General features: G+C 33.0%; 2 protein-coding genes across 6 annotated transcripts; both read left to right on the forward strand.

Moving 5' to 3' along the window:
* Positions 1–8,284: 8,284 nt before the first annotated feature.
* Positions 8,285–12,785, forward strand: LOC132713301 (neurotactin-like). Its single transcript, XM_060695827.1, has 4 exons — positions 8,285–9,258; positions 9,762–10,080; positions 11,422–11,493; positions 11,754–12,785. Exons 1-4 carry the CDS (start codon positions 8,632–8,634, stop codon positions 12,353–12,355), a joined length of 1,620 nt encoding a protein of 539 aa, XP_060551810.1. The 5' UTR covers positions 8,285–8,631; the 3' UTR covers positions 12,356–12,785.
* Positions 12,786–16,879: 4,094 nt separating this feature from the next.
* LOC132713288 (pleckstrin homology domain-containing family A member 1-like) lies at positions 16,880–48,905 on the forward strand. 5 transcript variants are annotated; one of them, XR_009623431.1, is made up of 14 exons: positions 16,880–17,017; positions 25,141–25,335; positions 26,358–26,417; positions 27,295–27,340; positions 27,684–27,781; positions 28,735–28,818; positions 29,194–29,289; positions 30,139–30,207; positions 30,781–30,842; positions 31,548–31,614; positions 32,599–32,673; positions 34,125–34,144; positions 39,037–39,144; positions 48,624–48,905. XR_009623431.1 is itself a non-coding variant. In XM_060695806.1 (14 exons), exons 2-13 carry the CDS (start codon positions 25,192–25,194, stop codon positions 35,523–35,525), a joined length of 825 nt encoding a protein of 274 aa, XP_060551789.1. In that variant the 5' UTR covers positions 16,880–17,017; positions 25,141–25,191; the 3' UTR covers positions 35,526–35,540; positions 39,037–41,014. The 5 variants fall into 5 exon arrangements, 3 of the variants coding, with proteins under 3 accessions (XP_060551789.1, XP_060551786.1, XP_060551788.1); XM_060695806.1 differs by lacking the exon at positions 48,624–48,905 and adding an exon at positions 35,522–35,540 and having other exon boundaries at positions 39,037–41,014; XR_009623430.1 differs by lacking the exons at positions 34,125–34,144; positions 48,624–48,905 and adding an exon at positions 40,756–41,014 and having other exon boundaries at positions 39,037–40,396.
* Positions 48,906–69,894: the final 20,989 nt, after the last annotated feature.

Genomic DNA, 69,894 nt, shown 5'->3' on the forward strand with positions numbered 1-69,894 from the left:
TTGTCATTGTTCTATTTTTAGAACATAAACTACATGTATGTACTAGAACGTTCTTAACTGTTGTGGAAAACTCATGCATTCTATTTAGATAGAAATTTCTGGAATGATCTTTATTGTTGAAGTTGCTAGATTATGATTACTGTAGTAAATGGAAGACTATTCTAGAAACTTCTTAGTTAATATAAATAAGGAGACATTTTTCATTACTCTTATCTTTAAGTCATCAGTTACCTTTTTAAGTCATCAGTGATCTTTTAGAAATCAATATATTTGGAGTATTATTCAACTTGGATATAAAGTGATTTATTGGAGCTTGGATTTTAAAATAAATTATTCTTGTGGATTTTATTGTGGGAATTTATTCTAAAGTGTTCTTGGATTTAACTTGGATTTAACTGTGCTATTCAAAAAAGGATCATTCCAGGATCAGACTAGACATTTAAGATTTCATTTTTATTTGGACTTCAGGTATTTGTAAACGTAATTTGTTATTTTATTTTTCTTTAATAATTTTTCAACAATAAATTTGTTATTGTTACAAGTTTGTTGCTGGCTTTTCTTTCTCGTTACGCCTGGCTCGTAACAGTATGTGTGTGTGTGCGTGCGTGCGTGCGTGCGTGCGTGCGTGTGTGAGTGAGTGCGTGCGTGCGCTGCGTGCGTGTGTGTGTGTGTGCGCGCGTGCGCGCGCGCGCGCGTGTATGTATGTATGTATGTATGTAGATCTATGTATGTATGTATGTGATTTTCCAAAAGTCTGTTTTTTCTAATCGCATATGAAGGTAAAGTCATAGAATAAACATATAAACAAACAGTTATTTGATTTGCCTATTCCTCGCATATACAAACCAAATAGCTGAATGATTTGATGTTCGTTCTCTTTTGTACCATAGTCTGAATATGTAGATCTATATTCTATAAAATGTAACCACTCTTCGAGAATGCAAACATGGCTCCGCATTATTTATCCGTGCACTTTCATTTCTCGGGTTACACAGCCATTCACTGCATGGGACATGCCCACTATATGCCATTATTTATAATAACACTTGATGGATGCCTTCATTTATAAGGTATTAGGACCCTAATGGGCACTATCAGGAACTAAAAAATTGACATCATATGTCAGCTGTATACCTTAAAGTACACATCTATGCAAAATTTAAACAAAGTTTACCATACGGAAATCAAGTTATGGCCACTTTTCTGAACTCAAGCTAGGATGTTCTGAGGGCCTTTTTTTAGAAATGATGAACCTTTAAATAATCTGCAATAACATTCTAATGAAAAATGTTTTCCCATTAAATTTTGGTAAGAAACAAAAAGTACCATTCAGCTAACAAACCACATCAGCAAAATTATGGTTTTTACTTAAAATTTATGAAATATGTATAGAAATGTTACCCTACCCCATCCATTTTTACTACGTGTCTGACCATTTTTCTACTTAGGGAGTCTAATTTAAAAAATTCTTAAAATTTACCCAAATGAGTGCCTGTTTTCAAAGTTTCCCTAAATTTTTAAAAAAGTATATTGGTTGATCTTGTAAAATATTAAATACTTTTTAGTTTTACCGTCTAGTTTTGATTATATTACACTTTGAAAATATCAGACCTGTACCATATTCATTACTAGATTTAGCATAATTTATGCAATAAATACCTATATAAATTAAAAATCAAAATTAAACACTTTTTTCCTTCCAAATGGGACATGAGAGATACATAAATAATGTTAAAAGAAAAAAAGAAAGAAAAAAAAGTTGACCCTTCTTTGGCTTGAACCCATGGCCCTCATTTTCAAAGTAGTTAACAGTAGTTCTAGCCTATTTGATTACTCTTCAAAGCGGAGGTAGTGCTTTAGAATGCTAATACCGTTAAATTTGCCTTTATCTTATTTGAATTAAACATTTCAGAAACATATTTAAAGATCTTGCTACCTTTTTTATATCGAAATACAACAGTGCGGTAAATGGAGATAAAGGTCTCTCAGCTAAGATACAACAAATAATAGCCCGTCAAGAGAACTCAGGAACACAATAACTAACTAATTTACTTACTTACTTACTAACTAACTAATAATCATACTTTAAATTAGTTTACATTCTGTAAAATAAATCATTTATTATGGTGGAAAAATTAGAAGTTATTGAAGAGTAGATGGGTTTCGTAAGCATGACGTCTATTAAAAAGTATCATGCATAAAGTAATATTTTAAATGAACAAAAAAGTTTTACACTTTCCTAGTTCCTGTAGCAAAAAAGCGCTAAAATTTGTTTCCTTGAACGGCTTTCAGCGTTATTCATTCTTGGCTGTTGATGTTATCATTAAAAAGAGGCGAACGACTGATGACGTTACTAAAATTTTGATGACACTTCAACTTAAATACAGAAAAGCATTTTTGAAGATATGGTTTGGAATATTTAATGACGAAATGTTGACGTTTACGAATCGTATGATAGAAGGATTTATCATCATGAGAAAATATAAATTTTTGTGACTTAAAATTAAAAATGCCGCATCTCCTCGGATAGTGTGGTTATGTTCAGTCAAAATTCACCTGAAGTTAAGCTTGCACAGGGCCAGAATCCATAACATTGATTTACTCGAACACAGTTGGGATATGTTAAAAATAGATGAATACTTACCGTCGGTCAATTGTGTTTCGTGCGCCGACATGTATATACTGGTACAGCTGTCGACGTTTGAACTGCTGTCTGTCCATTTCATACTAATCAAACTTGGCACAAATGTTGACTGAACCATTGCATTGCCTTTATAACAACATGCTCATTCTTAAATTTCCTGTAATCATTGCAACGAGGGGACATCTCAAAATTGCCAAAAATCAAATCACTATTTTGCCGGCTCGCCACGGCGAGCCGGTATTACGTTAGGATTTTACTGAGAAACAACCTAAAACTCCGAAGCCATCCAAAAATTTAATCGAAGCTTGGCTTCCAGCTTTCTACAAAATTTATCTATCAGGGCTAGGATCCAAAATTATTTAGCCAATCAAATTTAATCTTACATAGCGTCAAAAAACCTTCAATTTTCACGCCATTTTTAAAAATCAGCAAGTATTGTTTTGAGCGCAAAGATATAATGATGATTAAAATGTTTGTCTTTATGAATTCTTTTCAATAAATCATATTTACACTGACTTTTGATTAAGCGATCTCACCTGTTTTCTCTGTAGTAAGTTTTCGTTTGGTTAATTAACATAAGTGTACATCTGGTTCTGTGCATTTTTTGGAAAAGTTGTTCCGGTGAGGTGGTTTCCTGCTTACATTTGTTAGTGCTTGATTGAACGGGAAACCAGCTGCAATCGTGCCAATCGCAACTTTTCGGCCCTTTCCGTCACTCTTCGGATTAATGACAATTGCCGAGGTAGTTCCGATTGCAATCGTGACAATTCGGGCGATTGCGTCATACTGCGGAATCAGACGAAGTAATATTACGGAAATCTAAGCTATTTTAGTTACTTCGGTAATCCCAGTTTGTTTATATAAATAGGATTTCTATTTTTACTTGATTCCGTTTCAATTCTTTTTCAAGACGCAAAAGTTTGTTTCTTTTATAATTGGTTTTTTGTCTTTATTAGTTTAATACAATAGAAAATGGTTACTGTAGTAGTATTCCGTCCTGCTTACCAAAAAGATCGTGACCGAATCACGCAGAAAATTAGTGCATGATCGAGTTATATTTAGATCTACTGAGAGAGTTTAAACGTCTTGGTGGGGTAATCTAAAAATAGCCCATGCATATCATTAACCTTACCACGTGCTGATCTGTGTTGTCGGTATATCTGTGATCATATATATTTTAGGTGTAACATAGTTGATACATGCTTATTAATTGGTACCCACACGTAACGAAGTCTTTTAGCGCATTTACTTGTCTCTAAAGCTGCTTATATAAATGAAATTAGCAACTGCCCAAACGAATGACTCTCTCTGAGAAAAAAGTGGAAATGAAATGTGCACACTTGTTTCAGTATGATAGATTGATCTCCACGTGAGAGCCAATGTTAGTATTTTTACGATTGATTATTTTCTTTATTAGTTTTATACAATAGAGAATAGATTTCGAATCGTTTTTGACAAAAAATATTCGTTTTTACAAAAAAAAGTTGCTACTGTTATCGTCAGCATGTTCCCGTTCAGTTATAATCAGTGGACTTCTGGTCCCTATTTGGTCCAAATTTGCACGCATAACACTGGTGCTCAAACAAATGGGCACAGGTGCTCGTCCAGTCTTGGGCTTACCCTACCTATCCCTTCAAAAGTGAAACTTTTTTTTTTCGAGAAAAAAAACTAAATAAACCCTTACTGATATACAAATACCTTAATTAAAAAAAAAATTGTGATAATGAATTGAAAAAAAAAATTTAAAGGGAAGGGATGATGGCACAACTGAGCAAGCCTTTCCTTTTAAAAGGAAACTTTATTTATTTTTCCTTTTTTCCGGTCATTTTATCCTTTCCGGTATTCAGTGTACGTATTTACTGGCCGGGATCCGGGACGCCCGGGATCCGGGATCGTATAAGATATTGAGGAAAAACCTAATGAACTATATTTGTGTTGATTGTTGTCGTAATGAAAGGCCATTAAACGTTAATTTTTTTATTGTATATAATGAACGTTAAATTAATTTAACTTAGAATATAGATATATTTAGAGCTATTTTTTTAACAAACTTAAAATGCGGAAAATCACAATACTTATAATTATATGCCTAATTAATTGGAAAAATCAAAGACTATATTCTTGAATTGGTCAAATCCCGGATCCCTATATGTTTTAATACGATCCCAGCTTTTCTGAAAACTATATACTTGAACTGGCAATCCGTGAGATCTATTTACATTTTAATACGATCCCCCGGCTTTTTCTGAAAACTATATTCTTGAACTGATTAATTCCCGGGATCCCTATGTTTTAATGGGATCCCGGCTTATCTGAAAAACATTTTCTTAGACTGGTCAATTTCCGGGATCCCTATATTTTTTTAATAGGATCCCGGCATTTCTGGCTGAATTGATTGACAACTTGTGTTTACTTTAGGACTTGTGCCTCTCATTCCTATACTAAATAACATATTACAACTTAATTTTGTATAAAGAGACATCTTTATGAAATCTACCTATCTAACATTTTGTGGTCAAGGTCAACAGGCCATATGGTAAATGTGCATAGACATAGGGACTTCATTCTATCTGTTTACATGCATCTTCATATATACTCATACTCATCTTGGTTAAACTGAGAGAACTTTATATGTCACTTTCAGTCAATGAGTTTAAGATTTTGAATTTACCGGCCGGAATTCCAGTTTTGAATTTATTCTACTAAATAATTAACAAAATTTTCTTTAAATTTACACTGGCCTGAACTTATTTACACTGGCCATCGGGCACCGGGCCAGTGTTGACTGCACTTTTATTTTGATGTTCGCTGAAATCTTTTCAGCTAACAGAACTGTCATTTTTACATTTAAACACACCCCTTGAAAAAAATTACGAAGCGAGTCGCTACTAGCTTTTTTAAAAGCTAACCTTGTCGTTACCTTATGATCGACCTGATGTCATTTTTAGCCTCTCCCAAAAAATTCTCTTGGAGATGGGGGTGGGGGGAGGGATGCAAATACAAATACAAATACAAATACAAATACTTTATTCGCTTTAAGGCCTCCGGCCCATGCAAAAACATATATACAGAGAAACAATTTACATAAAATTTATAGCATGTGCACAATGTTTAAACATATACTATATAAATTTAACTGAAAATAACTTTTAAGCATAAAAAAAAAAAAATTTCTGGGAGTTTCTTAATTATCATTTTGTATCTAAGTCATATTAATTGTTAATCTTTCTTTTTTCAAAAGCGTAATACAAAAATGTTGCTGTACCCTTTATAAGATCATTATTTTTTGTAGACATTAATATATTAAATTTGTTTCGGGTTGGAGCATTTAGGTACTTAATCGGTAAATATAATTTTCTAAGTTCTGAATAAAAATCACAACATAGTAAAAAATGAAATTCATCTTCTATTACATTCTTAGAACATTTTGTGCATAATCTGTTTTCCCTCAATATCTTTTTATGTCTACCAACCTCAATTTCAAGATCATGTGACCCTATTCTAAAATTTGAGTATATATATCTAAATTTTCTAATGTCTAGAACATCTAAATAACATTCATATGAGAAATTTTCCTTAAACATACCATAAAAAGACAATTTTACATTAGAGGTTACAGATGAATGCCACTTCTTGTAGGTATATATCTTTTAAACCTATTTTCAAATTGTGCTATAAAGTATTTATCTGATGTAACAGATTGACTTTCCCATACATATCCAAAACCATGACTTTGTAAAATTTTTCTTAAAGATGTAACCCAATTGTCATGTCCCTGTATATCATCATTAAACATCATTAAGTAACACTTTTTAACTAATCTTATCGTTTGGCATTTTAATAATTTTTAACCAATAGTTAATACACCTCTTAATGGATATTAAATACATGGGATACCTCCCGCAGTCGCCTAATACAGCTACATTGGATGCATTTTGTTTACAACACATAAAGCGTTTGCATGCATAATATTGTACCCGTTCTAGCTCTTCAAATTTACCCATGCCCCAAATTTCAGCCCCATAAAGTAACTGAGTACATATTTTAGTAACAGTTTAAAAATATTTTCTTATTTAATTGGCCATAATCATACAAGGATTTTAAGATTGATATAAAAACCCTCTTACCCTTTATGCATAACTCGTGTACCATTCTTTTCATAGAAAGTTGTCTTGTAAATGTTAAACCAACGTAACTAAAAGCATTAAACAACTTCAATCTGCTTGTTTTTATAAGTCCATTTTTTCAATTTTACATAATGTACCACCATTTTTTAAAAAACAACTATTTTTGTTTTACTTTCATTTACTTTAAGTTTATATGTATCGCAAAAAAATGACAAAGTGTCTAACTGTTTTTGTAAACCAGAAATTGTATCTGAAAGGAGAGCAATATCATCTGCAAACATTAAAGATAAAAGTTGTGTCTCAGACGGATGTAATTGAATTCCTCTTATGCCACTATCATCTAAAATATGTTGTAATTCATCTATATAGAAAGAGAAAAGAATCGGGCTGGCCAAACAACCTTGTTTTAATCCTACTGAACTTAATATGTAATCACTTCTTTCATTATTACATCTAATACATGCTTTAACGGTTCTATACATACTTTGAAAAGCTATATACAATTTTCCACTGACACCCCCATTTCTAAGTACATTCCAAAGAATTTGTCTATTTATGGTATCAAAACATTTATGAAAATCAATGAATGCAACAAATATCTTTTGTTTTTTATTTTTAACTAGTCTATCGGTTAAAGATTTTAAAATAAATGCATTATCCACAGTTGAGTATCCTGCTTTAAAACCACTCTGGTTTTCAGAAATTTTACTATATATTTGTGTAAAAAAAATTCAAACGAGCCACTAAAATCCCACAATATATTTTACCTAAAACATTTTGTAAACTTATACCCCTATAATTGTCCACATTGTTTATATCCCCTTTTTTGTGAAGTGTTGTTATAATAGATTCACACCAGGATTCTGGATACTCGCCTGTAGCAAATAGTCGATTAAACAATTTAACAAGTATATGTATAAAGCTATCTATACCGTAAATGAAAAACTCTGGGATTAGATTATCAGGACCTGGTTTTTTACCAGTTTTAATATGCTTTACAGCCATTCTTACTTCATCTTCAGTGATCTCAGAATTAAAAATGTATTGATCAACTTCATTATCTATTTCTTCATTTATCATTTCTAAATTTTCACCAGTATTTTCATCACATTCATAAGGGTTTAGCAGGCCTGTAAAATATTCAAGCCATTCCTGGGTAGAAATATTGTTTACTGTCCTACTTTTCTTGCCAGTCATAGATTTAAGTTTTGACCAAAATGACTTAGGATCGTTTACTTTTGCTGTCAGGTCATCAAGGTTTTGTTTATTGTATTCTCGCATCTTCAAATTACACTTGTTTTTAAACTCATTTCGTTTTAAAAGATATCTTTGCACCTGCCCCCCCCCCTTCAAACCCCAAACAGAAGCGGGCACATCCCCTTCTGGCAACCCCCTGATGTATCTTTTGGATAGGGGGCGGCGCCGAAAAAGTGGTCACTTTTTCTCAAACAAAAACAAGTGTTGGAGGCCTAAATTAGGCAATATTTCACCATTTGAGACAACAAAAAGGGCGGGGTGAAAAGGCGTGTATATCGGGTAATTGTTTAAACTTGAACATCTTTGGGCATATTTAATCAAAAATGGTTGTCAGACAAATTTCCAATCATAATTGTACCAAAACAGACTCTTTGTTTGGATGTTAAATATATACATCTGTTTAACATCATGGAAGTTTACGCTCTCTGTTTCTGTTTACATCTGAAACCACATAGTAGACCTATTTTCAATCCGTATTAACTCAGAGGTTATTATAGATAATAGCCGAGGGTGTTCCGATTGGTAAGCGTTCCTAATGATAACACGTTAACCTATATGTAAATATTAACATGAACTTTTAAATCGTGAATACTAGTTCTAATCATGTGGGTAGGGATTGTATATTGTATTACTGTGTTTTGTGCCATTACTTCTTTCTGTCACAGTGTTACGGTGCAAACACAATGTGGAGCTGTTGATGGAATTCAAAATGACGGAGTAAGCAGTTTCTTGGGTATTCCTTATGCACTGCCACCAATCGGTAAGTTGCGATGGAAACCGCCAATTGCACTCAGCCCGCGCGCGGGAAATTGTTGGAATGGTACTCTACAAGCACACAATTACGGAAATACGTGCTTCCAAATAAGCTTCTCTGATCCTACTCGACAAAAATTGCTAGGAAGTGAAGACTGCTTGTATTTGAACGTAATAACTCCTTCGTCAAGCCCGCGCATTCTCCGACCAGTAATGATCTGGATACACGGTGGGTTTCTGCAATACCTGAATGGAAACTGGCCGCTGTATATGCCTACAGAGGAACTGGCCAGGGAAACTGACACGGTATACGTAGGATTTAATTATCGTCTGCATGTTTTTGGATTTATGGCCCTTCAAGTTCTGGCAGACCAGTCACCGACAAACACCTCCGGAAATTATGGGTTCATGGACATGATAGCAGTTTTGAAATGGGTTCAAGCCAACATTAAAAACTTTGGCGGGGATCCGGATCGGGTAACCTTTCTTCAGTTTTAACGTAGTTACATTTTGCCATATACCGTTCTATCATTTGAAGACTGGATCTGTATCATAGTTCTAAAACATTAACTCAGATTAAAATAAATTCTAATGGTATTATCAGAGACATATTTAAATACCATATGTTTTCTCCTCTCCTTTACTGGTATACGATATAGATTTTTTTCTGCATTTATTTAGCCAGACAAATATAGTGCATACTGCATGCTATAAGTGGATCAGCACTGTTTTATATATGTGCAATTTATGATATTATGTTAATTAATTATGCCATGTATGTTCATTTTGTGATATAGTTATAATTAAAACTTATACTACGGAGGCGTGTGAGCGACATTGTGATAATAAACAGATACTCTTTGAAGCACTGGTGACAAATTTAAAGCAAATGAAAACCGGTGAACTTATTTTTCTTCTTACTAAACACAGAAATTAACAATATTCTTCTAATCAAATGCACTTTGAATATTGTTTTACAGGTAACGATATTTGGACAGAGCTCCGGAGGAACCTCAATATTTGCTTTGTTGGCTTCACCTCTGTGTAAGGGCCTCTTTCATAGAGCATGGATGTTGTCAGGATCTCCAATATTGAATAAAACTGCCAATGATGCCTTCAAAGACAACGAGTTATTCATGAGAAATACAAATTGCACGAATGTCGACTGCTTATATTCCCTTTCGTCTGCTGAAGTTACTTTCGCAGTACCTTGGACATCCTACCCCTACTGGGCAATGTTCGACCAAGGAGATTTACCTACAAAGGGTCATTTTGACGGTGCTTTAGCCATAGTTGATGGTAATCTTATACGGGTGCGTTCAGAATGTTGCCACTGATATATGGAGAATTTGTCAAATTGTATACCAATATGGTAACAATGTATACCAACTATAATAAGATTTTCTTTTAGTAATAATGCAATGTGTGCAAAGTACGAATATTTGAAAAATGGCGTCATAAAAATTATATTAGTCTCTGCGTTCAGTTTATACCCGCCATGAATCCCGGTTTAATAGAATATATTTTCCTCTTAAATGTCGATTTGGGATATGAAAAAAAACTAAATGCTTTTAAGCAGTGATTTTGTTATACTTTTGAAGTTTGCTTTGAAAGATATTGCTAAAGTATATTGACAGTGTTAACAATCTCTCATCGTTGACAACTCTTACGGTACTGGTATTAAGGGAAAAAAAACACAGATTATAGGTAACATCTTTATAACAACTAATCTTTGGGGTTTTTTTGTCATAAATGATATCATTGTTAAATCTAAGGATGATGCCACTGGACGATTTCTGAACGCACCAAATGTATACTCTTTATAATATTATTACAAAAATCCGAAAGTAAAGGACCATTATGGTATAATATATATAATATTATATTCATATTATTATGAAATATACGGTCATATGACACCGTATAAGTACGAATTTCAGTAGCTGTATCAATATGATTGTTAATACATTTCTGAACTAGGTCAACTTCAAGTATGTACTTAATTTATCTACATGTATTTAGATCTGGGCTGTTCAATACTCAAATATAACATACTGTAGTTGGTTTAAAGCTGAACGTTCAATTTACATTTTAATAGCTATCTATTGCCGATAATATTGCAATTACACGTGTTTTGTAACGTGTAATGTACATGTACTTTTACGTTTAATTTTACCAATTTTAAAATGGGAAACAGCGAACTGCAAATAAAAAGCAAAACTATTTTCCTACTCATAGGATTGTTTTGTCAGATATTGTATATAAAGAGTATTCGGCAGAACTGTGAAAATCTACGAGCAAAACAGTATTCACAAACTCTGACACTTTTACCAAAGGTCAGGAAATATTTTTGTGTGCCAAAGAACCCAAAGGAACTATAATTTAGTATGGAAAAACTTGTCGATAAGTATTAGAAATAATATGCAATGTATTTACTATGGTGACATAGAGGAGACATAATTTTGAAAAAAAAAAGTTTCCTGCAAAATGATGCTCGTGATACTTATTGACATGACGTCTTGACGTCACATATCACGTGGTAATGCCTTCACAAATAATATTGATATTTCAATGCTTACTGCCATTATAGTTGCAAGCTTCAACTGATACAAAGTTGTTTTTTTTACATTTCATGTAAAGGTGTAGTACTAACAGAAGCCCCATTTGATGCCTGGTCACATGGTAACATGGTAGACGTTCCACTGCTCATAGGTACTGTTACTAGAACTAGATTATAAGCTGAGATAAGTGAGATTGTTATTTCTGAAATCTCATCGAAATCATAAATTATCATTAAACTTTTACTGACTTTATTTCTGATAACTAATGTTCAAAATTGTCGAAAAGTGTGCGATTGCGAAATATATTACAAGCAATGTAATAGAAACAATGACGGTATTAAACAAAGAACACACAAATCTTTTCGCTTTTTTGTATATAACTATATATATTTTTTTCTTTCTAATTCTTAGGATCTTGTGCCAATGAAATTGACTCTGACCCAACGGACAAATCTATTTATAACTGGACATGGATACAATATGAAGACCATGTAAAGCAGTACATCGGAACATTCGGAAGTGACGTAACAAACATAGCTCTTAAGTTATACCCTTCAAAATTTATATCCCCTGAATTCCAGCTAACCAGTATGGCAAGTGATCTACGTATGAATTGCCCTACTGATGTTCTAGCGTTACGTGCGGCTTCCGCTTTTACGTCACCAGTCTACCGTTACGTCGTGACGTCATTTCCGTCTGTACCTGTTAATGCTGTAGGTATCCCTTTCCCTGCGTCATATTCCTTTCATCTCTGGGATGCGTTCGCCTTCTTCGGATTTATACCAGATTATATAAAACACCCTACAGATATGGACATTGAATGGCAACGAAATGTAAGACAGGAAGTAATGGCGTTTGTTAGAAGTGGAGCACCATCTACGTTGTCATGGAAACCTTTCCCTTCAACAGTAGGCAATTTGTCTTTTACGACAAACGCAATAGCCTCTTACCACGAGGCACAATGTGAATTCTGGTTAAAGAATGGCTTTTTTGACTATGCATGGATAAACTAATACACAATTAAAATGTAAATATTTCTGAAACGAATATTTCCAATGAGTGTTTATTTATTATTTATTTATTTATTTATTTGGTTAAATTCACTTGACTTTATTTCCATTTGTAATGGAAAATATCATTAATTATAAAAAAAACAACATATTTCAGTATAGCGTTTGCACACTGTGGTTTAAAGAATAGTTTAGCCCTTTTAAGGCTTGTCGTGAACAAGATGTAGCGTATTTCAAAATATCAATTAAAATCGCACAAATTTTGATAATTGTATTTTATTTTTATCAATGTCACACTTTAGGCTGTATCAATGTATATCGTGGATCAATGGTTTATTATCGTTCAGCTTAGTAATTGATTTTGATTGGTTGACTTGTTTTACATATCTAAATGGTTGGTGTTTGTTTAATTTCGTTTTTATCACGCTAATTAATAAGTATTTCCTTTGCCACCACAAATATTATATTTTGTTCCTTATATTTTGCTTTTATGCCCCCGAATGGCGGCATATTCAAATCGTTCGTTCCCACTTGCATAACATTCGTGTCCGATCTGTAACATTGTCATGCATTGAAAGATTTTAAAATAACTTGGCACAAATGTCAACCACATGATGATGATATGTCACGACTAAGATCATGTCCTCATCTCAAAGGTCAAGGTCACAGATACAGCTTGAAGGTTTACATTTTCACAATAAGAGTTTAAAGGTACACATTAAGACGACGTGTCGTGTCCCTAAGGTCAAGGTCACATTTATAGTTTGAAGGTACTTATTCTCACAAGGGAGTTTGAAGGTAAAAAATCGTTTCCGGACTGTTACTTGTAATAACTTGGTACAAATGTCTACCATATTAAGATGACGTGTCGCGTCTAAGGCCCATGTCACTACCTAAAGGTCATGGTCACACTTAGATGTTAAAGGTTCACATTCGTGTTCGGACTGTAACTTTGCTATGCATTGAAGATTTTAAAATAACTTGGCATAAATGTCTACCACATCAAGATGACATGTCGCGTCCAAGACCCATGTCCCTACCTCCAAGGTCAAGGTGGCAAGTTTGCTATGAATAGCACTTCATTTCTCAAGAACAATATTAAGCAAATAGTTACTTTAATTCTCTTTTCTTTTCATAATACCTTTCTGCAATACTTACGAAACCTTTTCGGAGGGCATTCGTAACTTTTGCGTGACAGCTCTTGTTGAATTGAGGTAGTTGCATTTATTTGTAGGTGCTTCTGCTTTTATTAAATATTAATATTGAGTACTGTTTTGTTTTAGAATGTATACATGTATACATATATTTAAAGATTAATATAGAATCTTACTGAATTAAATTTTAATACACTGGAGTTCGTGCCTTACTTATAATTTATAGAAACAATACATTTTGTTTTATATTAAGCAGTTTTAAACTATCATATTTTTTTTTCAATATTTTCAATGGAATACTCGTCATGTTTGTATACATGTAGCGCATGAACAACGGAAACTACGAAATACTGTAGGGACATTTTAACTTCATAAATTCATCAATATAACTTAACGATTTCAACTTAATGAATCCGCATTTAAAACTGTAAGAATTCACGACTTCAGCTTCATGATTTTCACGAATTCAAGTTTTAAACTATACGATTTCAATCTCAGATTTTACGATTTGAACTTCATGATTTCAACTTAATTTATTCACGATTTCAACTTTTCAAATTTAATTTTATGAATTCATACTTTCATCTTCACGAATTCTTGAATTTAATACGTGAAGTTTAAATCATGGAACTGAAATCGTTTATTTGTGGAATCGTGAAGCATAAATCGCCAATTCGTGAGGGTTAAATGGCAGATTCGTGCACTTAAAATGTGAAAACGTGAATTCATTGATCACTTTTCATGATTCATTATTCTTGATCTTAATTCGTGAAGTTTAATTGCAAGTTCATAAAAATGAAATCGTAAAGTAGAATTGTACGATTCTTCTTTCATAGCATGACCATCAGAGAGGCAATGCCAGGAGTTTATAGAGTCCCAGGTTTGAGTCTCGGTCAGGCTGCACATTACAGATAGACAGAGAATATTAAGTAATAAAAGACAGCAAAACAGCAATGCTATACAAGATAAAAGATTATGTTTATGTTTGTTTGTTTGTTCAGTTTTATGGCGCACAAACACAGTGCAGGCCATATGGCGCCGAAACAGGAAAGATGATTTTGGCTATCCTTCAAAACCATCTCATCTGCTGGAGGTAAGAGATGCATAGACTCCAGTTATTCTGACCCATTAAGTCGCATCTTACGATCACGCGGGGAAAATAAACGGTGGCTGCAATTCGTACGTATATGTCTCAACCAAGGCAAACCATTAGCCACAGGTGGGGTAGGGGAGTGGGGGGTTAAAAGATTAAAACTATAGGAGAAGGACTTGCATTTGCAGGCAGGCTAAGTAGTTGTTTATTAATCATATTTCACAAAATTTGGTTTGTAGGAAAAAAGGAATATTTGAAAACGTTTGATTTAACGTGTGGTTGGCAGAGACAGTTGATTTTGAATGACGAGATCTAACTTGGAGAATGGAAAGAAATCACTTGAAAATCTTGAAAAATAGGGTTAGTCTGGCGTTCAGACGTCAATTGTGTTTATGCACTTTCATGTGTCTTTAAAAATACATTAAACACATCTGACAGTGTAGCTAAGTCGTGGCCACGAGATAAATAAAAACACACACATGTCACCTTTGTGCCACCGTAGTTTACCTATCAAATAAGAAATTAATTCCTCACAAAATAAATGTGCTGAAAGCAACATTAAAACACTCAAAAATTAACTTTCTCACCTTATGTCATACAATAACCCAGTAACAACAGTTTTTGACACCTTGTGAAATCAATTGTCATGCCTAAGAGCATTCAAGCAGATAATAACAACAAAGTTTAGAATTAGGTAGGTGTTTACTTTAATCAGTGGTCTCAATAGTGGGGTCAAATAAAGAATAAAACAATAAATGGGACTGAATCTGGTGGTCTTATAAAAGTGGATAAGCAGGGTGGTCTTAATTCTGGATCATGTAACCATTGATATAAAGAACAGAAAATTCCGTTCTTAAAAATGGTCTCAATAGCAGGGTGGTCTTAATTCCGGGGCGGTCCTGAGTAGGGTTTCTTCTGTAGTCCACATTAACTGTAGCCTAATTAATTCGGCGTGAACGGTTTGACCCATTTTACAGACTTTTTTTTTCTTACTGTCAAACCGTTACAAAAAGACAGCGCCCGTCCAAAATTATCTCGGTGTCTCTTTGACAAGTCTAATTAGTTGGACTACATTAACTGAAAACGGGAAACGGACAAAAGCCCTCCCGGACAAAAGCCTTCCCGTCAAAAAATGACAAGGGGGACAAAAGCCCTCCCGTGAAAATGACAGGGCGGACAAAAGCCCTCCCGTGAAAATAACAGGGCGGACAAAAGCCCTCCGGTAACAAAAATAAATATGTATGTTGAATACCTGTTTTTTTTTCAATGCACTCAACATATTAGAATTGTTACATATATTTCTTGTTGTTTTCAATTGGCCTAAGTACCTTTTATTCTGAATATACCTTCCTGAAATGCTTAACGAGGTAACTTTTTACACAAACAAAGCCACTTTTAAAAGTAATTGACTCATTACAAGGCACATTATAAATGTCTTTAACTTTTAAGTTAGATAATTTTAACTTCTTTTAATCATTTATTACTCTATTACTCTTAACTTCACATAGGAGTAATCCTTCATATTTACGTGAATAAATGTGCACTTACAGTTTTTAGCACTAATTATTCAGATGCCTCTCATGAATGTGCTCAAGCTCATACAAACACGCTTATACCAATGAAAAACAAAAATATTCATGATTACAATTTTAATATGTTAAGTGCGTTGAAAAGAAAATATAAATTATTCAACGTACATGCGGGAGGGCTTTTGTCCGCCCTATTATTTTCACGGGAGGGCTTTTGTCCGCCAAGTCATTTTTACGGGAGGGCTTTTGTCCGCCCTGTCAATTTCACGGGAGGGCTTTTGTCCGCCCTGTCATTTTCACGGGAGGGCTTTTGTCCGCCTTGTCACTTTTTGACGGGAGAGCTTTTGTCTGGGAGCGCTTTTGTCCTACACTCACTGAAAACGGCTTAACCAAAAAATGATTAGGTACTATTTGACCTTCGGAAAACTGATGTCATATTAACTTTCGAGTGTCTAAAACCACTCCATTCGTCACATCTAGTAGGTGCGACGATAAATACCATCTTTTAAGTTGCTGAGTTAAAATCCCGATCTCTCTCTCTCTCTCTCTCTCTTACTTCTACTTGTTTCTGAGTCTGACCTGGAACTTAACATGCATGTATCTTTCTGTCTGATATTTCTAACAATGAAAGGAAATTAGATAGAATCAAAATAGCGTTTGAAGTACGGTATCTTTTTTTTACAATAAACTTATGATATAAATTAAGGACATCACTCGGTTGTTGTGGTCCAATGTCCATGTTTTAAGCCATGATGGAACGCAGAGCGTAATTTTGCGTCGCGGGTTAATTAATTAAAATTTACTTCCTGTTTACAAATGTTTTAATTTTTCGTAGTTTATTTGTGCACTGTTGATATTTTCTTCCTGATATTGCTGAATTTATCTGAAGGTAATGATTAAATGTGATTTTAAATAAGATTTATATTGCTTGTGTTAAATAATGGGCAGTTGGACAGTGCAATGATTTTATGCACCAGTACTCGGATATGTTCTATGTGAAACTAGTTTTTTTTTGTTTTTTAGGAAAATACAATAACATGTTTATTTGTCTTCTGAAACAAAGATGTTCATCTTGTCCGATATAATGTAAATTCTACGCTAGTAGTATTGTTATATTGCAATTTGATGTAATTGCAGAGGATTTTACAAAAGACTTTTGTGTCTAAAATTAATAAAGATTAAAAAGATAAAAGTTCATAACATTTCAAGCTTTACTTGAGAACTGATGTAGACTCTAATGTTTTTCCCATTTTTTTGATAAATAAGGATTAGCATCACTTAAATATAATCATAGCATATTGAGATGAACATATTTTCAATCGTTAAAATTAAAAAAAAATAATTAAATATTGAGTATACTTTTTTCAGGTAAAGTAGGGCTCACACTGACTTAAAAGAAATAATCTCTGGCCAATAGTTTTAACTTAAAAGAATAATAGCCAAAAGTTAATCGGACGATCTAAGATTCTGCGATTTACAGTCTGAGCAGTTGATAAAATATATTTTTAAGTTTTATAAGAACTCTCAAATACACTGATACATTTGTGTATGTTGATGACACTACTTTTTTCTTATGTAGAACGATGGCTTTAATAACAATTAAAACTTTTATTGAGCAGAATAATATGTTTAACATTAGAATCACTAGCAGTTTAAAAATAATAATGATTCATTGTACCTTTACATAATGCTCGAGTATACTGTATTTAAATATAAGGGACATCAATGTAGACCTACATTGTTTTACTTTTTTGATATCTTTTGTTTGTTCTAAAAATCAAATTTTGTCAGCTATGAGTATAACCACTGTCTAATTCCAAATTTCACACAGAACTGGAGTAGCCTCAGTAGGTCATATAAGCATATAGAAATTAAACTTGCAAATACATTCACAGAATTTTCAGAATAACTTACTGAAAAATGTCATCATTACGAATATAATGCATATTTTCTGTCTTTATAGTAAAGATTTTTTAAATAAGACATAGCTTATTTTGCTTTCTAATAATAATAAAAAATATCGGAGTCGCGAAAATATGTGACAATTGAATTTTTTCCTGTTTTCTGCAGAAAAATTCATAATTTTGGTTGTTGTTGATTTAATTGTCTGGTAGTAATATTTTTTAAATATATTAACATTTTTTTCCATTGGCGATTTAGTCAAGCAGCATAAAACAAAAATTTCCAAATTTTCAATTTACGTAAGACTATGGCTAAGTGGGGGAAATTAAATGGCTGTTCTGATGTTGGACAATATCTTTAAGGTACTTATACAAATTTACTTCTTACATGTATTTTTATCTCCTTGGGGCATTAGTAATCAATGTGCGACTGATAATAAGTTGACACTTGTTTAAATCTACCCCGCTGGTGTTAATTTGGTTTACTGCATTCTTTATCGATTTTTACACCTTATATAAACACTGTTTGATGTAAAAATAATCGCCAGTTTCTGTATCCAAAATCCAAAATTAATCGCCAGTATTATAAAATTATCGCAAATGGCGACCATGGCGATCAACAACGTGAGCCCTGGATAGAGTAATAATTTTTTTTATTAAATCACAGATATATATACAAGGAGTGACAGTCAGTGGTCTTATCAACCGAGCTATTGCGCTAAAATATGTAAAAATCAGTCTGAGAAATAAGGCACAGGCCAGATGCCCGAGGCTTGCAAAACTCCGAAGATTGTAAGCCTGACAGGCTTCAATGAATTCAGAATGTGTTTTCATATAAAATTAGTTTCAATATTTTTTCCGAAATATTATAATTGTGTAGTACGTCATCTGTATATGTACTTCAAGTAAGATTTGCGTAATGCATGTAGTCAACCATTTATGCATAATCTATATTATCATCTACAGCTATTGGTTAGTGTAAATATATGGACAATGCTTGATTATAATCATAAATGATTGCTAGTTAAAGAACAAGTAATCGTAAATTTCTGTTTAAGAATACATTTATTTTTAGATTGACCCATTTAAATTTGTGAACAACAAACATGAATCGGCTAAATTAAACATCTGAAGTGAAGCATCTGAGTATATAAGAACAGAAAATGAGAATTTTATTGAAAAATGGCTGACAGATTTTCCGTGCATAAATTGAACCTTAAGGTGACAACAGACACTTTCCATGGTACTCACATAAATGTCATTTAAACCAACTTATTTTAGTAATAATTGTTATTTATTTAATCTTTGTGCATTAAATGTCGTTGATCATCATAAAAAATAATATATTTAAAAAAAATGCCTTTGTAAATGATTGATTTTTAATAAAAATCCTAAAATTTTAAATCGTCATATCAAAGTCATTTTTTATTTTTTTGTCATCAAACTTTTGGAAAATAAACATACTGATAATATCTGGGGAACCGTGTCTCAAATTTTTTATTTTTTCTATCTTTTCTCAAAAAAATATTACGTATCGTCAAATATTTTATGCGACTTTTTTCACCATACATATTACGTAATTAAAGATAATTACGCTGATTGAGCAAACAAAAATCCCTGACACGGTTCCCTCCATAAATGAATTCCCTTTCATGTGCTTTAAACCGCATGTTAATTGCTTGATTATTAAAAAAGTTATGCCGATTCAAAGTTAGACCGACCCGCATCAAACGAAGTGTCATAAATGGGCTGTTCTCTCTCGGACCCCTACGTTTCACGCTAAATAATTGCATAATACACAAATATCGCACCAGAGAGGGTCACAAGTTGCGGTAACATACTCTAACAACATTTTATGACCCAGTGACATCTGACCAATTAAAAAGTTGCTGATTAATATCAGTTTATAACAGAAATTTCTTCAAATCTTAACGTGATTTACCGTCCGTCTGGTATCGGTCGCACATGTCACGTGACTTTCGGTAAAATTTGAGGCACTCGGTGGGGGGAAATGGAACGTATTTGCGCACCGCTAGCGGGGTATTTAATTGTTTCACTTTTGAAGTTTATTATTATTATCATCAGCATTATTATTATATTATACCAGTGTCACTCTGTCTGTGTATTCGTGTATGAAATTCCGTTAAAATATAAATTAAAATAACAAAAAACTGAGCTTCTGACGGTCTTTTAAAGTCCATGGTAGATGTACAAATAAGAACGGGATATTATATTTTTTTTCCTCCAAATTGATATAAATGCTTCACATATTTTAATAGAAATAAAAGGTAAATGCTTCACATATTTTAATAGAAATAAAAGGTATCACTCGATCATTATGATCTGACCTTCTTGACTTCTATTATCATGAATACACGTATCATCTATGCACGACATAGAGATCCAGTTTCTTGTCTCAGGTTTACTATTAGTACTGTGTTCGATTTACTGGCGAACAATTTATTCAAAGCATTCACTGATAATATATTTTATTATCTTTTTAGCTCACCTGTCACAAAGTGACAGGGTGAGCTTTTGTGATCGCTTTTCGTCCGGCGTCCGTCCATCCGGCGTCCGTCCGTCGTCCGTCCGTAAACTTTTTCTTTAAATGACATCTCCTCATAAACCACTGAGCCAATTTCATCCAAACTTCACAGGAATGTTCCTTTGGTGGTCACCTTTAAAAATTGTTCAAAGAATTTAATTCCATGCAGAACTCTGGTTGCCATGGCAACCGAAAGAAAAATCTTTAAATATCTTCTTTTAAACAACCCTAAGAGCTAGAGCTTAGATATTTGGCATGAAACATCTTCTAGTGAGTGTCTACCAAGTTTGTTCAAATAAAAGCCCTGGGGTCAAAATTTGCCCCGCCCCAGGGGGTCATTGATTTTCCCTATATGCATATAGTAAAAACTTAAAAAATTTTCTTTTAAAGAACCATAAAAGCTAGAGCTTAGATATTAAGCATGAAACATCTTCTAGTGAATGTCTACCAAGTTTGTTCAAATAAAAGCCCTGGGGTCAAAATTGGCCCCGCCCCAGGGGGTCATTGATTTTCCCTATATGCATATAGTAAAAACTTAAAAAATCTTCTTTTAAAGAACCCAAAGAGCTAGAGCTAAGATATTAAGCATGAAACATCTTCTAGTGAGTGTCTACCAAGTTTGTTCAAATTAAAGCCCTGTGGTGAAATTCAAATTAAAGCCCTGTGGTGAAAATTGGCCCCACCCCGGGGGGTCATTGATTTTCCCTATATGCATATAGTAAAAACTTAAAAAATCTTTTTTTAAAGAACCATAAGAGCTAGAGCTTAGATATTTGGCATGAAACATCTTCTAGTGAATGTCTACCAAGTTTATTCAAATAAAAGCCCTGGGGTCAAAATTGACCCCGCCCCAGGGGGTCATAGATTTTCCCTATATGCATATAGTAAAAACTTAAAAAATCTTCTTTTAAAGAACCCAAAGAGCTAGAGCTAAGATATTTAGCATGAAACATCTTCTAATGAGTGTCTACCAAGTTTGTTCAAATAAAAGCCCTGGGGTCAAAATTGGCCCCGCCCCAGGGGGTCATTGATTTTCCCTATATGCATATAGTAAAAACTTAAAAAATCTTCTTTTAAAGAACTCAAAGAGCTAGAGCTAAGATATTTAGCATGAAATATGTTCTAATGGGTGTCTACCGAGTATGTTCAAATAAAAGCCCTGGGGTCAAAACTGGCCCTGCCCCAGGGGTGTCATTGTCTTTAACTATATGTGTATAGTAAAAACTTTAAAAATCTTCTTTTAAAAAACCCAATGAGCTAGAACTTAGATGTTTAGCATGAAACATCTTCTACCAAGTCTGTTCAAATAAACAAATAAAAGCCCTTGGGTAAAAATTGGCCCGGGGATGGGGGGGGCCTATATACAGGTGAGCGACCTCAGGGCCATCATGGCCCTCTTGTTTTATTGATTCATAGAGAAATAATCATCCTTAGACAACCTAAAATGGTTTAGAAATTTGTCAGAGACACCTTACTACAAGTCATATAGGCGTTCACATAAAAAATGTTGTCTGTTTTTGTTGTTGTTATACCCCCACCACAAAATGTGGGGGGGGCTATAATGGATTCGCTTTGTCGCGTCGGTCGGTCGGTCCGTCCGTCCGTCTCCATTTTCGTGTCCGCTCTATAACTCCTATACCACTTGAAGGATTTTCTTCAAACTTGGCTCAAATGTTCACCTCAGCAAGGGGATGTGCAGAACCCATGTTGCCCATGTGTCAGCTCAAGGTCAAGGTCACGATTGAAGGTCAAATATCAAACACAATCATATATTAGACAGTATGTCGTGTCCGCTCTGTAGGTCCTACAATAATTGAAAGATTTTCTTCAAACTTGGCTAAAATGTTCACCTCAACAAGGGGATGTGCAGAACTCATGTTGCCCATGTGTCATTTTAAGGTCAAGGCCACAATTGAAGGTCAAATATCAAACAATCAAATATTACACAATATGTCATGTCCGCTCTGTAAGTCCTACACTAATTGAAAGATTTTCTTCAAACTTGGCTCAAATGTTCATTTCAACAATAGGATGTGCAGAACCCATGTTGCTCATGTGTCAGCTCAAGGTCACAATTGAAGGTCAAATATCAAACAATCAAATATTACACAGTATGTCGTGTCCGCTCTGTAAGTCCTACACTTATGGAAAGATTTTCTTCAAACTTGGCTCAAATGTTCACCTCAACAAGGTTATGTGCACACCCCATGTCACTCTTTTGCCGGCTTAAGGTCAAGGTCACACTTGAAGGTCAAAAATTGACTTAGAAAATGTTCTTTAATTTTAACATATATCTGAATATTTCTGAATCTAGGAAAGGTTTTTGCTTGAAACTTAAAATATAAATGAAGTGTCACAATTAAGATATGCTGGTCAAGTTTCATAACTCTGTATTGCATTTTTAACAAAGTTATGCCCCTTTTTAATCTTCAAATTTACATACAATCACATATTAGACAATATGTTGTGTCCGCTCTATAAATCCTATACTAATGGAAGAATTTTCTTCAAACTTTTCTCAAATGTTCACCTTAACAAGGTTATGTGCAGAATCTATGTCACCTTTGTGTAGACTAAAGGTCAAGGTCACACTTGAAGGTCAAAAATTGACTTAGAAAATGTTCTTAGATTAAAACATGTTCTTGAATATTTCGGAAACTAGCATAGGTATTTGCTTGAAACTTAAAAGATATATGAGGTGTCACAATTACAATATGCAGGTCAAGTTTCATAACTCTGTATTGGATTTTGACAAAGTTATGCCCCTTTTTAAGTCTTTAAATTTACATACAATCAATACTAGACAATATGTTGTGTCCGCTCTATAAATTCTATACTAATGGAAGGATTTTCTTCAAACTTTACTCAAATGTTCACTCCAATTGGGCGATGTGCAGAACCCATCTTACCCTTGTGCCAGCTGAAGGTCAAGGCCACACTTGAAGGTCAAAAATTGACTTATAAAAAGTTTAGTATATTGGGAAAATGAAAGGTTATTTGTAACTGTTTCGAACATGATTTGATAAATAGATATTTTTACTATTACCTGTACAATTAGTCTTTTTTTTCACCAGAGATAATTTCTTTTTATGTATTTGTGTCACTTAAGTTATTCCCTTAACCACCTTTCCAAGTTGTCTTCTGTCAAGGACATTGGTGGGGGTATGAATCGCATTCAGCGATAGTTCTAGTTTTACTTGACATTGTTAGAAAACGAGGTTGAATGTAAAGTAAGCCCTTGAATCCGTACAAAAATCCATAATCTCAATGTAATATCTATCAGATTAACGGGACAGACAAATTATTTTCACACATTATGGATATTTTAGCAACTATATTTTTAAATCAACCCCGTGGTCATGCGATTTGCCGCTATGCTTAATTATTTATGTTTCATACATTATGTTACGTACATTGGCCGACAATTTCTTATTTTATAAAAAAAAAAGCTAAATAAAAGATAGACGATATTCATAAAAGATGTACGGTATTTGTATGATACATGAATTACGAGTAGTATGGACCAGTATGGACCGGTAATTCACGCATTTATGGAATTACCGATTTCCCTCATTGATGCCTCAACAGGGGGCGGGGCGTTTCCGATAATTGACAGGTTACGCGAATAGCAGATAAAAATGGTACGGGTACCGTTTTAAAACGTTTAAAAGCACAGTTTTTGGACTAACTGCTTCCAAAATTAAATCACGAATGTGTTCAGAAAAGGTTGATAAATCTACTAAGCAAAAAATCTCATTTTAGGTATTTTCAGTGATAATTGACTCCGTTGTCACCTTAATGATGTGAATAAAACATAAAATAAACTGTTATCTTTATTTTGCACAATAAATATTTTGGGCCTGTGATAATCTGTCTGGGCTTATACTTCTGCCTGCATGGGTTGGAGGCCCGATTATGGCCTACATTGTATGATCTAAAAAAGTTATTTTGCAGACTGAAAAATGAAAAGGACTTAAATAAATAAATATTATAGCATCATTCATACTATTACTTACTTTCATTGAAATGTTTAAATATGTATGTTTTTTAATTTATGCACCAAAAAATGATCAGAAGCCACGATACTATTTAATACGCAGAATTGAGGACCCAGGTGATTTTAAAGTTATTTTATAAAGACCTTCACTTTTGTTGCTGTCGTTTTTATTAAATCAAGAAAATTTACCATTATAATATCTTAAGTATTTCTAAGGACAGAAGGTACCTTACCTTGCAAGTAGTTAAAGTTAAACTTGGTTGGAGTTTTGAGATAGTTGGGGGGTGTCACTACAATCGATTTTTGGCACTGAGCATAAAAATAGAAGAGGGTTTTCTCATAGAACCTTTATTAACCCCACACAGAGCTGTTTACTGCTACATTTGTATACATGTACTTGTATTCAAAACTTCTTGTAGGTCACTTTCGAAATATTTTCATAAATTCATGGAAAAACAAAAACATACTGTGTGGCTGTTAAAATGAGGTAATGTTGGAAATGATGTTTGACATACATGATTGTATGACTGTTCAGTTTGATATAATTTTTACGTTTGTGTGGTTTTCAGAATGCATTGAGATTAAATTAACTTTGTGATGGTCTCGGAACTTGTACAAACATGGCACAGAGAGATATAGAAGGTCGTCTCTATGGGACACTGATATTAGAGGATGATAACCACAAATTTGTAAAGAAGGGTGAAAGATTCTTCCTCCTTGATTTGAAAGAAGGAAGATTAAAGCTATACTATGACCGTCCTGATGTAAGTACATGATTGTAGATCTTTTGATAATTATTGATGTTGTATTGTGTGTATATATTTTTTTTTTAAATTGATTTAAAGCAGTATGCCTCCAAAGTCATGCTTTTTTTTCTATAAAAATTAGAATTTAAAAACTGTTGTAGAAATAACAAAAAAATCCAAATATACTGAATTTAACTTGCCTTATGCACTGGTTATTCACAGAAATCACCAACCTATACAGACTCAGTTCACAGGCATTTGGCTCAAATGTTTTGTCACTTATGGTTATATTAACATAAAATAATCTTCAGCTAAATGTCAAGGAAAAAAATGACTATCCACTCCAGCACCCGTTTACGTATCCTATATAGTTTTTGTAAAGTAATCTATAGATTATAAAATTATGTATTTAAAGGCTGTTGGATCCATTTTGTAATTTTACAACAATTTTACTATTATTGACAAGAAAAATAAGCAGATTGCCTGTCATACATTGTACATGCATGATAAGGGAAAATATGTAGAAATAACCTTTACTCCGTTACTAACACACACACAAGAATAATAAATGTAGTCATACATTGTATATATTGTATTTTGTATATAACATGCAGAGTCACTATATTGTTGGTAATATTATTTGTCCTGTAATAAACTTTATATTTTTTTTTCCAATACTTTATTTTTTTTATTGCAATACTGTTTCAATTTTACATATACTTTGAAATTATACTTTGTGTGTTATAATTGTATGAATTAGTTACTAAAAACTCATGTTTTTCAATGATTAAATGAGCCATGTCACGACAAAACCAACATAATGCGTTTGCGACCAGCATGGATCCAGACCAGCCTGCGCAGTCTGATCAGGATCCATGCTGTTCGCTTACAAACCCTGTAACAAGTAGAGAAACCGATAGCGAACAGCATGGATCCTGATCAGACTGTGCGGATGCGCAGGCTGGTCTGGATCCATGCTGGTCGCAAACCCATTATGTTGGTTTTGTCGTGACGCGGCTCAAATATTTTTTTTATTTTAGCGCCTGCCGAAGACGTCAAATTCTCCTTGTCAAGAAATACAACTAAATTTTATATCAAAGGTATGATAGTAACATTTTATGATTTATTTATTTATTGTTTTTTATTAGGGAAAATTATTTACAGTTTGATATTTTGATGTCATTTAGTTAATGTTATCATGGAAACCAATTAGCTTCTATTTAATTTTTATTTTTCATTGGAATTTTTACTGTTAACACAATAGGTAAATCTGATAAGGAGTAATCTTTTTAAAAAAATTACTCACTTATTATTTTCAAATAATCAATCTGTCTTTATTGTGAAACTTTACATAAATGACTTAGAATGAATATAAGCTGATAGATTCATTGATATTGTTAATATTTCACTCTTCTGTAAACCATGTTCTCCAAGTGCTTTGTACACATGTATATGCTTTGAACATTGTTAAGTTTGTAATGCAGAATTATCTTTATTGTATTTTGGCGTATGTTATATTGCTCTTAAAAATCCTTATCAACACCTTATTTAAACATGGAAATCCTGGGTAAAAGATGAGACTTCTTTACATTAAAATGTCTTGTTTAGTAATCTTAAACAAAATTTTAGTTGACGTTTATTCCAGCCTGAAGGTTATTGGCATGCAATTTATAAGGATTAAATGTTAACATGAAAACATTATTGTAGTCTGTATCATCAAAGCGTTTAAAAGAAAATCACAAACGTCTGGATGATACATACGGGTGACCTACTAATCAACCTTCTCCTGTCTATGACAGTCACCTGTCTCCAAAGACCTTCATCTGTTGATTGATTATTGTCAATTATATTCTTGACACAAACGTTTTTGTTGTTTTTTTTTCATACAATTTTTAAAACAATTAATGAAAAATCTTTGAATTATGAAAACTTTCCCACGCAGGAAACCATTTTAACTTGTTACATATATTTACACAGGTTAGTGATGCAAGAAAAGTGCGTCCAAAGGCTGGCAATTGTTTTTGTAAGTATTTTAAAGTTTTCAATTTCACTTACTATAATAGGTCAACCATTTCTAAAATTTTAGATACATTGATTATGTAGTGTACATTAAGTATTTGCTTTAAATAGGATAAAGAGAAAGTGCGTTTGTGTGTTTGTGTGATGGTATAGAACTGTTTTCTCATAAGGGGAGAAAATTTGCAGCCTGTTTTGGACTTGAGTCATCAACTGATTACCATCCCTGGCTGTACCTACTGAGCTGTCCAGCCGCTTACACATCTTCTCCCCTTATAAGTGAACAGTTTATATACCATTGCATTGCCAGAGAGGAAACTAGTTATTAAACAAATTGCATTATTTTGAAGGTATAACTCATGCCGGGGACCAGATTTATATCCAGGCAACCAGTGAAAAAGAAATGCAGTACTGGATTGATGAGCTGAATGAAGCATGTAAAATAACAGTAAGTCTGTTACATTTCTTTATTAGCGTAACATTTCTTTATTAGCATATTCCATTGTTTGAGTTTTAAATCACTCTGACACGCATAAAGGTTAACTTTCTAGGTCTTTTGGGCGAGGAAGACCACTCGTAACCCTCTGTGCAACCCTCTGTGCATTATTTCTATTACATGCAATATCCATTGCTAATCTAGATGGATAACTTTCTGAAATGAAATAAAAATTCATAGTCATTAGAGACATACATATTTACAGATATGAATGGTCAGTGACTTTAACATTCAGAAACACTTGACCATGGAAACACCCGGCAACCACACCCCCTAGGATTATTAACTTATTCTCCATTAAACTGTTGTACTGGTAGCTTTCAATGTTTTCTGTCAGTTGCTTATTTGCTTGACTATTTGATGAATAGGGAGAGATATTGTACTTACCCAGGGGTTGGCATCGGTGTCTCGCTTTGTTTAGGTTTTGCTAGTAAGTTGGTATTTCCAAATAAACTGAAGGAAATGGGTTGAAACTTCACACACTTGTTTGAAAGTTTAATAGAAGGCCCATAACTCAAACATAGATTTTGACAGAATTATGGTCCTTTTTCTACTTAGAAAATTCTACATTATCCAGGCTTTTGTTTAACCATCAAGCACTGAGAATAGTTTAGCAAGCTGTTCTATGAACAGCTCTTTAATGAGTGTATGAACATTGAACAGTTGTGATGTCTGATTTGATTTTACTATAGTACATTCACATGCTGACTTTCCTTTATCCTGCAGATGACATAACCCTGGCCTTTATCATTATCCTTTTCATGAATTAATGCAAGAGGTCAATTTTTCTCACTTAGAAAATGAAAGTAATTAAAGTAAAGCTGTTAAAATATTAGTAGACCTTGTAAAAATTAAATTTATACCAGAATCGACCTTTTAGTCTATAGAGTTTTTATGCATTTCAGGTACCAATTGCTCAAACTCCAACATTGGCCCCAGGCAACTCTCGTTACGAAGTGGCAGGTGGAGTTATAAATCTTATGCAAGAGGTAGGTGGTGTCAAAAGCTGAACATGCCTTTAGTAAGGCGGAGTCAAAATTCAAATATTTACAGTTTTGAATATGATGGGAGTCTATAAATGTATGTACATGTAATTGGTAATGTTGAATAAAAATGAAGTAATGATTGTTATGTATGTGTTAATACTTGTTAAGTTGATCAATTAGTCTTCCAGTGCTCTTGAGGGATCTCCCCTTTTCCAGATTTTATATTGTTTTAACCATGTTTCTTCTTCAAACTGCTTATGAAAAGCAGTAATCTTAAATAATATAAGGCCATAAAAAACTTATACAACATTGCTTTAGAGATTATAATATCTATGTGGTATTTTATACATGTAATGTATTACATTTATTTATGTTCAGAGTGGAGATAGTGGGGAGGAGTCAGTAGAACACAATATGCCAGCCCTCTCACTACCATCCTATATGTCGGGTTATGCTGTGAAACAAGGAGCAGTGGTATGAACTGTTTTATTCTTATACAATGTATACATTCATTTATAATGTGTGTCTGCCATATGCTGTCATCACAGCTTTTGGGTAACTGTTGAGCAGAAACTCAGCAGAGCCTCGTAACCACCTTAAATATTTACCCTCAAGCTCAATATTCAAGTCTGTACTGGCAGCTAGTGAAAGATCCTTAAATGATCTAAGAAATACTTGTAAAACTTTAAAAGGGGCCCCCATGACCAAGCGGTTAGGGTCATTAACTTCAAAACACTTGCCTCTCACAGATATGGTTGAATTCTGGCAGGAACTTTGAATACTTTCATGTAAGGAAACTAGGAACTTTGAATTCTTTCATTTGAGGAAGCTATCCAGCTAGCTTACAGAAGGCCGGTGGTTCATGCCTGAAATAATTCACATACGAACACCTGAGGTCTTCCTGAAGCTGGAAAGTCACATTATGACCTATACTGAGTTGGTGCAACATAAAACCCAACTAAAAGGAGTAAGACTTTTAAGGGCCACACATATAAATAATAGACTATGAAACAACATGTATTCCAAGATTTGACTGTTCGCATGTTATCAATGATAAGTTATCATAGAACTACGCTTTGTAATGAAGCAAAGTTGCTATGTCATAGAATTTTTTTTTTTTAATAAAGCAAAGCTGATGTAAGTAATCGCTAATGTAAGTAACAATTCAAATGTAATCTGATTTTAACATACATGTACAGTTACATACTATCCCTAACATTTTTTACCCTTTGACCAGATCAGACCTAGATGTGCCAGAAAATACTATAAAATTCTTGTATAATTAAATGCTTCTACTCTTATTCAGTTTTCTTGTGATTGCAGAGAAAAAACTGGAAGAAACGCTACTTTGTGCTGGACACAAATGGTTTATCGTATTTTAAACATGACCAGGTAAAATATTGTCTTGTTACCCTATTTTGCTAAGAATAGATGAAAACCAGTCAGATTTTTTTTAAAATGGGGTCGATTACATGATTAACAGAAATACTGAAAAACCATTAAAAAAAACTAGGATTTAGACAAAAGTGATAAACCCACACACAGATATAACTAGCGATAAGGTGTTAATAATTGTCATTAAACTTTTTAGCCAGGACAATGTGTTTTCGGTGTGTTGACATGTCAATGTGCCTATAGTATTTTATTTTAATGAAGCAATAGTAAATCAAGTTTAGCATTATGCGATATCATTGCTGATCATGGTCCCAAATTATTTTGGAGATGCAGATTACATGTGTTTAGTTGTTGGTGTGTCCTCTTTTCGTCAGTTTCACTAACTTACCTGATAGATTCATATAATTTAAGACATTTTCAGGATTACTCCAGGATTTTAGAATTTTTTTACTCCACAAAGTCTACCTTTTTCTATATGAGGCTTATAAAAAAACTGAATTTGGTTGTTCATCATGTTATAATTTTATCCATGTTTTGAACTTTTGATGATAATTATTTCCAATATTTCAGGATAAGGAACCAATAAAGACAATACCACTGACAGATATTCAAGATGCCAGACTTGTAGAAGGGTATGCTTTCTTTTACATTTAAAATTTATATTAAGTGTGAGATTTTATGCAAATGTCTTAGGTATTTAAGTTGTACAATTGGTTTGACTATTATAATAGTGAGATGGAAATTTATGCAATCTACTAAAGGAGATAAATTTTTGTTGTATGCTGCAATAGGTCTTTACCAGTTAAAAGGCTTTTACCAAGTTTAACAATTTTTCAGTCAAATGAATTGAAAGTTTGAAAAACATACCCTGGATCAGTATCATCTCTACATTAGACACTTGTTTTAGTAAAACAAATTTGTAGATTTGAAAGAGAATATATTAAGAGAATATATAATATACTAGTTAATAATAAATGAATGATAATGTATTTACAATCAGTCTTAGTTAATATGTTAGGTGGTCTGACCACTATGATAAGACCAAACAATACAAGTTCATAACAAAATATTTAGCAGGGTAATGGCTTGACTAATTTGGTTCAAAAAAGACCATCCAGGGAAAATAAGGACCACATCCCGAGACAAAATGACCGTGGAGGGGCAAAAAGTACATGCTAGGAAAAAAGTAATCGGCGAAAAATGCTTTCAAATGTGGATTTAAGTTACACATAATAAAGACTCTGTATCTTTAAGTCATCATTATTCATTAATCATTATCTGCTGCTAGAATGTCTGGTATTTCAACAATGAACTATGTTATGTTTTGTATTTTACAGTCAACATCATCCTCATAGACAGAATTTGTTTGAAGTGGTTACTACAGACAGAACATTTAATATACAGGTAATATGTTCATCATGTAAGGTAACCTGAATATTTAAGTACCAAGTAGTGAACCATGAGTGTTATTATCCCCCCCACTACCTTGTCAGTCCTGCTGTCATGCAGCTTGTCCATAGAATGGCAAAACTATGGACTGTGGGTTGTTTATTGCCTATGGACACCTTTAAAATTTCTGGAAGTATTTATGTGCCAATGCTGAAATATACTAGGATTTTATCTGTTTCAAACCATTCAGACACACCAATGAATGACAAGAGAAATTTTCATTTTTGATATAGATTCCTTTAAAATTGTTAAGAGTAAAAATAATTCAAATAATATTAAGGGTATCTATATGAAACTTGGAATACTTGCCTATCATGACTAAAGGCAGTTGTAAGACAACGGGCATAATTCTGAAAGCTTTATTTTTGTAGTTATGCCCCTTTTTAACTTTTTTGATTTTTTGTCAAAAGTGGTTATTTTAGATAGTCGAGTGTTAACACTTCATGTGATGCTCTTGTACAATTTAAAGAGCATGTTAAAAATTTGACCTAAGGGATCAAATTCAGATATCAATGGGTACCTGATTAGAACAGTAGATCATCTGTACACTGGTCACATGGCTTCCTCACATGAAATAACTCCTAGTCTTAGTTGGGGATTTGAACTTACACCAGTGAGAGGCAAATTATTTATAGTAATATTAAGTTAAATAAGATAATTTTTGATAAATGAGCAGCGCCATGACAAAACCAACATAATGGGTTTGCGACCAGCATGGATCCAGACCAAACTGCGCATCTGCACAGTCTGATCAGGATCCATGCTGTTCCCTTAAAGACCCTATAACAAGTAAAGAAACTTATAGCGAACAGCATGGATCCTGATCAGACTGCGCGGATGCGCAGTCTGGTCTGGATCCATGCTGGTTGCAAACCCATTACATGTATGTTGGTTTTGTTGTGACGCGGCTCAAATATGCTAATTGTTTTATATTTATAGTGTGATAGCCGTACTGACAGTGAAAGCTGGGTCTCACATATCAATAAATTTGCGAAACAAGTCATTACATCACATGTGAGTACATATATGATATTTTTCATTATATTTACCATATATATATATCCATGGATATAACAAGAATAATTTAAGGCATTTATTGAGAGATGTGCTGTAATAAACTTAGCTTTATATCAAAATTTAGAAATGAGAATAATATTTTTCTGACCTTTGTTGAATTATATACATATTCATCACCTTCACATGATTTAGTTGTTGTTTTTTCTTCACTATAGGCAATGGAAAATGAATTTCTAGTTTTTTAATGATGAAAGGGTGAAAAAGCACATTTAATTTTTCACATTTTTTTAATTATGTTTTTGTGTGTATATTAATGAGTTAGGACATCATATAAATTTGAAAGTAGATAAAAAAGATCCTTCAATGATTATAATGATTAAAAATTTGATGAATACTTTTTCTTTATCATGAAAAAGCAGATTCTTATGGTTTAGTCTTAAGAAAGTCATTTTACAAATGTAAAGCTACTTTTGAGCAACAAAAACTTAAGTAAACCGATAGAATATTCATGGTGTTGAGTGGGTTGATCATTTTTCTAGAGGATAAGTGTGGATGTAAATCTTAATCATACATTCTCTATTGCCTATATGATAAAACAGTACTCAAGATAACAGCCTTTCTATGGATGTTTTCATGTAGCCAGTAGATAGTATCTATTGTTTTTGTGTAAAATGTTAATACCAAATGAAAATAAAATCAACAAGAATAGTTCACACAATTTTTTCGTTTCTGCTTTGATCCTAATTTTGCCATCTAAGCTCATAAGTGAATTACTTGTTTCTGATAGCTTACCTTCTAAACAGTTCATTTTGGTATATTTCCTAGGTTTATCAAATTTGTTTAGAAATCGATATTTTCCACACCATATTGTTTATCATGGCTCACACTATTCACATATAATTGTAATACACTTCAGATTATTCCTCTATTAAGCTTTTAATATTAAGTTTAACCCTCAACCTTCAGTTTTACCAGGTTCATAACTGTAAAATTATCTAATTTTACATTTTCATTTTGATATCCTCAAACTGATAATGGCTTTCCAAAAATGAAAGCTGGAAAAATCCATTTAAGAAATTTCAGCAGGTGAAGGGGTTAAGACTAATATTTTTATAATGTACTTTCATACAAACTGCAATGCCCCTTCTCAGTAATATTACATATATCCTGTGTAAGTGAAATGAGCCGTGTCATGACAAAACCAATGTAAACTAATGCAGTTTGCGACCAGCATGGATCCAGACCAGCCTGCGCATCCGTGCAGTCTGATCAGGATCCATGCTGTTCGCTATCAGTTTCTCTACTTGTTATAGGGTTTGTAAGCAAACAGCATGGATCCTGATCAGACTGCGTGGATGCGCAGGCTGGTCTGGATCCATGCTGGTTGCAAACCCATTATGTTGGTTTTTGTCATGACACGGCTCAAATGATAATGTTCCGCTCCACAGGTTGGCTCACCTGATATACAGTAAGTATGATAACCTCACATGTTTTTATCTGTTCACTAGCTCTCACACTCAATGTTTACACTCAATGTTTGTGTTTATTTGTACCCAGAATGCAACACAACTTTGTTAAATAAGAGGTGAATGTTGCCTCTGATAGTGATATCAGTTGTTTTAAACTTATAATATATAAAATGATTTTACCAATTCATTAGGAAGAAGAAATATACAGGTACTTAATTAGAAGCAAATTGATTGCAACAGAACTTTTTCACATGTAGCTTTTTTAATTATTACACTTTTATAAGCAACTTTTAAACTGATAAAACATTCATAGCAAAAATTGTATTTAATTTAGAAAAGCGTAAATCTAAGGATTGCTATGCACATGGGTTCCAACTGTGTTAGGGGCAAACTGTTTGGGCAAGAAACTTTTAACACTTTGCTTAGTATTGGTTGGTTCAGGACCAGATTTGATGCGTTTATAAGTTTATAACTTCTGAAATAGTAAAACTGAAATAGATTATATATAAACTAAATGCGTAAATCTTGTTTTTATTAACTAAAAGAGTAAAATTTGTCGGAAACAAATAAGGTCATGTATAAACTTATTTTTGGTTTTAACAGAGACTTGAATCATTATATGAACAAGTAATACATTTGTATAAAACTATTTTAGTATTTTAAACGTAAAAGAAAAATGTACATAAAAAAATTAATTTCTTACCAACATATATGTTGTGTTGTTTAACTGCCTATTCATTGAATCATGTTTTCTTTTGAATTTCATGATTTATTTATCTAATTAAATATTTATTAATTTCATTTAATGTTATTGACATTTAAGATATTGTATTAATCTGATGGGCATGTAAAAAGTTATTCTGACTATGCTGAAGAAAAACTCTTTTTTAGTTTTTAAGGCAATTTAACACATTCTCCACTGAAGTAAATTTGTTTGTACATTTCTTTCTTTCCACATACATCACAGATATGATTTAAAATTAAATGTAATTTGCTCATTTTAAACAAATAATCTGTTTTTACATGTATTATTAGTAGAGGCGTTGTGTATTCTGGTTGTAGGATTAATTGTATTGCTAGTTAAATTGGTCTATGCCAGTGGAATACATAGAAAAACTCTGTTTCCACAGTGACAGACTTTTTTTGAAGTGATTGATAAGTTTGTATATAAACAAAACAATCATGAAGTTCTTATAATTTTTTGCATTCAGAGTCCTTGAGAATTCTTTTGATGATAAAACAAAAAAAAAAAAAAAAAAAAAAAAGAAAATTGAAATATTTTCAATGATACGTACAGATATCTTTGTATGAAAAAGTAATCACATTGTTGGTTTAATATACATTTTTGATTAAAATGTAACCACATCTGTTTTTAGCTGAAACATTACAAGAACAGTAATTATCTCTGCTTTGCACAGAAACAGTAAAGGAACCATACTATAGCTTTGAACAAAAAAAAAAGGAATTATACCTTGCTTTGAATTATAACAATAAAAGAATAATTATTATAACCTTGCTTTGAATTAAAGCAGGAAAAGAACTTAATTAAAGTTGGCTCCAATTACAAACAGTAAAGGAACTATAACCTGGCTTTGAATTATAACAATTAAAGAATTGAAGGTACTATGTCCTAGCTTTTAATAAAAACTGAAAAGGATCTTTTTAACAAGGCTTTAAATCATTACAGAAAAAAGAACTTTAACCTGGCTTTGAATTAAAACAGTAAAAGAACTATAACCTTGCTTTGAAATAAAGCAGAAAAAAAGATCTTTAATTTGGCTTCAATTAGAAACATTAAAGGAACTATATTCTGGCTTTAAATCAAAACAGAAAAGGTCATATAATAAAGCTTAAAATCATAACAGAGAAGGAACTTTAACCTGGCTTTGAACAGTAAAAGAACTATAACATTGCTTTGAATCAAAAGAGAAAAAATAACTTTAATTTGGCTTCAGTTTCAAATGTAGAAACATTACAGAACTATAACCTGGCTTCAAATCAAAATGGTACAGGAACTATTACATAGCTTTAAATTAAAACAGTAAAACAAAGCTTTAAATTAAAACAGTAAAACAATTTTGCTTTATTTAGAACAGGAACTATAACCTAGCCTTAAATTAAAAAAGTAGAGGAATTTTAAATTGACCCCAATAAGAAACATTTTAGGAACTATGACCTTGTTAGCTTTGAATTAAAACATTGAAATAATAAGGGAACTGAAATGTGATCTACTTTGAATTGAAATAATAAGGGAACTGTAATGTGATCTACTTTGAATTGAAATAATAAGGGAACTGTAATGTGGACTGCTTGGAATTGAAATAATAAGGGAACTGTAATGTGATCTACTTTGAATTGAAATAATAAGGGAACTGTAATGTGATCTACTTTGAATAGAAATAATAAGGGAACTGTAATTTGGACTGCTTTGAATTGAAATAATAAGGGAACTGTAATGTGATCTACTTTGAATTGAAATAATAAGGGAACTGTAATGTGATCTACTTTGAATTGAAATAATAAGGGAACTGTAATGTGATCTACTTTGAATAGAAATAATAAGAGAACTGTAATGTGATCTACTTTGAATAGAAATAATAAGGGAACTGTAATGTTGACTGCTTGGAATTGAAATAATAAGGGAAGTGTAATGTGATCTATTTTGAATTGAAATAATAAGGGAACTGTAATGTGATCTACTTTGAATAGAAATAATAAGGGAACTGTAATGTGGTCTACTTTGACTTGAAATAATAAGGGAACTGTAATATGAACGGCTTTGAATTGAAATAATAAGGGAATTGTAATGTGGTCTACTTTGAATAGAAATAATAAGGGAACTGTAATGTGGTCTACTTTGACTTGAAATAATAAGGGAACTGTAATGTGGACTGCTTTGAATTGAAATAATAAGGGAACTGTAATGTGGTCTACTTTGAATTGAAATAATAAGGGAACTGTAATGTGGTCTACTTTGAATTGAAATAATATAGGAACTGTAATGTGGACTGCTTGGAATTGAAATAATAAGGGAACTGTAATATGAACGGCTTTGAATTGAAATAATAAGGGAATTGTAATGTGGTCTACTTTGAATTGAAATAATAAGGGAACTGTAATGTGGTCTACTTTGAATTGAAATAATATAGGAACTGTAATGTGGACTGCTTGGAATTGAAATAATAAGGGAACTGTAATATGAACGGCTTTGAATTGAAATAATAAGGGAATTGTAATGTGGTCTACTTTGAATTGAAATAATATAGGAACTATAATGTGGACTGCTTGGAATTGAAATAAAAAGGGAACTGTAATTTGGACTACTTTGAATTGAAATAATAAGGGAACTGTAATATGAACGGCTTTGAATTGAAATAATAAGGGAATTGTAATGTGGTCTACTTTGAATTGAAATAATATAGGAACTGTAATGTGGACTGCTTGGAATTGAAATAATGATGTTTTATATTCAACACAAATTATTCTTTCATGCTAGAAAAGTGCATTAGATTACTCAGGTGCTTCATTGTGCTAGGATAATTCATAGAGGCACCAGCTGTAGAAGTTTCCCTCCACCATTGTTATATGCCCTTGATAATGTTGATGTCTTCTAAAGAAATATTTTTGAAACATTAAGAATAAAAAAAAAAAATTATGACCCCTTTGTAATGATTATAATGACAGTTTTATAAAAAAAAAATTGTTGCTTCAATGTATGTTTTTTTTATCTAAAAAACATTTATGTAAAAAAATATTAATATAATAATAACTTTGATATATTTCACTTATAATTAAATTGTTAACATTCACTTTGTAATTTTTTATTATTGACTCATATGTTCCGTAAATTCTGCATGGGTCACTTTTATTAATGCACTAACTTACAAAAAAATAATATTGTGTTATGTGAACATCAGTGAAACTTTAAGGTTAAGGTAAATATTCTGCTTCATACTATCAAACAAGGTCTTGAAACAGATGCAATAACTTTGAAAAGTATACAATAAAGATATTCAGAACCTTAATAATCATGTTTTCATAATTATGTGTTATGGTCATACCTGGATTTAAAAAAAAAAAAAATTTGGTGGTGGGGGGAGGGGGTTAACATCGCACCAACAATGGGATTTTAGATAACATTTTTGTTTGTGATGGGATTTTCATTGTCTTTCTCATTTGGTATTCAGGTTACACATAATTCATTTGATAAATTACAGATTACTGTCTTTGAGTGATTAAAAATCAGGATAAAAGAATTCTTTCATTGACAAGTGGTGCTTTAGTTTTCAATTGATACTGATTGTTTTTTTTTTCCATTTTCTTTCATTTTAGTGGATTGTTTTTTTTTCCATTTTCTTACATTTTAGTGGATTTAAAATGTAAATGTTAATGTGATTTTGGTGTGTCCCATGGACTAATACATGCTACAATTTTTAGCTGTCTATTGTTGCAGGATAACATATTTCTTTAAGATCAAGCTAAACAGCCATTACTTTGGATCATGGATGAAAAAATATTGAAAATTAATGTTGAAAGTCTGTTAGTATATGATTTGATATGAAAATAATTTGAAAGTTCTGTAAGATATTGTTGAAATCAGGATGCACAAATTAGAGGATAAAGATGGTATTAAAATATATCCTTAGTGCAGTAATGGGTTAACTCCTATTAAATCTTAATAGAAATTAACTTCCTCTGTGAATCAGATCTATAAGACTGTGTTTATTATTACAACAAAGATACTATGTCTTGTAACTGCAATAAATATCTATTTGACCCTTTTTACTGATCTTTTTTAATGTGGATATTCAAAAATTGTTAATTGATCAATTAACTAATTAAACACTAACGTAATGATGTAGAGAAATGATACATATTTATATAACTTCAGGATTACAGCCCTGTGACAGAATATAAGACAGAGCCTTTGAAGAAGTTTACATCAAGCCAGCCACCAGCCTCATCACAGGAAGAGGTGAAACCTAGCAAAGCAGTATGGGTATGACCTTGACATTGAATGACCTCAGCATGACCTTTAGACATTGAATGACCTCAGCATGACCTTTTCCACTCTGATCTGATTGCTTGATATTATATGTTGATCTAGACTAGAATAATGTTATGATCTATGCAGTATGTTTGATAACCTGTTTAAATGTTTATAGAATGTGTCCTATATTGAAACAACATATCTAAGATCAAGTGTTATTTTATACCTGAAAAAAAAGGTTCTATAAATCGAAGAATTGTTCATGTTTTATATGTTTTGATTCTTGTAATTGTCTTAAATTGTTTGTTTGTCTTTTATTGTTTGTTAGCTGAACTTAACTCTACAGCAGATACTTTTATTTGTTACAGATTTAAAACAAAACAACAAAAAAACAACATTTTATTAATACCAAAGAAAGTAAAAAATTGAATGATCTCTATTCCATTCACAACTACCTATTGATATTCATTTTGTAAACTTGTAACGAGATGAAGGCGCCTTATTAGGCACTTCCTGTAACTTTATAAAATTATACATATTATCATAATAGACTTGTGACCTTACATCTTCAGTTGTAACTAACATTTTCTCTTAGGTTTATGTGCAATGGTTCCTTGTTTTTATTTGTTAAAGAAAAAATTTGGAGACATTTTCTTTAAATTAATATTCAGAAAACAGGAAAACCCAGTTTTGTTACCTCTGTTTAAACCCTAAGTCTGTTGGATTCAGTCTGAATCTATCCATGCAGCTAGTGCAGACCAAAAATAAGCTGGCACATCCGTGCTGTCTGATCATGGTCGGCACAGTTACCTATTCAGTCAGAAGTTTTGGTCCAGATTGAAAGATGTAGAAGTTCATTTAAGATATTTGTTTTAGTAAAGGTTAAGGTATGATAGTCATAATTACTGTTAGAAATAGGTATGAAACTTCAGAATCATCCATTAAAGCTGCCTCCAGATGAGCCTAAATATTATTAAAATCAAACTTGAGATAACTGTACTAAGATTTTAGGAAAAGTAAAAAGATTAAAAATTTAATAATTTACATGTATTGTGCAGTTAATAAATGATTTTTTCAGTATTTCTAACCATATTTCTACTGTGTTACTAATGCAGTAAAGGCTATTTCGAATATTTTTACCTCATTTTGGTAATTTACATGGGTCGTGAGTGCTGTTTGTAATTTGTAAATTACGTCCTTTTTGTTACTAAACAATATTTTACTTTCAAATACATTTTCAAAATTTTCATGAAAATTAGATGTATCTGGAGGCATGCTGCTTTAAAGCTGAACGCCTCCAGATGAGCCGAAATATTTCAAGAAAATCAATATTGAGTAAAATGTACTAAAATTTTAAGAAAGGTAAAAAAATCAAGATCGAAGTTTATTTTACATGTAATGTGGGGTTTAAGACTGATTTTGCAGTATTTATCACCATATTTCTAATGCGTTACTAACGCTGTAAGGGTTTTTTTTTGCATAAGATGACCACTTTTTAGTAATTTTCTTGGATTGTAAGTGCCGATTGCAAAACGTAAATTACTATTTTTGTTCACCTTACAATATTTTACTTTCACATACATTTCTAAAATTTTCATGAAAATCAACACGAATCTGGAGGCATGCTGCTTTAAGTCAGTCACATGTCTTATAGTTTAAATTTAAAAGCAATATACATTGTACATGTTATTTTTGGGTTTTATCTTTTTTGTCATAAGTAACTGTTTTATCATTAATCAAAGGTTTTATGTAGATATTTACATGTATTGAATTTATTGTTGAAATGTATCAATTTGAACATAGTGCCATCAAGTACAATTACGGGTTACACACTGTAAGAAATGGTGGAAACTTGATCAACGATAGTCTATGAAAATTTTGAAAACCATTATATACATATAATTCTTGTAATTTCTACAACTTCAGTTCGTATCAACATTAAAAAAACATGCATTGTGTGGTAAACTAAAGATGCTGAAGAATGAATAGCCAACAATGGGAATATCAGACTTCCAAATTCCTTTTGACTGCGCAGACGCGCAGGCATCTGCGCAGGCTGGTCTGGATCCATGCTGGTCGCAAACGCATTATGTTGGTTTTGTCGTGACACGGCTCATTTTTTGATTAATTTGTTTATTCATCTCATTTTAGTTAATGTTATTTTCATTGATAAATCCTATTTTGATTAATTAATACTATTTTGATTAATTAATACTATTTTGATTAATTAATCCTATTTTGATTAATTAATCCCATTCAGGCTAATTGATAATATTCTTGATGCTAAAATGACCTATATATGTTTGTATATCTTTCCTAACATTTATTTAGTTTTTTTCCTTTGCAACATTAAATTAAATGATAATGCTTACACTGCTGCATTGTGGGAGATTTTTAACTAATTGCATCTTATATGTGACTAAAACAATCCATTTTAAAACCATTAGAACTTGACATGTTAGAATTGTATGAAGCCCTAATCACTTGCTATAAAAATGAAAGTTGGTGATGCTAAAAATAATCTTTGCGTAGAATATATACATACTAATAACATATAAAAAGCCAGGAAAAAAACCTTTTAGTTCCTAGCATGTCAGGAAAAATTAACATCAGCTGTTGCTAGAATTTCTCTTGCCAATTGTAATTTTGCATCAAAATTAATATTTTAATTTTATAATTTTGACAAGAATAATATTTTTTTTGTTTTTTGTTTGTTTTGTTTTTGTTTTTTGTTGTTTTTAGCTCACCTGTCACAAAGTGACAGGGTGAGCTTTTGTGATCGCTTTTCGTCCGGCGTCCGTCCGTCCGTCGTCCGTCCGTAAACTTTTACTTTAAATGACATCTCCTCATAAACCACTAAGCCAATTTCATCCAAACTTCACAGGAATGTTCCTTTGGTGGTCACCTTTAAAAATTGTTCAAAGAATTTAATTCCATGCAGAACTCTTGTTGCCATGGCAACCAAAAGAAAAAACTTTAAATATCTTCTTTTAAAAAACCATAAGAGCTAGAGCTAAGATATTTGGCATGAAACATCTTCTAGTGAGTGTCTACCAAGTTTGTTCAAATAAAAGCCCTGGGGTCAAAATTGGCCCCACCCCTGGGGGTCATTGATTTTCCCTATATGCATATAGTAAAAACTTAAAAAATCTTCTTTTAAAGAACCGTAAGAGCTAGAGCTTAGATATTTGGCATGAAACATCTTCTAGTGAATGTCTACCAAGTTTGTTCAAATAAAAGCCCTGGGGTCAAAATTGGCCCCGACCCAGGGGGTCATTGATTTTCCCTATATGCATATAGTAAAAACTTAAAAAATCTTCTTTTAAAGAACCCAAAGAGCTAGAGCTAAGATATTAAGCATGAAACATCTTCTAGTGAGTGTCTACCAAGTTTGTTCAAATTAAAGCCCTGGGGTCAAAATTGGCCCCGCCCCAGGGGTCATTGATTTTCCCTATATGCATAAAGTAAAAACTTAAAAAATCTTCTTTTAAAGAACCATAAGAGCTAGAGCTTAGATATTTGGCATGAAACATCTTCTAGTGAATTTCTACCAAGTTTGTTCAAATTAAAGCCCTAAGGTCAAAATTGACCCCGCCCAAGGGGGTCATAGATTTTCCCTATATGCATATAGTAAAAACTTAAAAAGTTTTCTTTTAAAGAACCCAAAGAGCTAGAGCTAAGATATTAAGCATGAAACATCTTCTAGTGAGTGTCTACCAAGTTTGTTCAAATTAAAGCCCTGGGGTCAAAATTGGCCCCGCCCCGGGGGTCATTGATTTTCCCTATATGCATATGGTAAAAACTTAAAAAATCTTCTTTTAAAGAACCATAAGAGCTAGAGCTTAGATATTTGGCATGAAACATCTTCTAGTGAATGTCTACCAAGTTTGTTCAAATAAAAGCCCTGGGGTCAAAATTGACCCTGCCCCAGGGGGTCATAGTTTTTTCCTATATGCATATAGTAAAAAACTTAAAAAATCTTCTTTTAAAGAACCCAAAGAGCTAGAGCTAAGATATTTAGCATGAAACATCTTCTAATGAGTGTCTACCAAGTTTGTTCAAATAAAAGCTCTGGGGTCAAAATTGGCCCCGCCCCAGGGGTCATTGATTTTCCCTATATGCATATAGTAAAAACTTAAAAAATCTTCTTTTAAAGAACTCAAAGAGCTAGAGCTAAGATATTTAGCATGAAACATGTTCTAATGGGTGTCTACCAAGTATGTTCAAATAAAAGCCCTGGGGTCAAAACTGGCCCCGCCCGGGGGGGGGGGGGTCATTGATTTTCCTTATATGTGTATAGCAAAAACTTAAAAATCTTCTTTGGAAAAACCCAAATAACTAGAGTTTAGATATTAAGCATGAAACATCTTTAAGTAAATATCTACAAAGTTTGTTAAAATAAACGCCCGGGGGTCAAAACTGGCCCTGCCCCAGGGGTGACATTGTTTTTAACTATATGTGTATAGTATAAACTTTAAAAATCTTCTTTTAAAAATGCCAATGAGCTAGAACTTAGATGTTTAGCATGAAACATCTTATGGGTGTCTACCAAGTCTGTTCAAATAAACAAATAAAAGCCCTTGGGTAAAAATTGGCCCGGGGGCGGGGGGCCTATATACAGGTGAGCGACCTCAGGGCCATCATGGCCCTCTTGTTTTTATTATTATTTTTTATCCCCCCCCCTGTTTTGTGTTAAAGTTACAGCAGTGTACAAGCCACATGTCTGATTAGCATCAAAGACAGCATAAATTTTGTTTTATAGGAACAGACACTTGACACAGAAATGTTGAAATTTGATATCTCTATAATGAATAACTATTACGAATCCTTAATGTTTATTGTACATCATTGGTATATGCAAATCAAGTAGAGTAGAAAAATGCATGTATATGCATGAGCTATCTTAATAGCAATTCAATTGATCCAACTGACTGTTTTATTATTATTGTTCTGTTTCAAAGATGTCTTTAACATTTTGTTTTTGATATATTTTGTGTGTTTTTATTCAGGTAATCATATCCTTGATAAAAAAAATAACAAAATTCTGTTATGCAGGTTTAAACCATTAAATTTGATGAAACCTTTTAAACTTTACCCTCCTGGCATGAACTGAATCAACCCAGCATGCAACCTGTGCAGACCAAGATAAGTTGATACATCTGTGCTGTCTGATTGTGGTTTGCACTGTTCCCTATTCAGTCATTAAATTATCTTTGAAATTTTCCCCTAAAATGGTGAATGGTTTTGTCCAGATTGAAATATGGACAAGTCCATTTAAGATATTTAGCATGGTAAAGGATAATGTAGCAATGAAAGACACAAAAATAAATATCAGTGAGGTAAAATTCTGCCATGCGAACATCATTGTTGTAATAGTAAAATGTTTTTTTCTCATGTAGAAATATTTGTAGAATATGTTTTAAATTGTTATCGAACAATAATGTTTAAATTTTGCAATTTAATTTTTGATGCAATATTGAGATCCATATTTGTTTTGACATGGCATAATATATTACTGTGTGAATAAATCCCATGTACCTATATTTTAAGGATGCTGTAGCCATGTGCATTTTTTTTACTGCCTTTAAAGAACACAATCATGTACATGTATATGGAATGATAATATTTTCTATGAATTATTTTACACAGCCTCTCTTTAATGAAATGATTTCACAGTAGAAACCCAATTTTGTGAAATAAAACTGTTTTGCATAATTTGTTGACATGTTTTTATTACAAAAGCATTTTTTTAGATACAAAAATATAAACCTTTATTATACATGTAATAGTAATCAAAACCTTTTAGATTATTTTGACTTGATATCATTATGTAAGTGATATTCAAAATTCTTATATTGTAGTTTATTGAAAAACTTGTTTCTTATACATATACTGTTTAGATTGATGTATTTGGAGCTATTTCTTATTTAAATGATATATTTTGTATTCATGTTCACATATTTTCCTATTCATTCCAGCCATGTGTTCATACATTCCATAATATTATAGTAACATTGTAACGTTTATATTTTTGTTTAAAGTAACACAGTACAAAGTTTAATGCCAGTTATGTGCAAAGATTATTTTTCTGGTGCTTTTAAGTTATTCTTTCATATATATCCACATCTAAGTGCAGTAATAGGTTAACTCCTATTAAAATTCAATATGAGATAATTCATTACTGCACTAAGGTGACGATATGTTGGTTACATATTTAAAAACAGTTTCTTTCGCACTTAAATTATACATAACTTTTTCTTTCTGTTGTTTGGACATTTAGCATGTTGTTTGTATTTTGACAAATATGCTAGAAGACATTTCTTGTAGCTGTATTAGATGCATTTCAATTCAGTTGAAAGTATTTTGTGAAATTAGTGATCTTTGTAAAGTTGCATGAAAAAAGTGTATAAAAATTTTTTTTCCTTCAGAAGATATGCTTTTGAAAATATTAGAATATTGAGTGACACACCCACTTATTTGAGGTAAAAATTGAAAGAATTTATTACTTTTACTGTGTTATCAGCATAGTTTTAGCTTTTCCTGTATATTTTTGTCTTGTTATAGATAATTTTTCTCAACATTATGGGTTCGAATCCCGACAGAGACTTTGGATTTTTTAATGTGAGGAAGCTATCCCGGTAGCTTACATAATGTTGGTGGTTCTACTCATGCCTGTAAAAAAGCAAAGAAAGGCTTCGGAGATCTTCCTCCACCTGTAAAGCTGGAAAGTCACATGATATGACCTATACTGTGTTGGTGCAACGTAAAACTCAACCAATCATAGTATGGTTTATACCTCACTGCATGCATTGATTGTCTACACCAAAATTGTCATTGACTTAAAACCTACCTTTTTGCATACCTATAACATTTATGTGATGTTTTTTATATTATTTTGTCTTCATTATGGCTAAATAATGATAAATTTTTAACTTGCCCATTTATTTGTGTTTTTGTTTTGTTTTTTCATTATTAATGTGATTGTTTTAGTATCCATGTCTATCCACGTCTATACATATTTCATCTGAGCTAAAAACACTTAAAATCTGTATTTTTGCTACCTGGTTAGATATTATGCACCCATTCATTTGTCTGTCCATCTGATCAAAACATTTGCTGTTCTTTTATCATTAATCTGTCATTTACATATGAGGAGATTTCATAATAGATTGACACAAATTTTATACTTAGTGAGATTATTTAGTGCGTAATATAGACACCCCCTCCCCTCCCACTTACCTTAATTCTACTCTTGTCAGCTTTAAACACATACCTTGTGTATCTTTCACCGGCTACCATACAGACCGGAATATCTAGCTCTCGGGTAACTACTGTTTATGGTGGTAATGAGACTTTGCAGGTTCTTCTATGGTGTATATAGTAGATAATCCTGTCTGATATGCAAGAAAAAGTCAAGGTCATTACTTGAAGCAAGTAAACCCTTAATCTACTGACAACAACTGATTCTACCCAAGTGACCAGTGCAGACCAAGATGAGCAGACATGTCTATGCCATCTTATCATGGTCTGCACTGCTTGCTATTCAGTAAGTACATATTTTGAAAATTTCCCCCATAAGTAATGAATGGATTAATCTATAATATAAAGATGGACAAGTCCACTTAAGATATTTAGTTTGGTAAGGGTAAACTTGTATTACATGTATATTGACCTCTTTGATTTCTTATCCCTCAATCTATTTGTAATTAGTTAAATTCATTTACACTTTCTATTGCCTAAATGTCTTATCTATTTTTTAATGAAATTAAGAACAGACATTGAAATATTTGGCCTAATGTGAATTACCCAGTATAATAACCTCTTTTTGCACAAGGAATACTGGTAATGTTTTGTAGTTATATTGTTCTTTTTATATACACTCCTGATAAAAGCTTTACTAGACATGCAATTCCTTACCTTTATATGTTGAATTTATTTTAGAAAAAAGAGGAAAAATAAACAGTTAACATGTTTTGTATTTGTTTTGTTTGTTTGATAAAAATGTTTAAAACAGTTTGACAACAGTGTTAGTTCTTCAATACAGGTAAGTTGGTAAAGTAAAAAAAACAGTGAATGATATTGGTCATAAGTTCATTCAGTATACTTCGTTGTTTTTCATCTGATATAAAATATACTATTTTTTTTTAGTGAAGACCAAGGTATTTTCACCCTTTACCTTGCTGGATTCGGAATTGTTTAAGCCCTAGTCACCATTATAGAGCCACCAGGATCTATACTATTGGAAGTTATATTTTTAAAAAAATCCATTAAAACTTCATTAATGAACTATTCAGAAAGAGGAGGTCAATACCATTGCACACATACATCTGGTTTAGCTGTAAATATGACGTAAAATATAACATACTTGAACACGTATTTTCCTGGTTGTATCACCATGTTTTAGCCTTTGTCTGAGCAACATCGGAGCACTTTCTAAATTTATGTAATTTGTGTTATTGTTTTTAGACACCGGCTAACAATATTATTAAACAGATCGGTTTGATATTTTGATACAAGTATCTGTTCAATTAATTCTGTGTTTATATTTTAATCAACCAACATTAAGGGAAACATGTTGAATCTGTGCCCAACAAACCATAGAGTAGTCCGGACATTTTAAAACTTTACAGTAGAAATTACTTGTTTGCAGTTAAGCCTTTACAAAATAAACGAATTAATTAAAGTTTTGTATGGCATGCATTAACATGTATATACGTTTTAGAAATTGTAGAAATGCATGCGGACGTTGCTTGTGAAAGAATGCAACTGGTTTTATTAGACTAAGAAGTTTCATTTATCTTAACATTTGAGTTTGTCATTTGAAATGTTGGTGAAATTCTGACTATTTTTTACACCACAAGGCCCGAGCTTATGCAATACAACGTGGAACATATTGAAATTATCTCTCAGCATGATAATTTTGTTATAAAGGAGACTATGTTATAGCATTGTCAAGTGTGCATGGTGTTTTCTTCAACTCCCAGTACAGCATGTTACGAGGTAGGAGCTTTAGACATACTGTTTCTGATAATTAGTGCAAGCCTTTGTCATTTGTATGAAATATTTTTTTAAGATTGCCACTATAACAATTTGTGATAACTATGTTGTTTTGTGCATGTGTGATCATTACTTTACAGACTATATTTTGCATTGGATTTTTACTGATGGAGCACAAAAGATGGGCAAAATTTCGCAACTTTAAGTTGATTAAACAGATATCGATCAGCATTGAAAATTAAGATATTGAGAATAATCAACAATAAATATTTCGTAAACGAGTACAAATTTTCTTGTTGCAAGCACCAAAATTAACAAGAGTTTTTTTTTAAGGAAGTGTTTTACTACCGATCATGTTTATTACTATAGTAGATTTATGAAGAGATCTTATGTAAGATGTTCCTTTTTAAACCGAGACTTTGACAAGGGATAAAAACATTCTTTTTAATATTAGTTTGACTGTTTAGTAAATATTTTGTATATTCTTACAGGATACCGACACTCTGCAAGTAGAAAGACGAACAAAACAGAACCTTCGAGGCTCTAAGAAAAGTTGGCAGTTATGGTAACTAACTGGAGGATTCGCAAAGATTTTATTGCATAAAAACTGGTATAAAACGCGTGAACATAGACAGAACCAGAGACCGTACACGTGTACTTGAAAATTTGAAGAAAATAATAAAACGAAAAAAACCAAAACAAATAGAAAAACACACACACACTTAAAATATAACTCATTATGACCATGGTCACGTGACAAAAAAAACCTAATACTTTTTAGCTCACCTGTCACAAAGTGACAGGGTGAGCTTTTGTGATCGCTTTTTGTCCGGCGTCCGTCCGTCGTCCGTCCGTCGTCCGTCCGTAAACTTTTGCTTTAAATGACATCTCCTCATAAACCACTGAGCCAATTTCATCCAAACTTCACAGGAATGTTCCTTTGGTTGTCACCTTTAAAAATTGTTCAAAGAATTTAATTCCATGCAGAACTCTGGTTGCCATGGCAACCGAAAGAAAAATCTTTAAATATCTTCTTTTAAACAACCCTAAGAGCTAAAGCTTAGATATTTGGCATGAAACATCTTCTAGTGAGTGTCTACCAAGTTTGTTCAAATAAAAGCCCTGGGGTCAAAATTGGCCCCGCCCCGGGGGTCATTGATTTTCCCTATATGCATATAGTAAAAACTTAAAAATCTTCTTTTAAAGAACCGTAAGTGCTAGAGCTTAGATATTTGGCATGAAACATCTTCTAGTGAATGTCTACCAAGTTTGTTCAAATAAAAGCCCTGGGGTCAAAATTGGCCCCGCCCCAGGGGGTCATTGATTTTCCCTATATGCATATAGTAAAAAATCTTCTTTTAAAGAACCCAAAGAGCTAGAGCTAAGATATTAAGCATGAAACATCTTCTAGTGAGTGTCTACCAAGTTTGTTCAAATTAAAGCCCTGGGGTCAAAATTGGCCCCGCCCCGGGGGGTCATTGATTTTCCCTATATGCATATAGTAAAAACTTAAAAAATCTTCTTTTAAAGAACCATAAGAGCTAGAGCTTAGATATTTGGCATGAAACGTCTTCTAGTGAGTGTCTACCAAGTTTGTTCAAATAAAAGCCCTGGGGTCAAAATTGACCCCGCCCCAGGGGGTCATAGATTTTCCCTATATTCATATAGTAAAAACTTAAAAAATCTTCTTTTAAAGAACCCAAAGAGCTAGAGCTAAGATATTTAGCATGAAACATCTTCTAATGAGTGTCTACCAAGTTTGTTCAAATAAAAGCCCTGGGGTCAAAATTGGCCCCGCCCCAAAAACTTAAAAAATCTTCTTTTAAAGAACTCAAAGAGCTAGAGCTAAGATATTTAGCATGAAACATGTTCTAATGGGTGTCTACCAAGTATGTTCAAATAAAAGCCCTGGGGTCAAAACTGGCCCCGCCCGGGGGGTCATTGATTTTCCTTATATGTGTATAGCAAAAAATCTTCTTTGAAAAAACCCAAATAGCTAGAGTTTAGATATTAAGCATGACACATCTTTAAGTAAATATCTACAAAGTTTGTTCAAATAAAAGCCAGGGGGTCAAAACTGGCCCTGCCCCAGGGGTGTCATTGTTTTTAACTATATGTGTATAGTAAAAACTTTAAAAATCTTCTTTTAAAAAACCCAATGAGCTAGAACTTAGATGTTTAGCATGAAACATCTTCTTATGGGTGTCTATCAAGTCTGTTCAAATAAACAAATAAAAGCCCTTGGGTAAAAATTGGCCTGGGGGTGGGGGGCCTATATACAGGTGAGCGACCTCAGGGCCATCATGGCCCTCTTGTTTAATTTCTAACAAAATATCACCATGGAATTCGTCTTTGAAAATGTAATCGAGCTGAAAATATGGCTCGTCGTTTTCAACCATTTTCATGAAATACGTTACAGAAATTTAGTATGTATAGTCTGTTCAAATATGACATATCTTTTAAATTCACATTTTCTAAGTAAATGATAACTTGCATTTATTTGTTTATAATATCTTCTTTATTATAATATCTTTTGATATCAAATAATATACATTTGTAGGATAAATTTATTTACCTACCGAATGCAGAATAGCAATCTACATTGATGCTTGGTTGTACCTGAAATAATGTATATGGGTGTGCAATGTGGGGAACTATTTTACCAGTATAATTTGAAAGTCGGAAAATGACCCTAACTACCGGTATGACTTGATACAATACAAAGTGACAAAAGAGAGATTTCGTTTTTGAACAGGCTATACGTCTTTTAAAGGAGAACTGTTTTAAAAGCAATATATTGAAGTGGTTAAAATAAGGGTGTATAGATGTATTTTCTGCATGTGTTAGACAACAAGATATAAACATAGTGTGATAGCTTATATGCTTTAAGTGTGGTGCCTTGTTCATAACATATATACTGTAGACAAATACAGTGACACAAAACTTCATTTAGATCGTTTTATATAGTAATATTTACAAATACAATTAGCTTATTTTTTAATTTGTTCATTTGTTATAAACTTATCACATTTTTGTGCAAGTTATTCCATATTTATGTGCCATATGATACATAAGAATTGCTGATACGTGTATTTTAAAATGTTATTTATTTTTATGAAAGTTTTGGCTAGATTACAAAGCTGAATAAGTATTTGGCTTCATATTAAATACGTATTTCATATTAAATACATATACTTTGATTTTCTCCCGTAGTAGGCTTTGTTTGTTATGTCGTTTAGTTGCTTGGTTTGTTGGCTTGTTATTCATATAGTCAAGACATGTGCAGTAACTTTGTTGATTATATTTATTTTAACTGTGTATTTTTCCAGAACATTATATACAATGTATTTATTAACCAGGTTTTCAATTTTGAAAATCCTGGTTATTAGATTGGGGTATGGCGGGCGGATGGGCGGATGGGCGGATGGGCGGGCGTCAAACGAAATTGTGTCCGCTCTGTAACTCTTCAACCCTTTGAAGAATTTTGATGAAACTTCAGACAAATGTTTACCACATCAAGATGACGTGCAGAACGCATGTTCCGCATGGCTGGCTCCAAGGTCAAGGTCACAGTGACATTAACATTGAAAATCCTGTCCGCTCTGTAACTCTTCAACCCTTTGAAGAATTTTGATGAAACTTCAGACAAATGTTTACCACATCAAGATGACGTGCAGAACGCATGTTCCGCATGGCTGGCTCCAAGGTCAAGGTCACAGTGACATTAACATTGAAAATCCTGTCCGCTCTGTAACTCTTCAACCCTTTGAAGAATTTTGATGAAACTTCAGACAAATGTTTACCACATCAAGATGACGTGCAGAACGCATGTTCCGCATGGCTGGCTCCAAGGTCAAGGTCACAGTGACATTAACATTGAAAATCCTGTTTACATGATTTTATTTTTTCATTATATAGAATATATATAGTGAACAATTTCTTCTGTGCACAACTCCTCCTACATTTCTCAACGGATTTTGACCAAACTTTCACAGAAGCTTTGTCATCAAGTGCCCTGACACATATTGTCAGGGTTTTGCAATTGGTATATATTTGACCTAATTATGGCCCTTTGTTTTTTTTCATTATAAGAATATATAGTGAACAATTTCTACAGTGCGCAACTTATCCTACATTTCTCAACGGATTTTGACCAAACTTTCACAGAAGCTTTGTCATCAAGTGCCCTGGCGCATATTGTCAGGGTTTTGAGATTGGATAATGTTTGACCTTATTATGGCCCTTTTGTTTTTTTTTCCTTATACAGAATTGAACAAATTCTTCTGTGCTGAACTCTTCCTAATTTCTCAACGGATTTTGTTCAAACTTTCACAGAAGCTTTGTCATCAAGTGCCCTAGCACATATTGTCGGGGTTTTGTGATTGGATAATTTTTTACCTAATTATGGCCCTTTGTTTTTTTTCCTTATACAGAATATATATAGTGAACACTTCTTCTGTGCGCAATTCCTCCTACATTATTCATGTTTTACATTGCACATAGTTACATTGTTTTTTGCTTGTATTTGTATTTCAAATACAACATATTTATCTACAATGATGATTATTGAAAACCTGGTTTCATGGCATTGCCATGTTTCTTGTATTTTTACATCTATCAATGGCGCATTGCCACGTCCCAAAACTTTTCGGCCTTTCGTATAAATAAATGGTACAGAAAAAGACCTCATGATTTTTTTTTGTAATAGTTATCATGATGTTCTAAGCACAAAGTTTAATGTTCTAAAGACAAAAAGACCATTATTGATTGATATTTTTGTTGATGTTTAAGGAATCAATTTTATTACTAGGGATGACCTTATCATTTAAATTATGCATGCGGAAATTTTCTTCATCAGATTACCCGAGCTATTTACATGTACTCTTTTTGTATACTATCTAATATAAGAATATTCGTTTAATTTTGTAAGAAGCAATTATATTCTTGAACTGTTTGAATGTATAAATAATGGGCCTTTTTTGCTTCGGTTGTAGAATTGCTCGCTGCTTGTTGTTAGGGATTTCAACATACAAAAATCAACTTGGTCAGACTTTGCGGGCACGTGTCCTTGCTCGGTTGTTTAAGTGTGGTTCACGTCTCTGTTTCTGCGACTGAAATATTGTTCATTTTTTCCCTAACATGTCTATTATGTATGCACTTGTTGGCTTCGTATTTCAATCAACGAATGAAGCAGTATTTATGTTATTTTTTGTTTGGATTTTTGCTCATCATTGTATTGTATTAATTTTGAATAGTGTTCGTATTTATTTCACACGTAATATATATGTTAATATTATCATTCCCTTATTTATTTCCTTTTGCTTAAATATTTATAAAATCTTAGTGGTCATGCTTCTAGATTTATTCTTCCTTTCTTGTGTATGAATTCATTGATTTATAGAGATTCACTAACAGCTCGTATATTTTCGGACAACTTCGTTGCTTTTCGTCTCCTATATCAAATCGTTTAGTGAACGTGATTTTTTTGCGAATAAGTCATGTTGACGCTAATTGAAATCAATATAACACGAAAAACCTTAAAAAATTTTCACAAGTGAATTTTGGTATATCTATATATTATTTATTATTATATTATTGATAAATAGCAACTGTGCCAATATAGACACAGGTCCACGCGCAATTGGGCATTGGAATAAGCTATATGTAGTGGAATGATGAACATCTGTGTTTTTGTTTTTGATTTTTATATCTCATTGAAATTAATAATTTTTTAAGACAGGTAGGAATAATCTAGAAGAGATGACTAAAGTTATGGCATTCCTGTGTATTTGATTGTGCTATTTTCATATCCTGCTTCTAACTGATATATATTGTATACGATATTTACAGATTTAACTGCAAGTACGGTAAAGCATTTTAATTTCGTATTATTTTTTATTTTATTTTTATTTTCAATGGCATATACGAAGAAAATTTTGTTTTGAATTTGAAAAAAAATACAAACAAGATCACATGAAGATGAAGTAAATATATTTAAATCGACTTGATCAGCTTTATTTTAGGTATGGTGTTTAGATTTGTTCTAAGTTACCTAGAATGTTGAAAAAAGTAATAAGTTTTAATTAATTAATTCTTTTGAAATATTTCGATTTTAAATAAATAGAATTCAGTGCCTTGATTGCCCAAACTGGTGTTATTTAATTATTTCTATTTTTATATCATCTGACATCATGATGTGAATAAATTAAATTTGTTGAGTCAATGACACCATTTCAGATAGAAAAACTGTGAAAATGAAATTCAAGGCGGTTTCCGATTTTTAAAGGAAATGTACGGAAACGTTAAAAGGCCTCCATTTAAGACGTTTTCCGGAGTTTTCATATGGATATGTAGGCAAAATTAAAACTGTTTAATTGAATTTCTTTAAACTTGGCATGTTATTAGAATATGATAACAGAAACATTTTAAACGGAAAAAAATGGGGTCACCGTTCTCATTTTCGAGTTATCTGCCCTTGAATTGGACTTTTTCGTTAAATCCAAGGGCAGATAATATAGAATGAAGCGAAACAATACATTTTTTTTCTTCTTATTTTCATGAAGCTAACCTTCGTTTTAGTCAATTTGCAAAATTTCAAGAACAAATTTAGAGTGGATAGTTTTCTTACCACTTCCACCTGTGCATTTTTTCTTAAAAATTGGATTATTTTTTATGAATTTTAAAGTACCTTTATTTTCATTGCAAAAATTAACAGAAACGATATAAAGAATTGCATGTAATTATGTATTGTATTCAACAATAAAAAGAAAAACATTTTCCAGAAGTATAAACAAGTATTCATTTACTTATGCATAAGTTATCTGCCCTTTAAATGACCTCAAATACGTAGAAAAGTCTGATTCAGGGGCAGATAACTCAAAAACGAGAACGGTGACCCCATTTTTTTTTCGCTTAAAATGTTTTTGTTATCATATTCTAACAACATGCCAAGTTTAAAGAAATTCTATAGAACACTTAATTTTGCCTATATGTCTATATGAAAACTCCCAAAAAACGTCCTTAAGTCAAATCATGATGTGTAAGTTGGCAGATTTTAATCCGATTTAATTCGCCGTTTTAACACAAATCAATTTATTTTATTCATAAGGATTTTAAAAAAAAACTGTTTATTTCACAGGATCTTTTCTCGATATGCTTAGAGGTTTTTGTCTAGGCAAAAATTCGCCTATACAAAAAAAACTTTGAATTTTGAGCATTTGAGAAAATTGACTAAGGATGGCAAAAACTGGTCTAGTCTTTGTGAATAAAATGAATTGATTTGTGTAAACATATAATTATAATCAAATTAAATAAAAATCAGTCGCCTTACACCTTATGATCGCAGTATATGGAGGCCCTTAAACGCTGCCGAAGAAATATTGCTAAACTCATTTTTTTCATCAAGAACAGATTTAAGTAAATTATCAGACAACACATTTTGATATTTTTATGGTTATGTTGGTATAACCTGCTTAACCAGGATTTACTCCATTACAAAGTGACTGTCACACAAAATGTCCTAATTAAAATATTTTTATATACAGACCATCATTGTATGTTAACAGAAATATAGTTTTTAATACATGTTTTTATTTTGCTTTATTTATTTTAGATTTGTTGAGTTAATATATAAGAATTGTAAATAATAAAGAATTAAAGCAAATTAAATATTTTAGACTGCACGTTGACTTTCTTAAATATCAAGCCAAGCAATTTTATGTCTTAAAGTTTCAATTATTTTAATTATTTTTATAAAATGTGTGTTCCATGGGTTTTTATTTTTAGCCAGTTAAATGTCACCTTTGGCATGCCAGATTTTGACAAAATCTCTTGCGTCGCCTTTTTAACCAGGTTTTCCGAAGGAAAAAACTGGTTATTAGATTGAGGTATGTCGGCGGGCGGACGGGCGGGCGGGCGGGCGTAAAACAATTTCTTCTGTGCGCAACTCCTCCTACATTTTTCAACGGATTTTGACCAAACTTTCACAGAAGCTTTGTCATCAAGTTACCTGGCGCATATTGTCGGGGTTTTGTGATTGGATAATATTTGACCTAATTATGGCCCTTTGTTTTTTTCCTTATATAGAATATACAGTGAATAATTTCTTCTGTGCCCAACTGTTCCTACATTTCTCAATGGATTTTGACCAAACTTTCACAGAGGCTTTGTCATCAAGTGCCCTGGCGCATATTATCTGGGTTTTGTGATTGGATAATATTTGACCTAATTATGGCCCTTTGTTTTTTTTCCTTATATAGAATATACAGTGAATAATTTCTTCTGTGCCCAACTGTTCCTACATTTCTCAATGGATTTTGACCAAACTTTCACAGAGGCTTTGTCATCAAGTGCCCTGGCGCATATTGTCCGGGTTTTGTGATTGGATAATATTTGACCTAATTATGGCCCTTTGTTTTTTTCCCAATATAGGATATATAGTGGACAATTTTCTGTGCGCAACGTCTCCTACATTTATCAACGGAATTTGACCAAACTTTCACAGAGGCTTTGTCATCAAGTGCCTTAGGGCATATTGTCAGGGTTTTGTGATTGTATAATATTTGACCTAATTATGGCCCTTTGTTTTTTTTCCTTATACAGATTATATAGTGAACAATTTTTACCATGCGCAACTTCTCCTACATTTCTCAACAGATTTTGACCAAACTTTCACAGAAGCTTTGTTATCAAGTGCCCTGGCGCACATTATCGGGGTTTTGTGATTGGATAATATTTGACCTAATTATGGCCCTTTGTTATTTTTCCTTATACAGAATATATAGTGAAAAAATTCTTCTGTGCTGAACTCCTACATTTCTCAACGGATTTTGTTCAAACTTTCACAGTAGCTTTGTCATCCAGTGCCCTGGCGCATATTGTCGGGGTTTTGTGATTGAATAATTTTTTATTTAATTATGGCCCTTTGTTTTTTTTCCTTATACAGAATATAATTATAGTGAACACTTCCTCTGTGGCAATTCCTCCTACATTATTCATGTTTTACATTGCACATAGTTACATTGTTTGTTGCTTGTATTTGTATTTCAAATACAACATATTTATCTACATTGGTGATAATTGAAAACCTGGTTTCATGGCATTGCCATGTTTCTTGTTAAGACGTTGTAGCGAGATTTATATAACGTTTATTTTTTTCACATGTTTCATTTTCATACTGGCGAGAATCGAAACACGTGTATACTATCGAGATTTGTTTAGAATCTCGCGAGGAATTAGCGGGTTTCTCGCATGTCCCTTTCGGAGAACTTCGGTTATTTTTCCAGTACTGTATCATAATGAAGTTAAACTAAAATTACAATGCAAAGGCTTTTGGTTGGTTTTTGGAATGCTTTAATAAGATGATAAAAACGTATATACAACAAAAAACAATAAGTCGAAGTCGATTTTGCGGATTCTTAAAACAGGATTTACACTGTATCTGAAACCAAATAATAAAATGATTAGATGGCGGCAATAATGGCAAAGATATTTTTACTAGAACTCTATAAAAATTATTCAGTTCGTTGTAACATGTTACATCTTACTGCTACTGGAGTGATTGATAACATTTTAAATTGTGCAATCTGGCGATTTTACAATGTTTGAGCCAAAGGGAATGGGTTCATATAAAAGTTCAAAGTTACAATTAGTCTAGCATAATATTTAAAGTAATTATGTATTATCTGTGTATTTTAATTGATTTGATTTTTTTAGTGGTATTCGAAAATAAAGATTTTACTGATTATTCATTGATTGATGGTCTTGTTAAAGTTTAACAAAGGCTACCGTTAAGCTTTCAATAGTTGACTTTTTAACAACTTACGTCATATGTTATTCAGGTTATTATATTAAATTTAGTAATGCAATTTAAATCACAACCCCTTTCTCATTTCTCTGATGACAAAAAAGTGCAAAATTTCAACGAACCCATAAATTAGGCACCTTTGTTTCCATCTGTGATATATAAGAAAAATGAAATAAACAATGTCACTTAAACAAACATATTCTACCTAGGTCTTCTATTTAAATTTAGATGTAAAAAACCCTTTAATACAATGCTCCTAAATATCCAACAAAGATGTTTCAAATGTTAACTCACCGTGTTTAGCCTTGGCCATATTTTTTATATTGGTATCTACAGCACATCACAAGCTTACATCCTTTGCAAATATTGCAAGAACCTACGTAACGTTTGCCCTTCCCGCATTTTCGTTGACATTTGCATCGTCCGAAGCCTAAATGAGGCCATCCCATTCTGCCCATACCATAACCGCCACCATATCCGCCACCGCCATATCCGCCTCCGCCATATCCTCCTGCTCCAAAGCCACCGCCATATCCGCCACCCCCGTATCCACCTCCCCCGAAGCCACCAACCCCGTACCCTCCACCATAACCGCCACCGCCAAAGCCACCACCGTAGCCACCGCCATATCCACCTCCATGTCCTCCTCGATACTTTTTAGGAGGACATGGCTTCTTCCAACATCTTCTTCCATATCCTCCACCCCAACCACCTCCGTATCCGCCTCCATATCCACCGCTCATTCCACCGCCATATCCTCCAAATCCACCAGAGCCGCCGCTCATACCACCTCCGTAGCCACCGAAACCGCCGCTCATACCACCTCCGTAGCCACCGAAACCGCCGCCACCATAGCCGCCGCCCCAGCCACCTCTGTACTTTTTAGGAGGACATGGTTTCTTCCAACATCTTCTTCCATATCCTCCACCCCAACCACCTCCGTATCCGCCTCCATATCCGCCTCCGTATCCACCTCCGTACCCTCCTCCGCCACCATATCCTCCGCCACCGTATCCTCCTATTCCGACGCCATATCCTCCACCGCCATATCCTCCTCCGCCGCCATATCCTCCACCGCCATATCCTCCACCGCCGCCATAACCTCCGCCACCATAGCCGTATTTCTTGTGTGCTAAATTAAAGTACAAACATTTGCTTTATATAGTGATTCGGTTTATCAAAATCAAATTTAACTGATATACTTTTGACGTATGTTATATATAACATTTGGATAGTACGGTAACAGATGTAAAAAATGAAGAAAGATTTTGCCGTGGCCTTCGACAAAAAAAAATCTTATTAGTCACACATTCTCATTGCTCTGTTTTAAATTTTACTCTAAGAACAACATTTATATTAGTATTTTCTGCTTATGAACTTTTACTCCCGAATAACTGGAAATTTGATAATTTGATTCTAGATGAGCGACAAGAAAACTGAGGTCAGATTAGATCTAATTGAGAACGAATGAAATCTTAATTTGTTACAGTTATTATCCATATTTTTGATAAGCATACGTTTACCTTTGTTAACAAAATATTTTTAAAAAAATCATTCTTTAGATAAATATTGTGATGTAAATTGAATTGTTTTTTTTCCAGAAAGCGAAGAATTAATTTTTTGTGCACGACATTGTACATGTACTGGAAATAATATCTCTTCTCTGGTTGTTCTGTTATTTTACTTTTTTCAAGTTCAAATTTGTTTGATATATTTAAAGAATGTAACTACGGAAACCATTATTTTTCATTTACTAAGTCTTCATCCTTTCTCATTCTTTTCATTTGAATATACATGTTGTATTTTCAATATAGTTTTTGAATATATATTTTCTCAGCTTTAGAGAAAAAACAATTTGATTTTCTTTATTTAAAGTTTAGAAGTCCACTAAAATGCGTCAACTATGAAGAATGAACAATTTAAGAAAGCTACTGTGGAAATCATAATATATTCTACTTAAATTTCAACTTTTTTTATTCCTTTTATTTGTTTTGTTATAAACTTAACAAATTTTGTTTATCATATCCGTGGTCTAAATGCAGTCACAGAGACGGTAAAATGCAGATGATTTTAAGACGTAAATTTTTTAAAACATTTAAAGTGAGTTGGTGTCGAAGGGAAGGTCTGTAAATCAATGAATAATTATGTTAAAAATATTTAGAATTAGACCTAACAACAAACCACGAAAGAATTAAATGAGCCGCGTCACGACAAAACCTACATAGTGCGTTTGCGACCAGCATGGATCCAGACCAGCCCGCGCATCCGCGCAGTCTGATCAGGATCCATGCTGTTCGCTTACGAACCATATAACAAGTAGTGAAACTGATAGCAAACAGCATGGATCCTGATCAGACTGCGCGGATGCGCAGGCTGGTCTGGATCCATGCTGGTCGCAAACCTATTACGTTGGTTTTGTCGTGACGCGGCTCAAATATGGAAGTTGTTGGCAAATGTGAGATACATAATCCGATATCATCTATATTGATATCGCAGATGATAAAATGTTCTTGAACAAAATTTTATTATTCATCATATAAATGTTCATTCTTTGTCACTTACAAAATATATTTTCATCCTTTATCTTTTTTTTCAAACACCTTTTTATAATAATATCGAAATGAGATAGAGTTCTATTGTGTTTTTTTTATCAATATTTGAAAAATAAATGGAAAATATGCACATTGTGGACCTATCCACTTTAGTAATTTTTTTCAATTTGTTTCTATCCTTACAATGTATGTTCAACATTCAACATACCAATTATGATTTTTATTATGCTGATAATTCTTGTGATTGTTAAAGAAATGACGGTCTAAGACTTTAACCACTGACAGACGGTCTTGTTTAGTTTATTGTCTCATACATAGAAACATACAAAAAATATCGTCCAATAGATGTGGAAAAAAACATAATAATTATTACAGATTTAAGCGAGGTATAGAATAAAAATAACCAGACAGAGACGGACATGTTCACCAATTATAAACGGATTTATGATTGTCTTTATTATTATATTGTTAATTTTAACATTTATCTTTATTATATTTAGCATTTATATTTTATTATTAAAAATATAATGATAATACTTATTATACGTTATCATTATTATTATAAATTATCATTATTATTTTTTATAAATTATTATTATTATAAATTATCATTATTCTTTTTTATAAATTATCATTATGTTTTTTATAAATTATCATTACCATTATAAATTATCATCGTTATTATAAAATATCATTATTATTTTATAGATTATAATTTTTATTATAATTATTTGAAAACAACAGGAGCAAGAAAAAGGGACTTACCGTTTGACACAGCAGCTACCAGCAATACTAGAGCAACGGTTGCAATTTTCATATTGACGGTATGCCGAGATCCGGTCTCGTACCGGTCGTCAAGTAGCAGGGGCTTTATATACCCATCAAAGCATGAACGTGCAAAAATTCGCGCATTAAAAATCCATCTAAACAACTAATCACCTTAAAAGGGGAACGAAAAACACTTCATTAAATATAAAAAATATTGACCGAGTTGAAAAATATCAATCAATTTTATTTTATAACGTGATAATAAAATTCAAATGCTGTTAAAATCGTGGTTATCACACTTTTTTGATGCATTGTGTGTTTTTTTATTTGTTTTTATTTTTTGACCCTAATAAAGTTTTAAGTACGAAAAAAGACGATCACTCACAAAAAGTCGCGCTTTCAATCTTTCTTTGTAGGGTTTATGGTAAATAAAACAATCATTCAAACATTTTTTTTTTGGTAACAAAAACGGAATGGTACTGCATATTTTAAAAGTTTGCATCAATTAAAACAAAGGAAAGCCACAGTGCATTTTTTTTCTTTCCATAACACTTAAAAAATCTTATTTTTTCGAACCGAAATTTCAGTTTATCGTCCAGTCTATGAACCTGCTTCATTAAACTTTTAAAATAGATCAGAAAGTGACCGTTACCAACATTGTGTCTGACTTCAATATTAAAAATTGATAAGCATAAAAAGGCACTAATAAATAAATAAATAAATAAATAAAGAGATAAATAAATACGTTTCTAACTATTCTATATACTGTATTATTGCTTTACAAGTACTGAACCTTTGTTAAACAAGTACTGGACCTTTGCTTTACAAATACCGGACCTTTGCTTTACAATTACTGGATCTTTGCTTTACAAGTACTGGACCTTTGTTTTACAAGTACTGGACCTTTGCTTTACAAGCACCAGACCTTTGCTTAACAAGTACCGAACCTTTGCTTAACAAGTACCAGATATTTTCTTTACAAGTACCAGACCTTTGTTTTACAATTACCGGACCTTTGCTTTACAAGTACCAGAATTTGCTTTACAAGTACTGGATCCTTGCTTTACAAGCACTGAATCTTTGCTTTACAAGTACCAGACCGACCTTTGCTTTAAAAGTACCAGACCTTTGCTTTACAAGTACTAGATCTTTGCTTTACAAGTACCAGACCTTTACTTTACAAGTACTGGACCTTTGCTTTACAAGTACCAGATCTTTGCTTAACAATTACTGAACATTTGCTTTACAAGTACTGGACCTTTGCTTTACAAGCACCAGACCTTTGCTTTACAAGTACCGGACCTTTGCTTAACAAGTACCAGATCTTTTCTTTACAAGTTACCAGACATTTGCTTTACAATTACCGGACCTTTGCTTAACAAGAACCAGAATTTGCTTTACAAGTACTGGACATTTGCTTTACAAGTACTCGATCTTTGCGCTTTTCAAGTACCAGACCTTTGCTATACAAGTACTGGACCTTTGCTTAACAATTACCTGACCTTTGCTTTACAAGTATCAGATCTTTGCTTTACAAGTACCGGACCTTTGCACTTTACAAGTACTGCACCTTTGCTTTACAAGTACCGGACCTTGGCTTTACAAGTACCAGACCATTCCTTTACAAGTACCGGACTTTTGCGCTTTATAAGTACCACACCTTTGCTTTACAAGTACCAGACCTTTGCTTATTAAGTACCAGACCTTTACGCTTTACAAGTACTGAACCTTTGCGCTTTAGAATTAACGGACCTTTGCTTTACAAGTACCGGACCTTTGCTTTACAAAACAAGTACCAGACCTTTGCTTTACAAGTACCGGACCTTTGCTTTACAAGTACCAGATCTTTGCTTAACAAGTACCAGATCTTTGCTTAACAAATACCAGACCTTTGCTTAACAAGTACCGGACCTTTGCGCTTTGCAAGTACTGAACCTTTGCGCTTTACAATTAACGGACCTTGGCTTTACAAGTACCGGACCTTTGCTTTACAAGCACTAAATCTTTGCTTTACAAGTACCAGACCGACCTTTGCTTTACACGTACCAGACCTTTGCTTTACAAGTACCAGATCTTTGCTTAACAAGTACCAGACCTTTGCTTAACAAGTACCGGACCTTTGCGCTTTGCAAGTACTGAACCTTTGCGCTTTACAATTAACGGACCTTGGCTTTACAAGTACCGGACCTTTGCTTTACAAGTACCAGACCTTTGCTTTACAAGTACCAGTCTTTTGCTTTACAAGTACCAGACCTTTGCTTTACAAGTACCAACCCTTTGCTTTACAAGTACCGGACCTTTGCTTTACAAGTACCAGACCTTTGCTTTACAAGTACCAGAATTTGCTTTACAAGTACCGGACCCTTGCTTTACAAGTACCAGGCCTTTGCTTTACAAGTACCAGACCTTTGCTTTACAAGTACCGGACCTTTGCTTTACAATTACTGGACCTTTGCTTTACAAGTACCGGACCTTTGCTTTACAATTACCATACCTTAGCTTAACAAGTACGGAAAGCTGTTCTGTCTGGCTGGCTACTTGCTAAGTAACTAAATGACAAATGAAAAATACCAATTACTAAATTATCAATGCTGCACAAAGAATAGTCTGTGGAAAAGACCGGCTGTTCCAAAATAACAATACTTGACATCAAATGATAGTTGTCTTATATAAATATGTGTTGATGTTGAATTTATGTAACGTATACAGAAACACAGTCTGTGACGACAGATTAAGTACAGTAGTACTATTGCAATATTATTGTTCATGATAAAGGCATTGAAGCAATTTGCATTTGTTTGAAACAATCGGGGTTTCCTTATTTGTGGAGCAATAATCATTTAGAAAATGGTATTTACATGTCACATTTGTTTGTTTTTTTTTTTTGGCGTTTTTGATATTTTCCAATAAGAATTGTTGTATGGCTTACTGTAGCTTTGCTAAAACTTTTCACACTTAACCAATATCACGATCTTGGCCGAACGAACTGTAAAAAATAATGGATGACGATTAACTTAACCTTGACTGCTAAAATGACAGATTTAATACTATTTATAAACTACTATTTGCAAATAAATCACGAGGAAATACGTAATACGTAACTATGTAAGCCATAACTACGTTATGACCTTGGCCTCGGACGAATTGTTAACATGACAGGCCTTGAAATTGACCGAATGTCCATTAAATTTCTCAAATGTCCTACTTCTGGACAAGACAATTCATATTCGGCGAAAAAAAAATGTACACTAGCCTATCAGCGGCTATTTTTCTAAACTGTAACAAAACACTTAAATAAACACTTAGCTTAAAAAATTCTTTCTTTTTTTCTACTCACTTTTTCTAGTATGAATATTGCAGATTTTGCATCTATTTATATCGATATAAGTCACGCATTGTTTTGTTATAAAACGCTAAGAATGTATTACGATGTACACGTTTTTGTTGTGGTTGATTATGAAATGTTTTCTTTTATCTTTTGTGGTCCTATCGCTAATCGGAAGGTTTTGTAATAAATAACACTGTGAATGTTGTTCAGTATCAACAAAGTTTAAAGCAGCATGCCTCTAAATTCATGCTAATTTTCACGAAAGTTTTGAAAACGTATTTTAAAGAAACATATTGTGAAATGAACATAACAGTTATTTATACATTGATTACAGCACTTATTATCCATGTAAATCCTAATGTGGTGAAAATATGCAAAAATAGCCCTTGAAGTAGAATCATGGTGATAAATACTGCAAAATCGGTCATTAATCGCACATAACATGTAACTTATTACTTGAATCTTTTTAATTTTCTAAAAACCTTAGTACAATTTTCTAAAGTTTGATTTTCTCGAACTATTTTGCATCTAGAGGCATGCAATTTTAAAGCAGACATAGACCACGGTTTACTGTTAAATTCTTTACTTTAACTTAATTTGAGCCGCGTCACGACAAAACCAACATAGTGCGTTTGCGACCAGCATGGATCCAGACCAGCCTGCGCATCCGCGCAGTCTGATCAGGATCCATGCTGTTCGCTTACAGACCATATAACAAGTAAAGTAACTGATAGCGAACAGCATGGATCCTGGCCAGACTGCGCGGAAGCGCAGGTTGGTCTGGATTCATGCTGGTCGCAAACCCATTATGTTGGTTTTGTCGTGACGCGGCTCATTTAGTCAAGTCTTCATGACACTAGAATAGTAGATAAAAGTTGAATCACTTAATTTGAACGCGTTGACCACCCAATTTACTTATTACAGGGTGTTTTAAATTTTTATAAATATTAACACAAATCACGATGCATGTTACTTTAAAATTCAACTGAAAAAATATACTAACTGCGGAGAAAACTCATTTTATTTCCTTTTTTGTAGGGTAACAAATTACGCGATTCATAGAAATATTTCATTGGCTTAAGGAATTCGTAAATAATCATGTTTTCCCTAGTTTTTTTTCGCAATTTGTTTAATATAACTGCTCTTTCATTATAATTAAACAGGATCTTAATCACTATTTTGTAATGTTAAGGAGCTCTTGGCGCGCCTGGATGTTTTTGAGTAAAATAATTCACGATCGTTTTTACTGATTTACTACATACAAACATAAATGGCTTTAAAGGGACTCCCCTGAGTTCTTTTTTTCTGCCATGAAGGGCCCGAAAATATATTTTTGAAGATTTTTGTACCAATGGATGTAGGTCTTGATCAATAACCAGTATGTTGAGTTTCAGATAATTCGCTCAATCCGTTTTCCAGGGATAATAGTTTTTATTGTCAAATTTTACTTCAAAAATGAAAAGCGTTGTAATGCTTTTCAACAAAATCGACTAAAAAAATCGATGAAAAAATCGATTATAAACTCAAAACAGTATATTTTTATATCATCGTTTTCATGTGGACCAGTTGAGGGAAATAATCATTTTTTATCATTTTAGGCTTTAGTGGACCTTTAAAGCACTGGGTTAACTTTTAAAGAGTTTTAATTGTTGGGCAAATTTGAAAAGCGGTATTGAGATATATGTGATTATTTACGTAATGTTCGTTTAAAAAATGTGCGTTTAATAAGATAAATGTAAATTTCATTGAAATAAGTAGTGCAACACTAAGTTTTTATGACATAGCCCTCAATGAATATAGCTCTCCGAAGTGCTTTGTCCGCTTTGCAATAACGCATATAGCTCATCCGCGCTTAGAAAGTGATTTATATGCCTGTATTTAGAGCCGGCACCCGAAGAGGCTTATATACGGTTTCTGCACCTTGGTGGTGTTGGTAGTCCTCACTCCAGATCACGGCAGAAAGCCACACTGAATTTACCAGAGCAAAGTTCAGCCACCGCATCGTTCCTGGACAGACTGTCAAGCAGTTTACCAGTACAAGTTGCCTTCTGTACATACCAGAGCAGAGCTACAGTGCGAATTACCGTAGAAAGGATTTCATGATCAATCACAACGAAAGTGACTTGCATCGCCCGGGACTCGACCCAGGTCGCCCGATTTACAACCCAACGCTTTACCTATTGAGCTAACCGGACGGTGCAATATCTGTTAATAGAGCAGGCAGTGACTTATATACTGGTACTTCTAGGAAAGACGATATAGATTAAAATGAATAATTCAGGATATGTTGATATATTTGTTAAATGCAATTAACCCTCTGTCATCCTAAACGATACAGTTTCATGTCACTAATTAGATACCACTTTTGTCAACATTTAAAATTGATTACGTTATTTGCAAATATTTTAAGAGTGAGAAAATGATGTTTAAGACTGATCATTTTACATTAAAATCAACTTAATTGATCAAAGGGTTAATTCAGTTATGGCTTCTTTCATTTTTTGTGCATTTCACTTAAATACATCATTCTATAAAGGCGTTTCATAAAAGCCTAGAAAGGGCGTTTTATAAATCTAAAACGTTTCGTAAAAACTCAGAAAAGGCGTGTCAAAAACCTAAAAATGGGCTTTTCTTAATCTTATAAGCCTAAATAATCAAAGGTCAAAAAGCAACACAAGAAGGGGCGAAGATGTCAAAAAGATATTTAAAGGTCCATTATGTCCCAAAAATGCTTTATTTCACTTTATTACTTTTCGGCCTGTTATAGTTCGTTGGCCAGTTACCTGAATCATCGATTGCTTCATATTTTGGCAATTAGTACTAAAGAGAGAAAAAAAAAGTTTCTGAGGCATAATATGCCTGGCCAAGAATCCTTCCTACATGTACACTCGTAGAAAGTACAATGCACTGCAAAAACACCATCTTCAGTCACTATTTTAATTTATGCGGTTTGTTTGTGCAAAGACACTGAAATGATTATATGAGTATTGACTGAATCATTGGTGGTCAAAATGAAAAATTGCGTAACAAACGGTAAAGCATGCACTATCTTATATCAACCCACCCACACATTGTTTCCATTTGAAATATTTTCGAAAAAAAATGTATTTGATGAGTCAGTTCACGGGAAGATGATTTACACTCAATTGGATATAATACAAAAGACAATTTCATCTGCTTTAGAACACCGTGGAGAAAATACAGCAATCTGGAGGCTGTCAACCCCTAAAAACTTTGATCTTAATAATTCAATAATTCATCAAGTTAATAAACTGTCAAAAGTTCACTGTCACTCATTATAGATCTAAACAAAAACATTCAATTTATAAATGAGGATGAATGTGTAAAATATGTGAACATATTTATAATGTGTAGACGACATACAATGTACATACAAACTGATATATCATAGTAACTGGTGGCAATACTTTGTTGTGACCCCGAACATTGAAAACTATTTAAACCAATGTTGAAAATGAATGTGTAAAGAGCCGTGTCATGACAAAACCAACATAATGGGTTTGCGACCAGCATGGATCCAGACCAGCCTGCGCATTCGCGCAGTCTGATCAGGATCCATGCTGTTCGCTTACCAACTCTATTACAAGTAGAGAAACTGATAGCGAACAGCATGGATCCTGATCAGACTGCGCGGATGCGCAGGCTGGTCTGGATCCATGCTGGTCGCAAACCCATTATGTTGGTTTTGTCGTGACGCGGCTCATATATTATATACTAATACGTCATCGTTATCCGTGGCAACACTTTGTCTTAACCCTAGACAGTGAACTATTTCAGGCAATAAAACGTTTCTTTGATCAATGCACAAATATTTCTATAGTTATTTTGTGTCTTTGATTTGATTTACTTTGGTGGTCGTTGGTGTTTGAAATAATGCAGGAAGTTGTACCTGAGGTTTTCTTCCGACAGTAAAACTGCGAAAGTCGCCATACAACGTCGAACGACTAAAAATCCGACAAAACAAGCAATACGTTATCTTCTATCATAAAGAAATGTTATTCAATTTATAATAAGAAAATGCGCATGTTACCTTCAACAAGTGCAGGTTCTAATAAAATATATTTCAGTGAAATAAAAAATAACAACCAACAAGAATGTCGAACGACACATATACCCCCCTTTCTAGCCATTGACTCACATAATTGGTAATTTTATTACAGAAACTTGCCAAAAATGGGTACATGGAAGTGTTCAATTATGGAAAAATCAACGGAAACCATTTTGACATTTAAGGCCCATGTGACATTGACCTTTGACCTAATGACCCCTAAATCAATAGAGGTCATCTACTACTAATGACAAATAACTAGGTGAAATATGAAGACTTTGTGATGAATACTTTTCAAGATAATCAGCGGAAAGCCTTTTGACATTAAAGGCCCCTGTGACCTTGACCTTTGACCTAATGACCCCAAAATCATTAGGGGTCATCTACTAGTTATGACCAATCACTATGTGAAATATGAAGACTTTGTGATGAATACTTTTCAAGATAATCAGCGAAAACCATTTTGACATTTTAAGGTCCCTGTGACCTTGACCTTTGACCTAGTGACCCCAAAATCAAAAGGGGTCATCTACTAGTGATGACCAATCACTATGTGAAGTATGAAGACTTTGTGATACATACTTTTCAAGATAATCAGCGGAAACCATTTTGACATTTAAGGCCCCTGTGACCTTGACCTTTGACCTAGTGACCCCAAAATCAATAGGGGTCATCTACTAGTTATGACCAATCACTGTGTGAAATTTGAAGACTTTGTGATACATACTTTTCAAGATAATCAGCGGAAACCATTTTGACATTTAAGGCCCCTGTGACCTTGACCTTTGACCTAGTGACCCCAAAATCAATAGGGGTCATCTACTAGTGATGACCAATCACTATGTGAAATATGAAGACTTTGTGATGAATACTTTTCAAGATAATCAGCGGAAACCATTTTGACATTTAAGGCCCCTGTGACCTTGACCTTTGACCTAGTGACCCCAAAATCAATAGGGGTCATCTACTAGTTATGACCAATCACTATGTGAAATATGAAGACTTTGTGATACATACTTTTCAAGATAATCAGCAGAAACCATTTTGACATTTAAGGCCCCTGTGACCTTGACCTTTGACCTAGTGACCCCAAAATCAATAGGGGTCATCTACTAGTTATGACCAATCACTATGTGAAATATGAAGACTTTGTGATAAATACTTTTCAAGATAATCAGCGGAAACCATTTTGACATTTAAGGCCCCTGTGACCTTGACCTTTGACCTAGTGACCCCAAAA

The sequence above is a fragment of the Ruditapes philippinarum genome, unplaced genomic scaffold, assembly GCF_026571515.1.
Source record: "Ruditapes philippinarum isolate M1 unplaced genomic scaffold, ASM2657151v2 ctg253_1_1_1_1, whole genome shotgun sequence".
NCBI classification, from domain to species: domain Eukaryota; kingdom Metazoa; phylum Mollusca; class Bivalvia; order Venerida; family Veneridae; genus Ruditapes; species Ruditapes philippinarum.

What these genes read in the sequence shown, in the direction of transcription:
- LOC132713301 (XM_060695827.1), top strand. Translation starts at nt 8,632, where the DNA reads ATGTGGGTAGGGATTGTATATTGTATTACTGTGTTTTGTGCCATTACT. An exon ending in TTGGCGGGGATCCGGATCGG is followed by an intron (nt 9,259 to 9,761) that starts GTAACCTTTCTT and finishes ATTGTTTTACAG; the next exon opens with GTAACGATATTTGGACAGAG. An exon ending in AGACGTTCCACTGCTCATAG is followed by an intron (nt 11,494 to 11,753) that starts GTACTGTTACTA and finishes TCTAATTCTTAG; the next exon opens with GATCTTGTGCCAATGAAATT.
- LOC132713288 (XM_060695803.1), top strand. Translation starts at nt 25,192, where the DNA reads ATGGCACAGAGAGATATAGAAGGTCGTCTCTATGGGACACTGATATTA. An exon ending in TATACTATGACCGTCCTGAT is followed by an intron (nt 25,336 to 26,357) that starts GTAAGTACATGA and finishes TTTTTATTTTAG; the next exon opens with CGCCTGCCGAAGACGTCAAA. An exon ending in AAAGGCTGGCAATTGTTTTT is followed by an intron (nt 27,341 to 27,683) that starts GTAAGTATTTTA and finishes ATTATTTTGAAG; the next exon opens with GTATAACTCATGCCGGGGAC.